Below are 72,089 nucleotides of genomic sequence, written 5' to 3'. Positions count from 1 at the left end.
GAGACACTGGAACAGGTTGCCCAGGGAGATGGTAGAAGCCCCATCCCTGAAGGTTTTTAAGGCTGGATGTGGCTCTGGGCAACCTGATCTAGTGTGAGGTATCCCTGCCCATGGCAGGGTGGGGGTTGGAACTAGATGATTCTTGAGGTCCCTTCCAACCCTAACAATTCTATGATTCTGTGATTCATTGTTGTTAGAGGGATTCCCTTCACCCAATGTAAGGTTTTACATAATCTAAATCTTGTCTTTCAAGTGTAATTTCAATTACTGCTATGTCAAAGTAGCCTTTATAGCACCTATTCTGTATGGATCCTGTTGTATCAAACTGATTTCATGTCATTATCCTTTACAATTCAGTATTCTTTCCATAAAACCAAATTTATTAATGTCCCCACCTAGATTTCGCATAGGATTTTAAAAGTGTTACAGTTACCTACATGCACATCACATCTCTATATTTCAGTTGACATGTGTGGCCCTGATACACCCTAAGATTGTATTTAATTTTTTCTATCTACACATTAAATTAGTAGCCTCAAATAACTTTGTGATCAGTTAATAACCCAAACGTCCCTTGTTGTTTCTTATTAATGAATCCATCATTAATGGCAAGAGTTCTTGGTTTCCCCAAACTGAGCATAGCAAGCTCTTTGAACGTGGGTTTGATCTACTTTTGTGTAGGGTTTTCATTCATACGTCATTTTGACGAAGAAGGCCATTTCCATGAATTAACTTTACCCCCGTGCTGGACATATTCCATAGCTCTCTTCCAACCCTCAGACTGCCATAGCCCTGAGTACATTAACCCCTTGCAGAAGTTTAGCTGGCATAGTCCAAGGTCAGCTCCTTCACTGGTAAGAGCAGTTGTGAAAAACACTTTACTATTTTTTTAAGTTATATTTGTGGGATGCCAACAAACCACTAGATGGCAAACAATTCCAGCAAGATAATTTACAGGTATTCACACAATCTTCTATTCTCAGCTTTGTCACTAAGGCCATGGGGTGTAGTCCCGTGGCAATTTTTAGAAATCTGGGATGAATCTGATAAGATCTTTCTCCTCCCTACCTCTCCCTTTGTTTTGCTGCTCATGAGCCATGTGTCGGGTGGATTCATAAAGGTTAACTATCTAAAACCAAAACATGGGTAGATAAAGAAGAGACATAAGAAGGAAAGGGGAAAAAAAAAAAGAGAAAGTGGTTTCCAGCCATTTCATATCCATCAACAAGTCTACAGACCTCTTGTGTAGAGCAAGAGGATGGGAGAACAGCAGTCTCAGCATGGATTGTTTTATGCTACTGAGCATGTTTTTCTATTTTGCATAAAATTCCAAGGTTCACAATGATAAAAACATCACATATGTATACCAATGATCAGCAGATCATTTCCTTAAGTTAGTACAGGTGATCTCTCTGAGTCTTAGTTTTCTGTCTACAAGAGACATAGTGCAAGTGCGTATGTGGTTTAAATAGACTTTTAAAATACCAAATCCACTATTTGTTTGATTACTTAATCAGACTGTGTGCACCATTAGCTTTGCTGGTCATTATCAAAGTTTTCTGTAAATGTGTGTTTTAACCTGGATTTTCTTGGAAGCAAAATTGCGTCAAATTATCACTTTCAGTTGAAATACTCAAGGAGATCTAGGGAAAGGAAAGGATCCATAATCTATGTGGAGCTTTTCCTTTTGTGCTTGTCCTCTATTAACCAGCATGGGAGCAGAACCACCTCCTCCAATGTTTTTTTGTCTAAGGTAGAATGATTTGTGATATCCTAAAATTACCCACTCTGTGTTTTGGCTTGAGTCTTTCAGTTCAGTCCTCTGGCTACAGCTGCTTTTTTAGTACAAGAGTATAACTAAGCCCTCACAAAAAAAAAGACAGGAGAGCAGCAGACATTATTTCGTGTTGGAACCGTCATGTGACTGGGTGCAGGAGTGATCATATGAGCTGCTAACACGTATTTCCTCCATGTTTGTTCCTCCAAATGATGCCATCTGTTCAACCTGATTTTTCTAATTCTGAGACCATGTGAATGACCATGGTCTTTCCCTCTACCTGCCCCTCACAGTTCAGTAGCACAGACCTTGATTTAATTTTAATCAATCAAACTTAAATAAAAATGTAGTTATTGATCATAGGATGATCCAACTAGTCAGAAACTGAGTATAGTCAGTACAGGCTGAATTAGCAAAGATTGAGTCTGTAGTTGAGTGAGTGGGAGATGCAGGCTTGGCACTTTGTTATTACCTTCATCTCAGGAACATGAAGGACTTCAGAGTGGTGAGGCCTGAAGGAACCCATACTTGCAAAAAGGCAGGAATGTGAAGGAGAGGTCATCAACTAATGAAGGATAGACAAAATGCTCATGGGGTGGCTGTTTTTATTTTGGGAATTAAAGTGGTTTGTAAGCCTTTCTGTAAAAGGCAGGTAATCAGAGTACCAGCAAAGTGTGTGTATAGTTGCCAAGTGATTCTGCAGCTAAAGGGAGATTTAGGAACTTCAGCACTTTGCTGGTGAGGATCCGGTAACTGCAGTGCAGCAGGGCATGAGGGTATTTTGTTTGCAATGTTTTTGTCTGTGCGTCTGAAAAACAGTGGGAAACAGAAACGTTAGAAGTTTTGTCATTCAAAGAGGTGGAGATCTGGAAATAAACCAGAGCCTGGTGTTATCCACTCAGAGAGGAAAGCTGAGGAGGTGGGTTTGTCTTATGACAGGAAGGTGAGTTACTGCAATGGAATTCTGCTAAACTGTAAATAATTCATCGCTTCAAAGCCATGGTTCTGTCATACATACGAGAGTGTGAAATTTGAGAATTTGCATCTCTGTGTAGGAGATTTTAAAGTTAGTTGTTTGAAAGTCTTGGTACTCTTTAATAGAAAGATGTGTGAGTGTTGCCACAGGAAAATGTTTCTTTACTTGTCTGAATTTTGAAATTGTTCTACTTCATGTTACATATTTCACAGCAACAGCTCCTTCCTATGACAAGTTGAAACAGAGTATGAACAGTTTAAACAAAGCAGAATTTGTTGTCACTTAGTTTGAGCCAGACTTCCATTGTCAATAGGGGATCTTAAAGTGTGTTCAAAATACAGCTGTACATGTCATGAAAGGGAAATCCACTGCAGGCTATTAAATACAAAATGACCCTGTCAGGCTCATTTCTAAAGCCCTTGATCTCCAAGTTGTTTGAAGATGGGAAGGTATTCTGAGGAAGTCAATGCTTCTTCGTGCATGTAATAAGATCTTGAAGCTGAAGTTGTGAAGTTCTTACTAGACGATAAGAATTGAGGACCAAAATCCACAGCATGCTCCCGAATGAATTTGGGCTAGGGCAATTTTTTTCACTAGTACCAGTGTCCCAAATCCTGGTCAAGATTTTCCAGTTAAAGAGAAAGCCATTTTCTGACTGCACAAGATTCATGCTGACAATGATTTAGAGCCTGGTGTCTACTCCTTTTGCCTACTGATGCCCACTTCTGTTCTCTGGATAATCATGTTACAAATTATCAGTAACAAATTTTTATTCTCTTCCCAGGAGTCTTTACAGTTGTTTTGTAAGATCACCTATGGCAAAGTGTAAGCAAAATCTCTCCATTAAGCAAGGATGCTGAGTGCTGTAAATGCTGCAATTACTGCTGTCCTGTCAGTAGCAAGAGGAGTGAGTGATGTATGAGGTCTTGCATGCTGGTCTTTACTTCCTTTGAAAAATACATCCTTGCGTAGCTCACTAGAAAGTAGTACCTTTACTTTTAATAACGAGAAGCAGTTCAGTTAAACATAAGAAAGGCTTTAGTACAAAATTCTTAGAGAAAGTGTTATGCACAAAGGTTGTGTACTAAGGCAGGAAGTTTGTGTGTCCACCAGGAGGCACGGCAAGCTAGGGCTCCATCCCTGAACATGCTGCATGTAGGGGCAGCGAAGGGAGGCAAAGGTTTTAATCAGATTTTTGCATCCAGAAGTAGGAAATTGAGAGATTTCTAGAATGGAAATGAAAACGTGGAGAACTGGCAAGAAGCCAAAGTAATAAAATGCATGCATATATATATATATACACACACACACTTATACATATATATAAAAATGTTCTCTGGGCAAAGGCTATAATTTTAAATAGATTTTGTTGCTGTTGTTCACAGCCAGTGGGAGGCATAATTGATATGACTGAAAATAAAAACGCTAATCAGGGTAGAAAGCAATACTGGGGGCTCATCTTCTTAAAGTATACATCAGCAGCTATGTAAAAGGCCAAATTAGATACCTCCACATATGTTTGGGGAAGGACAATGTTTTGATGCTGCACATAATTATATGTGTGCAAGATCATATCTGTTATATCTTAAAAATATAAAAGCTATTACAAAACCAGCCATAGGCTTACCAAGAAGTACTTGCACATTTGGGTCTCCATGGGATTCCAGGCTGTAATAAGTTTATCAGTTATGCTTCTCTGACAGCATAACTGGAGTTAGAAACAATAATCCTTCTCTGAGACCCTAGGAGCATGTAGATCACATCAGGAACATAGCCAATGGTGTTTTCAGAGCTGCTAAATTTTGTGATTTAGCTGCTTTTTTTTTTATTGTTATTGTTAAGTATTGTAATCAAAGCTGCCTTTTCAAAATCTGGTGATCAAATAGAAACCAAAAATCTAAACCCAGGGAAACAAAAAATTCTTTTCCCAGGCTTGAAGAGAAACCTGAATATAAGAGCACAGAAAGGAAATAAAGAAAACTCCAAATTATTATTAAGGCCTCATGAGCTTTTTTTTTTTTAATGCCAGTCTCATGACTTTATGGGAACTGATTTATTGAAAGCCTTGGTTTGGCAATTCTGTGCTTGGCTAGCTTGGGCTTGACCCAAGTCCCCTTTTTTCTTGGCAGCACTTAAAACAGTTGTGATGTAGCCTATGCTTCTTCGTAATTCAAGATTGCTGTGTGCAGTCAAGACCCTTTAAGCATGGGAAATGAACAAAGTGACCCAAAGCACTGAGGCACGTCTGGCAGTGCAGGCTGTGGAGCTGTGGTGAGGAGCCACTGTGCTTCCCTGGGACCAGCTTCTACATGTGTTTAGTGCAGCTGACACACTCTAACTGGTGTAGAAATGCTATTTTACTTTTAAATTGCTCTAGTTTATCTGGCAATAATCCAACTGCTGGAAACTCAGTTGTGCACAGAGAACTCATCTGATATTTCCAGTTCTTCAGCATTTGCACAAGCTGCTGCTGCACATCAAACAGGCACCGTGCGCAGCCATCTCCTGCAGCAAGTCACGTCCTGCTGGAACAGTGCAGCAGCAGGGCCAGGCATTTTCATGACCGTTCAGCGATCTCTGCAGTAAGGCAGCATTAAAACAATGCTTCCAATGTATTGCACTGGCATTGTCTGTCGGCTCTTATTTCAAGGCAGAGCACTCTGTTGTAGTATGTATATCATATAGTAGGTTTCTCTTGCACTCCTCACAGGGCTCTTAGCCAAACTACTGGCATAAGGTTGGAGTTAGCTACCCATAGCAGTATTGCCATTATTCCAAACTGCTGAGGTGGCACTCTATTCTATTACTTTTTTATACACAGAAACAAGGGTGACAGAACCATGCAGCTCTCAAGTCTTAAAATGGGACAATTTTTTTGTTTTAAATTTCCACAGCTGTGAAGTTATGAGAGCCCTGCTGCATTATATCATCATGATGCAGAGGCCTGTGCAAAAACAAGTAGATGAATGCCTAGTTCCACTGTTCATGTCTTATGTGATTAAGCATGATAGTTCTTTTAAAAACCTTTAAAGTAAACAAAGTTCCCTTGTAACATCCTGGTCTCACTGACTGCAGTTGTGATTTCAGGACTAGTCTTGTTGCACTTGACAGCTTTTATCTGTCTACTGGTGCATTACTAAGGAGGAAGAAACTTCAAATATATTCAGTTATATAATGGAGAAGCAAACACTTTTCCAGAAATTACTGTTTGTTTGTCAAGGGAGGTTGGGGCTGTGTGAGCTCTTTCCTGAGCCACCATTGTTGCAGTCATAGCAGACCTGCTTGCGTCTGTGCCATTTGCTAGCTAGGACATCCAATTAATTAGGCTGAACTTGTTTCCTTTGTATCTACTCATCCTAGGTTAATAGTTCAGAGGGTGTATGTGAAAGACTGAAGTTCTTGGCACTGCAAACATATGAATAGTTTTGCTCAAAAGGTTAGTATCACTGCTTAAAAGACCAAGATGTCATCACACAACAGCTAAAGCAAAATTACTTGGATTTTCATTCCTGTATTCACAGAATCACAGAATCAATAAGGTTGGAAAAGACCTCAAGGATTGTCAAGTCCAACTTGTTACTTAAGACCTCATGACTACTAAACCATGGCACCAAGTGCCACGTTATTATTACAAAACGCTCAAATTTTAATAAACCGTATATAAATACTTCCATGGAAACATAAGATCACGGAATTCCCTGCTTGTGTTTGAGTGCATTATATTTTAATAGAAGTACAGCAGAAGTTAGCAGTTATAATTGCATCCTCCTACATACTGGAGCACAACCTGTGTTGGGGTGTGCCTGCCCCTCATGCAGATAGCAGCCTCTCAGACAGCCCGTATGACTCCAGCAGAGATGTCCACAGGCAGCCCATGGGCATCCTGTCTCCATACTGATACAGCACAGTGCCCAAAACTGAGCCATGCTTGGTGTGAACTCTGAGGTGTGCTTACTTGCTCTCAGATCCCTGAGCTCTAGCAGGTGGTTTGACATTGCACAGCTGGGTTTATGTCTGATGGAGTGCATCTATTCTAGAGGAAGAGCATGGCACATCCTTCAAAGGGTAGCCTCAGCCCACTCAGATCAAATATGAAACCAGAGTTACGCACATCCTATTCTTCAGTATCAATGTCTCAAGTGCATTTTCTTCTGCTTGGCAAAAAAGAGAAATCTGGGGGAAATCTTGTGTTATCTTCTCAGATTTTTGCTAGAGGTCTGATGTCTTGTGTAAAGAAGTATAATGGCCACAGCTTAATTTAAGGTAAACAGTATCTCATACTTCATCTTTGATTGATTTGCTGAATTATCTTTCTAGCCCCACAGGTTTGTTAGTGGCTTTGTCTATTGTACAGGAAAACCAGCAGTCCAGTGGCTTAGATTTCACTGAATCTGGAAAAATTTAGATCACAAGTTCTGCAACCCAAAATGTGTATCAGCAGTTCTTTGACTAAAATGATCAGGACTACTAAGAAGAACCAAAAGTCTTGTGAGAATAACTTTACTCTGTATTTTAACATACTGCAATAGAATGTAGTGAGCCCTTGAGTAATAGATTACGTTAGGTACTACACAAATATTTTTGTAACTAATTTTGGAATATATTAAGACAAGGATTAGTAGGCTGAGTATTTTAAATGGATGAAGAAAAATGTTAGCAGTTAAAAATCTCTTCCAGGAATTTTGAAAATGTGGTAAGAAGCAAATGACATCTGGTTATACTAAGATCTTTGAGAAAGCCTGAACCTTCTATATGGTGTTTCTCTGAAGGCTAGTCTTGATGAAGAAATTTCAGCAGCAGTTCTTATGTGGCAAGGTGAAAAAGTGAACACAGAACTGGCCTAATTCTCAGTGCAGGTGACAATATAGCTGCTGGTTTTACTCACAATATGTGGATTAAAAGCCCATATGCAGATTTCAGGTATGTCTTCATCTTGCTCATGAAACCACCTTAACAATAGAGCCTCTCCTGCCGTGTGTTCCAGGATGTGGTGTTTCAGTGTTAGCATGAAACTACTAATGAAAAAGACATGTAAGCAAAAATGTTGTGTTCTGCTCTGCTACTGTTAGCACTAATAGTATGACTAGATTGCTACTGAAATATAAAGTGGGTTATAGTAAGAGCTGGATTCTCTTCTTCCATACACAGCTGTAATGTAGGACTATTGCCATCAGATTTTGTATATGTGGGAGAATGAATATCAAAATGAACCTTTGCAAATACACTGAACTCTAAAGACTCTTGGGTGGAACCAAGACAGACACTTCCACAGGGAATGGTAGGGCTTTTAAGGATCATAATAGTTTGTGATTGCATTTTAAGTTGGAAATTTTAATTGCTAAGCAGAGGTATAAAGAGAAATCTAACTTGCCACTTTCATGGTTTGTTGCATTTGTGAAAAAGATTTTCTAAGCCCTAATATTATTTAGCCTGGTGAAAAGGAGGCTCAGGGGTGACCTCATTGCTGTCTACAACTACCTGAGGGGAGGTTGTAGGCAGGTGGGGGTTGGTCTCTTCTCCCAGGCAACCAGCAGCAGAACAAGAGGACACAGTCTCAAGTTGTGCCAGGGGAGGTATAGGCTGGATATTAGGAAGAAGTTCTTCACAGAGAGGGTGATTGCCCATTGGAATGGGCTGCCCAGGGAGGTGGTGGAGTCACCATCGCTGAAGACATTCAAGAGGAGACTGGATGAGGCACTTAGTGCCATGGTCTAGTTGATGGATTAGGGCTGGGTGATCGGTTGGACTGGATGATCTTGGAGGTCTCTTCCAACCTGGTTGATTCTATGATTCTATGATTCTATTTGTACAGTAACACTGAAATGGGCCTTTGCATAAAATAATTTCCCAAAAGCCCAAGTTGCCTAGAAGAACTGACTTCCTACAGTAAAAGATTTTCTGAACAGTTGTGTAACATGTATTTCTTACAGTCTCCTAAAGGGAACTAAAAATTGACCTTTCCGAAACAGTTTGGAGCAATTACTTGCTCTTCAACAGTCTCTGTGAAACTTTGCTTCACAGCATTAAACCTTAGAGATTCCTTCCCATGTTTTTCCTCAAGGCATGTGAAGTTTGATCACTGACATGCTCTCTCTGTGGGCTAAACCTAGTTTTATTTCTAAGAAAATGCTAAACTCCCTGGAGCATATAACTTGCCATAATGTATTATGCTCATTTAGCCCAGTTGTGTATCTCTAACTGTTGTCAATTCCCAATGCTTCTGAGAAGATGAAAACCAAAACAAACCCAAAAATATTTTCAACAGAATTGGGGTGATGAAGACCTCATCCTAATTACTAATTATCTTGTTTGAACTTTGTATTTCAAAGTATTTTTTTTAGTACCTCTTACATAAATAGCAAGACTGTCCAGAAATATATAGTAATTCAGGACAAGAGAATGTTGCCCTACCTCTTAGACTTCTTGCTTTGACTTCAGTAACGTCCTAGAGCAGTGAGTTTCAGAGTCTATTTTGTTCTTCCATGAAAAGACAATTCTCAATTTCAAATATACAACTTGGCAGCTGTATAGTTTGCCTCCTCTTGTACTACAAGACTAAAAAAGCTCACAAACTACATTCTTTATTCTATTTTTATGTTTGCAAGCCTTTTGCTAGATCTTGACCCAGATTTTCTAGAGAATATTTACTAAAAAGTGACCTAAATAATACTGTACTTACCATTTACAAACAGCTTAAAACAGAACTTAGAAAGGAGAAAAGTAAAGGAAGGGAAGTGGAACAGCAACTACACTTTCCCTAAAGAAGAGTAGTAATAATTTAGAGTTGCTCTGTGATTTCTTAGGGCAAGTCATAGCTACTTACTTCCTTAGGTGGTACTTTATTCACTGGTACTTGTGTCAGTTCCAGCAGATTGTCCACCTGCTTTAGTTTAGGCTGTTGCATGCTGAATTGTCACTCTGTAATTTGGGTTCCTAAATTACCTCCCAGTCACCTGCTGCCCTTTTCTACTTACCATCCTGCTGGCTGTTTCTTTTTGTTTGTCACTCATTAATGATTTTGTGCTTTTTCACGTAGGTGATCATATATAAAGACACAAATAATCCTTGGCCAGGAAGATTATTTTTCACAGAGCTTTCCATTCCCCCTCTAGAAGCTGCTGCAACCCCAGGCTAGAAGGAAGGGTTTTAGATTAGGATGATTGCTTGCCCCAAGGCCATTTACACTGAGTTAGTTTGCCCAGGCTTTTCACACATTACTGCAATTAAATCACTGTTTCAAATTTATACCATGCTTCTTCTGAGTGGCTGACTTGCTAACTGAAATACAACAAAGCATAAGCTTCCAAGAGAAAGTTTCATGCCTGCCTGTTTCTGTTCAGCAACTTTTCTATGTACATGATGCCAATGGAGCACTCACTCCCTCTTGGTTTCCCGTTTCTCTACAGTCCTCAGGAAAAAGCTGGGGGTTTTTGTTGTCTTGGTTTTCTTTCTTTGGTTTAGTTTTTTTTTTTTCCTGTTTTTTTTCTTTTATTTTTTTTTTCTCCTAAGCCTCAGGCTTGCATATTTGAATCACTTCCTATTTATTTTATTTCTAAGGCAAAAAGTTCTAATTCCGTTTTTTTCTTTTTCATGTCCTTTCAGTATTTCCAAATCTCTCCCAATCCTGTAGTCTTTTAGGCTGCAACAATCAGAACTGTACACAGACTTCAGCTGAGGTTGTATGTACATATACGAACACAAAGAGTTGATCATAGCCACATAATGTACTGTCTACATTGATAGCTATTCTTCTGGAAACAATATTGTTAACATACAATGAACAAAAGCAATTTTTAAACCTTTTCTACTTTGTGTAAACTTAATTTGCCATTGTGCTTCTAGCATACTGATGAAATTCCCTCGGTTTCTTGTAAACGGACAATAGAAATAAAATTTGCTGGGCTCAGCTGAAGCAATGAGGAAAACAATTCTCAGCTGTATTTACATGATAGAAAATGATGTAAAAAAGCAAGAAAAGGAAAATCTTTAAGCTACCAAACTTCAGTTTTCATGGAAAGCCCCAGCAGTTTTGATTGGCTCCATGTAGAAGAAACTCCATATAGAAGATGATGAGCAATCAGCATAGAAACCACAGTGGCTCTCCTCTTGATATGTTCAGTGGGAACAAACAACATATTTTGTTTAAATATTTTTAAACTATTTTCAGCCCAGCTTTTGCCATCAAACTTGGTTCCTCTGCAAGTTTACTTGATAACTTTAAAGCCTATTAGCCAAACTCAACCAAACGGAAACAAAAAGTAGGGGCCCTGGAATACATCAATATCCTACAAATTTCATGTAAGTAGCCATCAGAAAAGAAGATAAAGACAATTGAGGTGTTCCCACCTGGGAAGGATTGACCAAGCAATCTCATAATCCACACCAGGCAGTGCCCTCCAGTTTGCCTCAGACGCAGAAAAGAATTACAGTTAAACCAAGTCAGCCAGTTTCCAAGCACACACAACCTCAGTCAATGTAGTTTCATTGAACAACTTAACTATTTTGTAATTTCAATTTCAGCAGCATCTGAAGAGTCAGATCTGTCTGTATGTGCCATCCATTCAATCTCTGTTCGTCAGTAAACCTCATGAATGATGTGTAATAGAAAACCATTAGAATATAGAGCCTTAAGGGGACTAAGTCAAAGTAATTTTCCATTTCAATTTAATCTGGTACTCTTGTTGTATTTTATCCCACCTGGTTCTTCAACTGCCTTTGAGGTATCCTTAAGGATAAACAAAGACTGTGGCTTTTAATAGTTTTTCTAAAAGCAGATAAACATTCTTACATCTTCCAGACTTTCTTTATACTGAGTGAAATGAAAAAGGAGCAGCCTTTAAAAGTGTATTTGAAGACACAGCACACTGAAGTTCTTAGCATCCTTGTCCTGCCTTATGTTTCTCTTCGCTGAACTTTCTGTAACATTTGATTGCAACATAATAACTGCTGCAGGAGCAGGTACCCTCTTAAGGATAAATTATCTTCCGGTTTCAAAATTGCATCTTTGTAGGTGTACTGATGATAAAGCCTTGAGATTAATCTAGCTCTGCAAATTAAGTGCCTTGATACACTCCTCACTTGCTATGCTTGTGAAGTTAAAAAAAAAATAGGATGTGGTGGTATCCACTTCAAGCAATGGAGCTGTAGCTGCTTTTAATGACACATGCTTTTACTAATACAAGCTAAATTATGATAAAGCCTTGAGATTAATCTAGCTCTGCAAATTAAGTGCCTTGATACACTCCTTACTTGCTATGCTTGTGAGATGGAAAAATATAGCACCTGTGGTGCTAGCCACTTCAAGTAATGGAGCTGTAGCTGCATTTAATGACACATGCTTTTGCTAACACAAGCTAAATTCCTTCAGAAGCCCAGAATGTCTGTGGTCTTACGACCTTGTACTCAGTACTAGCAGATTAACTCTGAAATAAGCCAGTGATTTCAGTGGAGGCACAACATTTAAAACAAGAGAGGAATTGTATTCAGTTTCTACTTCTTTGGGTAATTCTCATGCTGGGACTTTTTTTTTTTTTGGCTACTGTTTTCTTCATCAGAGTTTTGTGATTAAGGGCTACACAAGGTTTAGCTGAACACACCATTGGCAGAAGTTGCTGTTTTCTTCTAGCTAAAACATTTTTATAATAAAAGTGGGTTGCAGGGGAGACTGTTCTGGAATATCCCCTTTAAAGAAGTGATGGAGTGTTTGTATCTTTCAGTTCTGCAGGCATTTTTTCATCTTTTGTGATGCCACTGGCATGCTGTCAAAAATGTCCTGTATCCTGAAAAGACAAAGCTTAACACTCTTTTTCTCTGAATATATGAAAATATTCCAAGAAATGCCAATCTTGAAAAAGGAGTCTTAGCTACTGTATTTGGCTAGAGTTGAGGGGAAAAGTGGACCTGTTTTGAGGTTTTGACATGTCCGTTCTGGTAGAATATTTGACCCATTTTCCATATAACAACATCTCAGATGACACAAAGGCTTGAGAATATATTTTGCCTGAAAATTTGTAACTCTCTTTCCACAATCTTTCCTATTTCTGCTTGTATAAGGAAACCAAGTAAATGCTGTAAAATTAAAAGGGGTAAGGACCTAAAAACACTTCAGTGACTTATCCCTAGTAAAAAGTTCTACTTTCTAGTATGATTTTGTTTATTCACCAACTTGTATGTCTGTATCAGAACAGTGTGCAAAACAAAACAAACCCAAAAGCATTTGCTTCATCTGCAACAGTTGTATATATTTTTCAAGCTTTAAAACACTTGCATCCAATTCCTTGGTAACCACATTCCTTTTTCTTTTTCCCCCACAGAAGCAGTTTCATTAAAGAAGCTGTTGTCTGGATTGGTTTAACTCTGCCTAGTACTTTACATCCTATTTTATTTCATTATAAGTACTTGTCATTATTTCACTAAAGTGAATACCTCCATAATTATCAATGACTTTGATTTCCAGTGCCATGGTCATGACCCAGCTACAGCCACATTATAACTAAAATAAACGCTGTCACTAAAAAAACAATGCTGTCATTGAGTAACAACTTGCACTTGTCATAATAATTATAACCATGAATGAGATAAAAACATGAAGTGGCCAGAAGCAGGAACTGCAGCTACATGTCAGCTGTTAAATGACAACCTTATGTATCAGCGAAGGCGTATTTGGGTGACATAAGAGCAGTGACATTAGCAGATGATGTCCCTTCTCAGATACAGGAAATCAGACAGCTTGTCCCAACCTTAACTGCAAAACAGTTTAATTTTTTAACTTGTCCCTTGTGCAGCTACCAATGGTTACAAAACCAAATCATAAAATTACTATGGTAGTTGAAATAGATTGAATGCAAAGACTGCATAATACCTATTTTGTGTAAGAAAAAAATATTAGCAAATTATTACCACAGAGATAGAAATACTTATTCACTTAGAAAGAACTATTAAGAACTGTATTTGATACTGTTACATAAACTTCTTTACAAATGATTTTACTACTTCTTGTGGTAAGCAATAAAGGTACTAAATTTGGCCCTGAGATAGGCTGACATCCCTGTGGTATCTCTGCTGTAGTACCAGAGACTAAACATCCAAAAGCACAAAGATGTTTTATTGGAAAAGGTCCTGACACCTGAGAGATGCTCAGTGGTAAAGCCACAGGCCGTAGGCCAATGTAACATGTCTGCTTCTCCTGGGCAAAGCCATCAAAAGCAGTGGCCTCCTTAAGTCTTTCACTGGCAGGAAGTTGTTTGGCCCCAGGACAAAGCTTTTGCAAACAATCTTACAGGTTTTCAATGGTAAATATGTCTGCTGGCCAGGCAAGTTTCAGTGTCAATGTCAGAGACTACGCCTCCTCAGCTAGGTTATTAAAAAAGGCAGAACGGCCTGACACCAAGCCAGCTGCCTACACAGCAGTTCATTAGTAATTATCCTGACCGCTGTTTTTCAGGTGTTTTGATCAGGCTTTGTGGTGCCAATTCATCCTGTTTCCTCTGTGTCCCTGATGAGAAGGAAAAATCTCCTCTCCACGTAACTTCTTGTGCACTAGGTCCTTCATCTGAACACTCCTGCAGGGGAAATATATATATCCAGCTGAAGTCCTGGATCTGGATTCCCTGACATCTTCCCCAGAACCAAGGCTCATAGAGGTGCTACCAACTGGAGGATCATGGCACTAAAAGACACCTAAGTGAGCTTCACACAACTGTAGTATTTTTGAAAAGAAAAGGATAAATCCCTCCAGACTCATACCATATTTTGCCTTTGAAATTGATCTAAGCAGAGATTATATATATGCATGCAATAAAGGCAATTGGAATGCTCAGTGTAGCTACTGTAACCCTTGTATTTTTATTGAAATCTAGTATTTCAATAAAGTATGAAAGATAACTTTCTGGAATTAGACACATTTTAGTGTAAATGACAGGCAAATTTAGCAACAGATATAAAAACTACTGTACCAGACATTTATTGTAGTTTCATGAAATATTTAAAATATCTGTGAATTGAATTAATCTAATAACCACCACATTCTTTCAGTTCCATTTGTTTCTAGCAAAGACATTACAAGGCACTCCAATATAACTGTTGGAAAAATAAGCACAATTAATGTTCATTAAAGTAACATTGTTATTCAAATGCTAACAAAAGAATACACAATTTGTGTTTAGACCCATACAATTAGTAATAATAAAATTATCCTGTGATTTTTAGGCTATGTAAGGTCTGCTTCTGTATACATATTAATAGATGAGTATGTGTGTGTTGAGTCATATGCATAAATATTCCCAGCCACAGTGGCTAGCTTCCAGGCTTGTAGACTAAGTCCATGTATAACTTTTCATCTTAGGGGCACAACACAGGCAGAATTACACTTCTATCCTAGCTGATGGCATAAATCTTCATTGAATTAAAAGTGTGTTGCATACCATTTAAGATTCAAAAGTATTCAGAAATTCCTCAAGGTGATTTTTTTTTATCCTTAGTTCTCCTTTCCAAAATGTCCAGTCCAGTAAATGCTCCTTGGGTAGTACACTGAGCTTTAATAAGAGTAGATTCTAGCACACAACTGGATCTTTACTGAGTAATGCTTTATGCCTTTGCAGGTGAACTGAAAAAGAAGGGAAGCACTGGCCCAAAAATCTTTACTTTCAAAAGTGATTCTAGGATTGATTCCTCAGATAGTGCAACGAAATATTAAAATCTGTTGTGTTTTTTTTTTTCCTATGAAGAACTGTATTTTGGCATTACTGTTGGAAGACAATCTTTTGTGTCTTGCAGTTATGGCATCCTTATCATTAACTTTATAACCTACCTCTTACAGAACTGTGTAATTTAAGTTGATAGGAGTATCTGAGAGCTCTCTTTATTGCCTGTAGTTTCAGTTTCATGGTTAAAAAAGAATCCAATCCCTAACTACACTTCTGTTTTTACAGCCCTGTTTTATCAGACAAAGTGCAACTTTACACCTTGTTAAGGAAGCAAGGTGAGAAGAAAACCACATTATACTGTTGACAAGAAAGATAAGGCTATTATTTACCTTGACATTTTTGAGCAATAATATTCTTCATGTAACAGGATAAGAGATAAAGCATATCCTATGGAGATAATGCACAAAATGAAAGGAACTTTCTTCCACATCAACACTAGCAAAGAAACCATGTCCTAGTGCAATAATCCTATGTTTGAGCCAGCTCACAATGGACTATTTTGCAAGAAAAACGAGCCTCTAATTCAGTCAACTAAAGTAAACACATTTTATCTGTGTGCTGCACTGAATCCAAGACAATCTTTTTCGGTGACCGAATGAAACAGGGTTTGGTTTTCCCTGGCGTTTTTTTCATTTCCTTTGGAACCTTCTCTGACCTGCAGGGAAAGGTTGTCTGAACACGGAAGAGTATGTTGCATACTAATGGTGTATGGTCAGTGGAACCACATATCTGCAGAGGCTGCAAGACACTTCAGAAGTTTAATGTATTGGAAAATGCTCAGTTTCAAGCTAGGATGTTCTTCATGATGAAGAACAGAGAAGGAGGCATCACTGTCACCTCTTACTTGGAACAAAATGGCATAAACAAAGCTGGAACTGAAATTTTAGCCCACAGGAGGAAACTGCACATACCTTTAATAGATTTGAGATGTCTGGGTTCTGTGGTGATGCCTGTGTGAAGTACACAATAAAATGCATAAAATCATCTCAGATTAAACTCAACTGTGTACCTCCAGAAGAAGCAATTAAACTCAATCTTACATAATTAAATTTAATTTCATCATAGATTGTATTATGCAGTCTAATTTATTGGAATGTTCTTTAAAATTTGTCCAAACAAAAAAAAATTTTTAGTCACTGAGGCTCCCACAGATTCTCTGGAATATTATTTCTTCTTGTTTGCCAGACTGCTCTCCTCATCCTCTCCTTCTTCCAACCACTGAATCATCCTAAAATGTTATTATTCTTTTGAAGCAGCTTTAATTGAAAATTCCTCTTAGTTCTTCCCCCAAGCTTCCCTTCCTTATCAGCCAGCCAGAGGGTGAGGTGTATTAATAGCAGCTGCATGACTCAGGATTGGTAGCTCAAGTGGATCCCCTTGCACTGGGCTTTGCTGTTTTGGCCTGCCTGGCTATGCTACCAGAGAGCTCATGGAGCACCTTCACTTTCTTGCAAACAAAAATAAATTGCAGAAGCCAGAGGGGGTTGGGATTGCCTCAACCTCTGTCCTTCAGAAGGATTCTTGTTACTGCAGTTTTCTTCACTCCCTTTAGGGATTGTCCAAGAAAAAAAATTAAAATGTGTATACTAAAAAAAAAAAAAAGTGACCTTATCCCCCAGTGTGACTCTTTCCTCCACCTAAGTGATGAAAATGGAGCTAGAGTCCCGTCACTTCAATGAGAAGGCAGAGACAGCACTCTCCATTCAAACTGCATGATGTGCTCTTTCTCTGAAGTTCTCCCATTTTCTCATGAGCCATCACAGCTTGACCATTCTCAGGCCCTATCTCATCACAACCCGAATCCGGTTCCGGTCCGCTACGTCCCTCCCGACTGGCGACATCGTCAGGTCCGTGCCTCTCTACCTGCCGAAACGCCCGGAACTCCCCACCACGCCCCAGCCGGGCCTATCGCACCCACAAGGGGCCCTGAAATAGGCGCCTGCCTTTTCTTCTCCGTCCAAAAAGCAGAGCGAGTTACTTTCTCGCGGGGCTCTCAATGGAAAACAGCCACGCTGCCAACTGCTCCCTCCCTGCCTCAGGTTTTACTTTCCCGTCTGCCCTTGGAGCTGGCTGTGCTCACGGGAGAGCTCTTCTCATCTTCTCCTTACTTATATCAGAAGTTTTCGAGGACCGCTGAAACACGCGCAGGTCGAGGTGGGCTCGGGTGATTTCGGCGGGACACTCGTGTTTCTCAGCACGGGTGTTCAGCCCGAGGGCCGCAGCGCACTGCCGGCTCTGGGGCACTTCGAGCCGCCGTGTCCTGGACACCGTCTCGCAGGGTGGGTGCTCGACGCCCTCTCCTCACGGGAGCTGCGTTTCTCACCATCGCTGTACCTCTATGAAAACTCTTACCCGCCCCGACCCCCGGTGGGCACCCTGGCTGCTACCTCCTTACGGACTGCCATGGCTCCTTCCGCGCGCGCGAGCCGCTCACGCTCTGCCAGCCCCCTCGCCCCTCCGCCAGCGCCGGCACTACGGGCAGCAACTTCGCCCACCTGACGCGCATGCCCTGATGCTTTACGCATGCCCAGTACAGGCGCAGGAGCAACATCTGATAGGGGGGAAAATCTGAACGGCGGCCGTCGCCGCCATATTGCAGAGCTGTCAGCGGCGGCAGCGCTTGGCGCCTCGTCCCCAGCAGCGCCGCGAGCAGCACGGGGTGGCCCCGCGGCGCTTGCTGCCCCGCTGCGAGGGGGGAGCTGCGCGGCGGGGGGACGGGAACACGACATCGCCTTGCTCCACGAGGAGTGGAGAGCGCCGCGCCCAGCACCCTACCCAGGGGTCCCGTCCCCCCTTCCGCCCGACGACGCGGAGCGGCTGCCCCGCTCACGGGGGAGCGGAACCCCAGGTGAGGTGGGTGCGCGGGGATCAGCCGTGCCGAAGCCGGTGCTGCGCCGTCCCGGCGGGGTGCTTAGGCGAGGGGAGCGCGGGAGGCTGTCAGCGGGGGCGGGGTCTGGGTCTGGGTCTGCCCTGCCGCGACTCCCTGGAGGGCAGTGCGGGGGTGGTGGGCAGCGCGGGACTGGTGGGCCGCGCCGTCGGGGGCTTGAGGGAAGGAGTTCTCCCGCAGCCCTCGGGGGTCGGGTGAGACCAGCGCGCAGCGAGAAGACTTGTTGCGGCGGTAACGTGGCATTGCGACGCGCTGCTCGTGTACGGGGCTCGCCGCCCCCTGAGACGGGGGTCTGGCTGGCGCCCCCGCCGCCGCGAGGGGGTGGAGGGCGGGCGCTTTGTTGGGGAAGCCCCGAGAGCGCGCCCTCGGCGTGCCTGTGCCGCGCAGCCCCTTCTTGCATTATTCATGTTCCCGAGCGTCGTGGCTCTTGAGGTTACCGTAGACATGTGGCAGTCGGGTCGGCCAGCTGACTGAGGCAGTGTGGAAGAATAATAAGGAATTACTTCATAAACAAGTGCTGTGAAGCATCTGTTGCTGTCTATTGTTTTCAACAAATGCACATTTTTGGAGTCCTTAAACACTGACCGACGTAATGGGCACAGCGGCCCTGAATGAGCCTTTGTTTTTTTGAATGGATTAATGTTTTGCACAAGTCGTGGGCATTTGTAATTAACCTTGCCGCTTAAAGTCTATCTCAGATAAGGGGTTTTAGTTTCAATTTTGTGGAGTTCATTTCTCTTTTGTCAGTTTTCATAAATTGAACGTGAGGAAAAAAAAAACCTCTTTGGATTTTATGCCAACACAACTAATCACATCACTTGCAAGGTGCTATTAAGCTGTCTTTTCCAGTCTATGTAACACCCTAGACAAGTATTTCATGTTCTTCTTTCTGGTACAGGCTTTAAAAATATGCCTTTTTTTTTTGGTTGGTTTTTTTTTTTTTTTTTGAAACTGAGTTATTAGAGTTGCAGGTCTGAGTTTTAATTAATTCCACCTTCGTGACTGGTGTGCGTCAGGCCTCAGACATGTCCCTACTTCTTACTCTGTTTCGTTTTCATCAGTGGTGCTTGTTATCTTGTTTATGTCGCAGAAGTGTTTTGAAGGTGCATCAGCCTGCACAGTGCTTGACATATTCAGACGATTGTAGAAATACCATTGTCGCTGTCAACTCTTGTATAGTGCGTTGGCACAGTGTTGCTGGGCAATGTGTGTTGCGAGGGAAGATGTGCAGTTGGTACACAGTAACATGTCTACTGTGATGAGGTAGTGTTTTAGTCATTAAAGATGTCAGACAAGTGGTTACTTTTTATTGGATTACAAGACTTACCTCTATTGATCTATTGATTTAGCATAAGGGGGCTGTGAGAAAAATAAACTACGAGTCAGTCCAGTGTTCCCAGATAAGCAATTTCCCAGGAAATGGCAATTGCAGGGCAGTGGCCTGTTTCCAAGCTTTGTGCTGAAGTGACACAGCTCTTTTATTGGGTTGGGATACTAGAGAGCAAAAATACAACAAACATCTTTAGAAAAGACATGAAAAATGACATGCTATGACACATCAGGAGCTGTCCAGAGAGTTTTCCTTGAGTACTGACTAAAAGAAAGGATGTGAAAGTATTAGTAGAGATGACAGAGTTCTGCTCTGCCTCTCTGCCATTGCAGTAGAGAGCATTGCAGGGTTTAATGTTAATATAACTATTAGGAAAAAAGTTGATTCACAGAAAATCAGATAGAACTGAAAAGACAGAGTGAGAATATGGATCCATTTACAAGATACAAACTTAGAAGGTTAAGAACTGTGGAGGCTTTGATATTAGAAGGCAGTTCCTGGTAAAGAATGTTAATTTAGCTATTGCTAGGATAGGTATACAGCTGGCCTTTCTTAACAGCCTTGCTCTGCTTTTTCTGAGAGGTGGTACTTCTGCTGGCAGAAGTGGACAGGGAAGTTCTTTAAGGTATTGCTGCTTTATGTTGGATGCATTAAATACATCAAAGCTGTTCTGTCACTTTGTATTGCATTAGGAGTCTGTGGGAGTAGAGGAAAGAGAGGATTTTCAAGTCTGTAAATGTAAACAAAGCTTTATACAAATTTCTAAAGAAAGTCCTGATTGTTGAAAGATACTGATCCATTGAAGCAGCACCTAGGTAAACTCTTTCCTTTCAAGGCTGAAGGGCTGCATCTGTGGGCTAATTTTACCAGTAAGTTAATCCTTAGCAGTGCTTTGAATTTACTTTTTCCCTCCTTTCTGCTTTAAATATTTATTAGTCACTTCAAAATGAAACCTTCAAATCATGTAGTACAAGGAAAACCAAACATTACATTGGCCTTAAAAGTCAATTGTTAATCTTTACACTGGAACTTTTCTATTTAAGAACTCTAGCTGGTGTTCTGACACTAGTGTTAAGAACCCTGCCTAGGAGACTGATGTGAGTGGCCAGTTCATGTTCTTAAGTTTCCTTTATTTTATGGAACTTGTTCTAAGATACTTAACAGCATCATCCAGGAAATAGAATACCTAGTTTTGAAACAGGATTACCCATAATTTTGGTTATACCATAGTTCTTTGCTAACTAATTTCAAAGAAAGGTTTATTTCACTTTGAAACAACCAAGTACTTAAATCAGTCGCACTTCTTAAATTCCATTTTTCTTGTATATCAGAGGTACAGGGGAAGACTGGCCATCCTGTCACTGTAGAGCTTTTCAAAAACTAAATTTAATAAGTATTAACTGTATGTAAATTGTATGGCACACCTATAGCATACCAATTTATTAACTGGTAAAACTGCAAGTGTTGCACAAAATAGCCTCTGGCTGGTCTATGTCGCTTTTTAACTATTGTGTTAGCAACTGCCAAGTTTTCATTTGAACTTTGGAAGTTCTCAGGAACTCTAGTTTAGAAGCACTTAACTCTTTGAAATATATTTAACTATAAATACATTTAATGTATAACAATTACTGTCTATATTGCAATTATTTTTCAGAGACACAGCAAGCCTATCTCAAGTGTTTCAGGGGAAGGGCGTTTGGGGGAAAATGGTGGGGGAAATCCAGCTCTTTATTTTTTATCATTTTCCTTTTTTGTAAGACAGCTTGTTTTGGCCCTTCCTTAGTTTGCTTATGTCACAGACAATTGTGCAGCCCGCTTCTCCGTCTGTAAAAGATGCATGCAGAAGGAAAGTCTGCTGCGAATGAACTTCTTTAGTGGACTGCTGCAAGGGTGTCATTAGGGAGCTGTTAGTGTGAAAGATGGTTGCCCTGCAGGTTGTTCACAGGCTGCTTTGGAACAGAGAGAAGTTTTTGTAAAAAAACAGACCAGTTAGTCAGGTACAGCGGCCTGTAAATTGCCTATTGCTGCCTTTTAGGTGTCACAAAAAATGGAGTGGTGTAAGGCTCGGAAAAGAAAAAGTATATTAATTTAAAATAAGTCCCTTGAAATAAATGAGTTAGTTACATTTCTGTGGCTGAAGCTCTGTGGGCTCTGCCATCTCTGTGTAGAAAATAAATGATGAACCTCTTGATAGAGCTTAGGCTGCATACTGCTGAAAAGACTGCTTCTGATAGAAGGTCTTCAGCTCCATCTCATTGGGTTCCTGCTTCTGAGGGTTAGTTTTGTTCCAGACAGGCATTCTCCTCAAGCCTTCTGCCTCTTATCCCATCCTCACCTGACCTCAGACCCATGGCTGTTGTGTATGAATGTTTCCTTTGAAAACAGCTGCTGCATAAATTATTTGACAGATTTTTGGCATCAAGCATTTTATGCACCATCATTTTCCGAAGAAAGCTTTCTTTGTCATCTTTCAACAATTGCTTTATTTGTTGGCTTCTGTGACATAACTGGAAGCATGGATGATTCTTTGCAATGAAAGGAATTGAAATCACAGCACATAATGTCAAGAGAATTTTTAAAATTCTGGATGATGTTTTGTTTGTTTGTGATGTAGAGCTTGTTGGTATTTTGGTGATTTGGTCCAGGATCCAGATTACTGTGTATACTTTTGAAGGTCTTGAGGGCTGGAGTGTTGTAACAGTAGGATCTCTGCAAAGTCACAACCCTGCTAATCCTGACTTGGAAAAGGCACCTTTGGGAATTGAAATGCCAAAGTGATGAGCCTTTATGTCCAGTAGGTCACAAGATGGTTTCAGAATGCAGGAAGTGACAGGGATATCGTTCCTAATCCCATTTGGATGGCTGAGTTTTTTCCTCTGTTTGCAATGCTGTTTCACATGATTATTAAGATAAATCTAATGATTACAAAGATAAAAATTCAGTAAAACATATGTTTACATCTACTAAATATAATTTTATTGGAAATGTGTAAGTAGCAGAAGTGAACTCCCACTCCAGTAATAATAGTGGTGATGTGCAGTATTTTGCCTGGCATTGATTTTTAGTTTCTTTTGGCCAACTATTTTCCTTAAGTTTGTTTTGATGGTTTTAATGTTAGCTGGTGTCAATAATTGAGAAAGATGTTAAGGGTGTTATTTTTCTATTCAGTGCTTCTTTTATTTAAATTTTTGCACAACTTTTGAAGTTTTTTATTTTTATATACATATAGTACGTAGTTGCAAGGTGTTTGTATGAATCTATTGTTTTGAAATTGAGTAACATTTTGAATATGAAAGCATATAGACATGTGGTGGCTTTGGTGTTATGTATAAAATGGAAACAATGGACCATGAATTTAAGTTGTAGACCCTACCAGATGAGGGTTTTTTCCTTATAATTTGGCACTAGGTATGATCTGAAATAGAAACAACAATGCCTACCTCTAAATTTATTAAATTTGGTTCTTAAAGAAATGGTGGTAGGGTTCTAATTTTTTTTATTACTCAAAAGATACCAGAGCAAGTACCTCAGCATTGTTGTGAATACTTTATCAGGCCCACAAGATCTGAAGCTGACAATGACACTTCATTTTAGTTGTGTTTTACACAAGAGGATTCTTAATTTTAGCTGATAACTTTGTTTAATAGCTTTGTTTCATTGAATATGAACAATAACTGTTACTTCTTTAAACTCTTTAAATTACGCTTACAACTTGTGATTTGGTAACAGAATTATCTTGTAAAACTTTCTGATATTAAAAATTACCTTGAGGTTTTAAATTATGTTTTCAAATAAGTAATTTAGGGTTGGTTGGTAGTAGTTTTACAAAACATGTGGGTAAAACCCAAAGCAAATTTGGATATATTTATGGAAGAATTTGCAGTGATGAAATGGCTTTGACAGTGACTTAAACTGAAAGTCATGTTCTCTCTTCAGGAAGATCGCACAGTATTCAGCTGAAAACAAGGATTTTAGCCTTGTGCCATGTGCTGTCATTTCTCTCCCAGAGAACAAACATACTTACCAGTCATCTTAGCATACTCCTTCTTTTCAGTGCTAATATAACTATTGCCACATGAAAAGACTTGTATTATTTGTAGTAGTGCTGAGTTGGCACTGTTACTAAATGATGGGTGAGAATCAGATTTAGCTTTTGCATTGTTAATTAACTGAGTTTAAGGCTTCAATCTGCCTTCAGTTTTGCAAGCAATGAGCCTCTGTTGTCAAGAAGGTGGTGAACACAGGAGTTACCACAGCTCAGACTGCAGATAGTAAAGCCAAGCTTGTTTTGATTACTACTTGAATTTTTCAGAGGAGTACATTAAGGAAAAGAGGGCCGTCTTTTCTGTGAATTGGGAATGTGCTGCTGAATTTTATCAAAAGGCAGTTGTAGGCACCCAAAGAACCTTTTCTCCACCCTCAAAAACTTCTTTTGATTTAATAAAAAAGAGGCACAGGATAGAAGGAAATTGCAGAAAAGCATATCCATAATTTTCTAGAAATATATTAATAATACCTTAGAATAGCACTCTTACTGATATTCTACAATACTTCACAGGATCTTCCATAATTAAAAAAAAATTAAAAATCTACTGGAATGTAATTATCTTTATGCTAGGCAAATGTAGTATTATGCCTTTCTAGTTGTGCTATATTAATTATGTCATATCGTAATTAATGTAACTTAAAGCTACTGTTCTAATTTTTCAGGCTGATTTTTCTTTAAACAAAATTTGCTCTGTATCTGCATTATACCGTATCTCCCTTTCTGTGATCTTTAGTCTTAGCATTCATTTTTCTTTATCATCCACCAACACTGATGTTTCTTAAATTCGTTTTTCTTCCTTTATCTCTATTTCCAGTCCCTTTTCTCAAACATATATCTACAGATCAGAGAAAGAAATTAAGATTAAATGCTACCGCATCTTAGGTTGCTGTGCAAATGTTTCTAATGTTTACTGTATTTTTTTATTGCCCAGAATCAAGGAAAATAACTTAGTTTGTAAATACATATCACAATACATTAGAGGTTGGAAGGGATCTCGGTCAAGAGACCATCAAGTCTAATCCCCCTGCCAAAGCAGGATCACTTAGGGTAGTCCACACAGGAACATATCCAGTTGGTTTTTGAAAATCTCCAGAGAAGGAGACTCCTCAACCTCTCTAGGCAGCCTGTTCCAGTGCTCCGTCACCCTAACTGTAAAGCAGTTTCTCCTTATATCGAGGTGAAATCTTCTATGTTTAGGTTTGAACCCATTGTTTCTTGTCTTATTACTGTGCACCACTGAAAAGAGCTTGGACCCCTCCACTTGACACCCACCTGTCACATATACACATTGATGAGATTCCCTCTCAGTCTTCCCTTCTCAGGACTAAACAGCCCCAGGGATCTCACTCTCTTCATAAGGGGGATGCTCAAGTCCCCTAATCATCCTCAAGGCTCTCTGTTGGTTTCTCTCCAGCAGCTCTCTGTCTTTCTTGAACTGGGGAGCCCAAAACTGGATGCAGTATTCCAAGTGTGGTCTCACCAGGGCAGAGTAGAGGGGGAGAAGAACTTCCATAGACATGCTGGACACACTTTTCTTGATGCACCCCAGGATACTGTTGGCTCTCTTGGCCACAAGAGCACATTGTTGTCCCATGGAAAGCTTGCTGTTCACCAGCACTCCAAGGTCTGATAATACTTTATGACAATACTTTGTATTTTTTCTTTGGAAATGAGAAAGCATTAGTACAGAAGTTTGCTTTTGATAAATTAATTAGTCTAAACATTTTGTGTTTTTCTTAATGTAGTTATGGAGTTATAAGACTGGAATCTCAGATTATTCTGAGTAGTGTGTCACTTTCATTTTTCTTAGTATAAATGTAATTTCAGTTAATATTTTTGAAGACTATGCCATCTTTGGTAGTCTTGGCAGACCACTGAGAGGATGATTCATGGAAGTAATTACTTTAAAAGCGTTCAAGAAGGTGACTAGCTGATTACTCTGTTCTGAGTTAGAATGAATTGACAAGGAGGAAGGGTGCTATCTGCTAGTAACATTGCAAACATACTTTTTTTAAGGCATAAAAACTTTTTTGGAACAGAACACAATATTGAATACTTTCATTACTGCATAGACATAACTTCCGGCCTTTCAGCTTAAAAAAAAAAAAAAAGAAACTATTTTAAGCAGAGCAGATTTTCTTCCTTTTTTTTTTTCCTTTCTTTTTTTACTGTATTATACTTCCATCTTTCTTCATTTGGGAAAAATGACCATATCATTCCTTCAGTGAGAGAAACAGATGCTTTTATAGACATGAAATATAGCTTTGATACTTTAAAATTGTAGAATCATAGGATAGTTTCAACTAAAAAAGACCTTTAAGATCATCGAGTCCAACTGTCAACCTAACACCATTGTGGCCATTAAACCATGTCCTGAAGTATCATGTTAGGTTTTTCCTTTGTTTTCATGCTGTTTTGATGACTAGAGTTGACAGATTAGATTGCAGCTTTGGAGTAACTTGTACAAATTTTACTTCCTCATAAATAATATTAAAGGGTTTTAATGCTAGAAGATGTCTGATATCAAAAGTTTTAAAAAGCTTCTAGCACTTTATTCTAATGGTGTATTAATATTCTTCTAAAACTAAACAGAAGATTACTACTTGGAGACCTGAAGATTCTGGTACTGGCTAACAGTTGCTTTTTATGTATGTCATCTACTGAAAAATGTATTTTGTACATTTAGAGCATTTGTTTACTTGCTTTGGAATTTCTGCAATTTGCTGTGATCTACTTGAACTCTGTTTTCATAAATTTAAAAACAACTCTTTTCATTTTTTTTTTTTTTAAACAGGAGGGGACAAAGTTTGTAGGAGGTATAAGTGGATAGGACACTGAAGAAAACAAGAAAAATGCCGAAACCAGTAAGTAGCTTTTTCATACTCATCTAAAATCTAACAGGGTTTTCCTGTATTAGAGTGGTGATGTTTTAATAGTTTGAGTTGTTTTGAGTCTGTCCTTTCTGGATTTCATAAGATCTGATAACATACAATTGGAGTTGAGATAGTTTAATACCAACATGGGAAAAAAGGTCAAGAAAGCTTGGTACTGCAAGTTGCATGGAGTACACTTGGAGATGAGGGCAGTACTTAAACTACAATGAACTTAGAGTACATTTGGCTGGCAGGAATAATGATTTTCAAGAATTGTTGAATTTAAGATGAGATGACATAGTGGTTAATGGAGGCATAATTTGAGCCTGATTGAACATGTGTGTGAGAATCGGTGGAAGGATTTGGCAAGGCAAGACAGAACATGTGTAAAGCATCAGGTATGACAGCAACAGCACAAAGTTGGGTGGTCGTTTTACCGTGATAGAGGGTATAACCTAGAGAAGGTAAGTATGGAACGGAGGAAATAAGCAGTATTTGTGAACTCTGATTTATCTCGCTTCATCTAAGCATTCATCTACTTTGTATCAAGTGGGAAAAAGAAATCTCCAATTTTCCTTTTGATAAATACTTCTAGAATTCTGTTTAAGCAGCTTGTTTCTTTTGCTGCTGATGTAGCATTGGTAGTTTAGGATTTCATCTGCCCCCTGTATCCAGTAAGCAAAGCATTCAGAAGTGGAAACAGATTGTCAGGATTCAGCTCAGTTGGTTTGTGTAACAGTCTTAAGGCTTTTTTGGTTTTGTTTCACTGAGGTAGTGGATTATGAGCAGGTCAAATCTATTTCTAAGAATACAGATATACAAAATATTTTTGCTATTAATCAGAAATTAACCAGTGTCAATAGTGTGTATTGCATGCTAGTATTTGGAACTGGTACAGCCCAATGAATAATATAAGTATGGGACTGTTCAATAGTTAGGAACCTCTGTTCTGGAATAATCCAGAAAGTCACTGTGAGTATGTGTGGTTCTTGAAGCCCCCAGCTCTATGTGGCTACAAAGCAATGAAGTCATAGAAGTGATGACTAGGAAAACAAACAAAAAACAAACAAACAAACAAAAACCAACAAAAAACAAGGAAAGGCTTGTGTGAGGTTACTGCCTTTTAAATTCTGGAATTGAAACCATGAAATTTAGGCAGGCAGGGTTCCCTCTATTTTAAGGACCTGAGAAAATTGTAGGAAATAGAGTTTATGGTTGTTCACAAGAAAAGCATTATCTTTAGAACTGAGATTGCAGAAGTGTTAGAAGAGCTCACAATCCACCCTAGGAATGGAAATTAGCTACTGGGTCTTAGGAAAAGCTGGACTCATGCTACAGATGAGATAATTGTTTTGGTTTGGTTTGGGGTTTTTTATGAGGAGTTTTATATAAGGAGCTCTCATAAGTTGGGCTGCTTTCGTATGTCTTCTGACAAAGTAGATGCATATGAGATCCTAGAGGGAAGCCAAGTGAGAGGAGCCATTTAGACATGTGATAAAATTTATTATATTTCTCAAAACAAAAGGCCATATGGATTTCTTCTTTTAAGTTACAGGCTGCTATAATTATCATTGTTAATCAGTGAATGAAGAACTAGCAACCATGCCAAAGATTTTAACTATTAGTTTTACTGATCAAACCTCAGATTTTGATTTAAGAAACAGCCAGAGAGCTGTTACTATATATATATTTTTTCCCCCTGCTTTGGAGTCTGACCACTGGTTGTGTTTAATGAATCCAGTGTTGTTCTTTGAAGAGTTGTGCTGTTATCCTAGGGTTTAATAACACTGGACACTGCAGAAGGTCTCTTGCTCTAGAGATTCACTGTAGCTCTTACCAGTTGTCTTTAAAGACAATCCACAATAACCAAACGTACTTCTAGGCTGGAAACTGTGCTTCAACTCTTTGTTCTCTTTTGTGACAGCTGTTGAAATACGTGTTGTCAGTGTTCTGTAGTTTTATTATTGGAGGTCTTTAAACCTGAAAGCTAATGAAAAAATCATGGATAAGAACTAAGAAAACCCAGTTAACATAACTGGTGAGAATTTTGACAGTGTCGTGTTATACCTCTGTATTAGTGTGACCTATTTAGGTATTTATTACTTTTGTTCTAGATTGTGCTGTAAAGATCCAATTGATAGTTTTCAGAAAATCTGGTCATCTTGTAAATATATGAACTGTGCAGTACAACAAAGTTTTTCCTTTTTTTTTTTGTTATGCATAAGAAATAGTTAAGCTATAGATACATTTAACAAAGTCAGTAAAAACTAAATCACGGGAAAAATGGAGTGTGTTTCAGTTTCACTGTTTTGCTTTCAAATTGAAAAGTTATGTAATATTTTAGACAGAATTAACTAAACGAAGACCAGTAAAGGGTCTGACATAGTTGAATTTTAAAGCAGAAAACCTTTTGTTTTTTCAAGAAGACTCAGCCTGAAATAAGGTTCATGCCACTGTGAATGATCTTCTTATACATGGTAGTAAAAGGTCACTGTTCTTACGTGTTTGGGATTGTCTCTCTTAGAGGCTAGTAGGTTAAATAGCTTGAGTGAACAGGCTGTTTTGAAAGGGTAAAAGCAACTCTAATGTATTGCCCTGAGGTTATTAAGGTAATAGGAATACAAAGAATGTGCATTATTGAAACACTTTCTTGTTTCATTGTTTCAATAGAACTAATGTGTTCTTTCTGGCTGTGTTTGTAACAAAATGGCTTTCCTTTCTTACAATCAATTCACTTAGCATCTCCTACTTGTAAAACAAGATAATTCTGAGACTTAATATTCTGGATTCTGCTTAGCAGTGCAAAATTAAGTTTCATTTAGTTCCTGTTGTGATACATCGTAAAAAAAAAAAAAAGGTGACCACTTTGTTTAATTAGGTTTTTGCTGCTGTAATCAAAATCAGAGCTCTTCATAGGGCTGTTGTCAGTGTGCTTAGTTCTTTGCTTACTGAAGAGTAGAGTATTTGCTGAATCTTCTTCCTAAAGGAAGGGATGCAAAATGTTTTTCAACTGTATGGTATTCAACTAGATCTATACCAAAAATAGAAACATAGAAACTATAATTAGACATCATTAGTTACATAACTGTTAATCATTTCATAGGCTAAGAGGATTAGGTTTAATTGACTGAAATATTAGTTGCATGTATAGGGTGTATTATCATCTGTTTTTGCTGGCAGTTTGCAGCAACTTTGTACAAGACTGCAAGGCATGAAAGAAAAAGCATTAGGCTGGATAGTGATGGGTAGATGCCAAGGTTACTAAGACTAAAAAAAAAAAGAAATTTTTTTTTTTTAGACTTCTTCAACATTTTACAGTGTTGTATATTCAGAAGGAGTAGATATTAGATTTTGGAATAATAATGTTTAAAAATTGAATTAATATTTACAAGATCAAGTTAATTTCTGTAAAGTGGTTGAATTGAAATAGTTTATAAGTTAATTTTTGACTAGAGTATTTTTACAGGAAGGTCTTTGAGACATATAGAGCAATATTTGAATTTTGGTTTGAATATATGATTGATTTCTGCAGCATAAATGGATAACTGATATCAGTTTGGAGGACTGCTTTCTTTTGATTTGTCTATTAGTAAAGTCTGTTTGCTGTTGTCCTGTAGCTTTCTGTTCCTAATGCTGTTTAGTCCTTATGTTTTTACCTTACTATCTTCATTAATTTTTCTCTTGCATCTCTTCTGTCTGCCCTGAGGTTGAGTGTGCTGTGTATATATTTGTACAGTGTGTAAAGCAGTCAGACTCCATACTGCTACTCCTTAATACAAATAATAGTGTCCAGACTTGATACAGTAATTAGCTGAGCTAGTGTGAAGAAAATTCTGGAAGAAACTTTTTTAATTATAAGCAATTTTCTTATATAAGTACAGTGATAGGAAGTATTAGCTAGCAGTCAGGTTTTGTGCATATTCAATGGACTAGATCTGTTTGAGGCAAGGTCCAAAGACTAATGCAGTGACTGTGTAATACTGCATTAAGTTGTGGAAGGCTGAAGTTAGATTCAACAAGGAAAAGTAGAAGTATTTGTTTCAAGTCCTTAAGTCAGTGAAAGAATACAACAAAAATACAATTCCCATATGAAATGTGTGCATCTAATATGTGCCCATGGATGTTTATTGTTCCAGGTACATTCATTGACTGTACTCTATATCGGTTTGGATAAATTATTTAATAGATAAATTGCTTTAGATTGTTTTATAGAAATACTATTGTGTGAGCCGTGGCAAAAGTTCTCATAACCCATTAGCAACATTTATTATAAAAACATCAGCTGCTTTCTCCACAAAGAATAATCAACTTTTGTGTATATATGTGTTCATCTCTCAAACCATGACATTATGTGTAATCATTGTAGAGCAAGTCTGGTGAAACACAGATAAACTCAGACTGCCAGTTCTAAGTGGGCCTGTGTGTGAACCGCATAAGGTTCAACAAGGTCAGGTGCAAGGCCCTGCACCTGTCAGGGCAGACCCTGCTGTCAGTACAGGCTGGGTGACGAAAAGGATTGAGAGCAGCCCTGTGGGAAGGACTTGGAAGGACTGGTGGATGAAAAGCTGAACATGAACTGGCAGTGTGCATATGAAGACCAGAAGGCCAACCATCTTCTTGGACTGCATCAAAAGCAGTGTGGCCTGTAGGTCAGGGGAGGTGATTCTGCCCCTCTGCCCTGCCCTGGTGAGACCTCACATGGAGTATAGCATCCAGCTCTGTAGCCCCCAGTGCAGGAAAGACATTGACCTGTGGGAGCAGGTCCTGAGGAGAGCCACAAAACTGGTCAGAGGTCTGGAAAATCTCTCCTGTGAGGACTGGCTGAGGGAGTTCAGGATGTTCAGCCTGGAGAAGGCTCTTGCAAGACCTTATTTCAGCCTTCCAGTTCTTAAACAGAGCCTGTAGGAAAGATAGAAACAGCCTTTCTAACAGGGCCTATTTCAAGAAGCCAAAAGATGATGATTTTAAACTAAAAGAGGATATATTTAGAGAAGAATTTTTTTACAATAAGGGTGATAAAACACTGAAATGTTTTAACCCAGAGAGGGGACAGATTCCCTGTCCCTTGAAACATTCATGGTCAGGTTGGAAGGGGCTCTGAGCAACCTGATCTAGTTGAAGATGTGTTGCTCATTGCAAGGGGGGTTGGAATAGCTGACCTTTAAAGATTGCTTCCAACCCCAACTGTTTTATGATTATCTAGAAGGTGAAGAAGATAACTTTTGCGAAGGTTTCAAGCATTGTTATTTGGGAAAATTTTATTGCAGATAGGTTAAAAAATATGTATATGTACTTGGGACAAGAAGGTTTTGTCAGAAATAAGGAAAACCTATACTTTCCTGTATCATTTTTTTCCGAATCTTTGGTGATTCTTTTATAGTGAAAGCTTTCTGCCCCTGGCCACTTGTTTATATTGTTCGATATAGGCAAATGAGCCAAGCTAAATAGTCACTTTACAAGCTATGAGGTAGGTATTGGTATTCTAAACAGGGATTTGGTGCTCTGAAACAGAGCCCTGCAGTAATGTTCTCTTGATTGTCCAGCAGGCTTTTCGTTTCTGGACTATGTTTCACTGTGTCCTTTTACCCTCTTACAGCAGCTTTTTAAAATTTTATTTATTATTTTTACAGAATGCACTCTTAAAGGTAGCTAGCTGGAGAAAACCTCACACTAAGCTTTTTTCCTTCTCTTAGAACTTTTTTAAAAATGTCAAAGCGACTCACTAATCTGCCCTTTTATCTTTTCCATTTTGGCCTTTAAAATGTAGCCTGTACTTGTGTAGATGCTTGGCTTATGTAATTTATCCTGTAGTTGCATAAAGGCAATATATTCAGGATGAAATTCTTCCAGAGAGAGGCAAACCCTAAAGGTGTTCATATTCTGCCCATGGGTTGTGGGGTTATTTTTCAATGCCACCTTTGGGGGAGGGTGGCATGTTTGGTTGGATTTTTTTACTGTGTATGTCTCAGTGACCGGAGTCAGTCATTTCTGGTGCTAGATGTAAAAAAAACTGGTCTAGGAGTGCTGTGTTGCCAAACGTCAATTCTATCTGTCACTGGAGAGCTGTCATTCAGGTATGATGTTGCCTGATCAGTAGGGGATGAAGGAGTATCTGTTACCATGTGGACCCTGACAGAGGATTCACGAAGTCTAAGTTACCCAGTTAGTAAGCCTACAATAGCATTTTTATATTATTTTATATTATTGTGGCATCGATAAAAATGTTTGCATATAGACACTTTTTAGCCTTTTTTAAAAACAAATAAAACCAAATTCAGACATGCTCCTATGAGTTGCAGAACCACAGTGAGTTTCTTGATTAGTTTACCAAAGTGGGATCCTTAGAAGGCATCTACTCACAGTTCAGTCAAAATTATATATGAGTATACTGTATGAAACTAGTTGCAGCTCTTACCCTAAGCCTGTGCACAGCAGAATGGGGTTTCTCTCATGACTGAGCAGCTGTAGTTGTTGACTAAGTCTTGCCTAGTGCTTTGTCATAGTTTCTGAAGTTCGAAGGAAGATGTATAATGCTGGTGAAAGCAAGATTGAAAAGGAGGCGTTAGATGAGTCTTGTGGTAGTGAGTAGTGTTAGCATTCCAGCACTTTTCTCTTGTCACCATTACAAGAGCTCCTTCCTGTTTCTGTATTCATGTGGTAAAGTTGGTTCAGAGTAATTATGTTTGGATTAATGTCTTCATACTTTGTGGTTCAGATAGTTTCCCCCTGTCACCAATGCTGCATTAGGAGTGTTACTTAAAGTAGCTGGATACCCAACAACAAGGTGACAGTCAGTTGCTGAATTTACTTTGCCTGCATTTCCTCAATTCCCAGACTTAACTTATAATGTGGAAACTTCCCCCATGATTCTTCTTAGTGTAGCTGGATGCCTTTATTACACAGACAGTGTGCATCTCACACCAGAGGTTTGATTTTGTCGAGACTGTGCTGTGTGATGGAGATTTGAATTAAACTACCTAGGCTCACTCTTGGGTTTTGCCAAAAGCAACTGTCTTGTTTTTCATGCTCAGAAATATCTGAAGCTGTGAAATAATATCAGATTATAAAAGCTTGGTATTTGTATACCAAAAATCTGTCAATCCAAATGCCTTTAGAAAGAAAATGATAAAGAGTAAAGTTAACTTTGTAGGTCTCCTCTTAAATAACTCATATCATAAAAGGTAATTTTTAAATATTGCTGTAATTTAGTTTGTGAATTTCTTAGTAGACCTGAAAGTGTAAATATTAATTAGCAGTTGGGTGATCTGTTAACGAGAAGTTTGAAGGAAAAGTAAATCATACTGAAGACTTAAGCAGTTACTGTAATGACCAGGTATGCCTAATGTGGATTTGTAGCTATCACATATATAGCAACTCTTTACTGTTAGAGTACTCAAGTTTTGAGGCAGTAACATCCAGAAGTGAACAGAATCAACACTGTTGATGAATGTGTTTCTGTATTACATGTATTAGAATTTTACTGTTTGAGTATTTTAGATACAGATTTTCAGGGAATAATTCTTACATTTGTAGAAGATTACATTTGTTATAAGGATATTTAAGAAGTTTCTGCTTGGGCTCTCAAGAAGTCTGCTGCAATTAGCTGAACTTGCTCTACTTTTTAGCTCTGTAAGCTTCTTGTTTTGGCAGTGGTGCTGTTAGGTAACCGTGCTTTGGCATTTAATAAAGTTACATTTTAGCTTTATCCTTTGTAACTTGCTTACCCTTAGCTGCCCTAAAGCAAGCTTAAAAAAAAAAAAATCCACCTCTTGTAATTGAGGGGCAACCTGCCACACTTAAAGTAGTGCAGCTCTCAGTGAGTTGGACCTGCCATTTAAAATGGGTTGCTCTGTTTGAAACTGTACAACTCTATACAATTCTTTTCTCCTCTTGAAGTGGGTAGAGTGAGAGAATCTACGGAAAACATCTCTTTTCCCTCTTCCTAACACAAACACACACTCTTAATTTTTTTGCAATAAAAATTTGCTATCTTTTACTGCAAGGCCTTCAACTCTTGTTTATTATCAGTGGTTGCACACACAAAAAAGTTTACTACCCCCTTGCTATCTTCCTTGTTTGCAGTTCTATAACCTGGAGGTCCTTACACTCCCGCTGCTTTTGTTTATTCAGCTCGCACCCAAAGTTGTTTACCTTGACACTAAAGAAAGGAGTGAACAAGTTTAATCTGTTGCATGAAGACAAAATTCTGTGCAGTTTTCTTTTTTTGCATTTCTCCTGTCTGTGTTCTGTCTTGTGGAGACTTTCCTGGACTCTCAGTTCTCAAAGTATTCCACCTGGTGGCAAAATTAGGGAAATAGTTAATGGCATGGTTTACACAGGCATAGATCAAGTAGTGTAGGAACCTGTAACACAAGTCTTAATTTATTCCTGTTCCGTACTTTGTAGTAGTGAGAGAGAAATAAGGATGTATCTATGTGCCTTAAGTTTCATGTTTCTAGTTTTTACATTTATAGCACAGTAGATTTGATCTTTAACACTTTACATTCCCATTCATTGAAGAGAAAATTTGATATCCTGGCAGTAGGAATGGAGGACCATTCTAACAGTGAGAATGCAGTACTGTGTATTTAGTACTTTTTGTTTCATGGAAATTCTCATTTAGGTGTGTACCAGTTGGAGAGAAATTGGAATAGGCTGTTGTACTTTCAAGTAAGGTGTAGGCTTCAAGATACCTCCTGGAATATTTTGACTGCTTGTTTTAGAACAAATAAAACCAGTGACTGTTGGAAGTCATCTGGGAGGTGATCCTTTATTTCAGGAGAAGGAAGAGGTTCTTTGAATAGTGGTGTGTGGTTTTAGTCTTGCAGTAAGAATTGAATGGGATCAGTATTAAGGGGGGAGCTTAACTTCCATAGTTCTTCCCATTGATGCAAAATCTGCTATTAGTCTGTCCTGAGGTGTACAAGCTATATACTTTAAGATCCCTGAACTTAAGAATTTTAGAAATGTCAGGGCAGGAGGATGCTTGTCTTTTTATACTATCAAGTATAAATACTTTAAAATGATAGGTGTATAACTAGGAGCATTGTTATATTGCACACATTTTGGAAGCCCACTGAAACAGTGTCCAGTAGTTGAATATCCATGGGTGTTTGGTAGTCACATCTACTGTCCCATTAAATTGTTTTTGAACTTTGTTCCGTGGTTTGACCTTCAAACCTAGTGTTAAATATTATCCGGAATATGCTTTTATACTAAATGAAAGATGAGATTTTTTTTTTTTTTCCAGATTCAAACTTTCTGTTTTTATAACTGTTGTGTTCTGAGTATACAAGACAATGGAAATTGTTGAATTTACTTACCACATATTGATTCTTACAGGCTAATCATAGTCTATAATGGCATTACCCTGTTACAGTATGATTTAAATTTTTTTTTTTTTTTTCTGTAGATCAATGTCAGAGTAACCACAATGGATGCAGAGTTGGAATTTGCCATCCAGCCCAATACAACAGGCAAGCAGCTATTTGATCAGGTAACTTACATGTGTTTCTGTGTATGTATGTGTATAAGCACATGAGGTGGTTGTGGATATTAAGGCATAGTTTGAGAAAGTGGAATTGCCCTCATAAATAGATTGTGTTTTTCCTTACGTTATGTAAGCTGTGCTCTCAGATACTTCTCATGGAATATATTAAATTCAAAGACAGCTCTGTAAATAGGTTAACAGGCTTCAGCTGAATCATGTGTATAGAACTGCTTTGAAATTAATGGTATTTTTTATGTCTAATCACATTATAGTTGCAACTGCAATATAAGTGTTAGAATTGTGTATGAGAAATTTATATAGCCTTCACTATTTAATAATGAATATCACAATAAAATTTCATTAAGGAAAGCTAATGTCTTTACTTTTTTTCCCAACAACAGAAACTATAGATAATTTTTTAATTTCCTGAATGTTAGGCAAGTAATGTTATCTTATGATCCAGTTTGAAATTTAAATTTAAAAAAGCAAGGAAATAAAGCTAAATGAAAAACTGAAAACAATGGCTTTAATGTGCTTATGGATTGCAGACCCATCAGAACTACACATTCTCACTTGATAGTGTCACTGTTGTACACAATCAAACAGGCTAAATGTTTAATTTCTTAGGGTTATTCTCACATTCGTTTCATATGATGTTAGCCATTAGAATCTTGAAACAGTTTTTGATCTACATTGTGGAGCACTCTAGAGAATGTTAAGAATAGAATCAGTAGAACCTTGTCAGTGAAGTTTTGTTTTTTCTTGAGAAACCAATAAATACATGATCTAGATCCAAGATGTATGCATTTGGTTAAAAATGCAGAAATATTCAAAATTACTCTCCAAACTCAGTTTAACTATATCAACAGTTTGTTTCTGACCAGTCCAGTATAGATGCTTAAAGTATGTAAAGATGGGTATTAAGAGAAAGTAACACACTGAGCTCTTAAGCTTCTAGTTGACCTTTAAGAGACAATTAAATGTCCTAGTATATATGTTGAAGGGTGGAAAGTGTTTATTGATTTGTAACACAGCTTTTTATTTTAGGTTAACAAAATTTCATTTACTGTTTTTGGTTCTAAATGACTGTCTGACCCTTTCTCTAACATCAGTAGCAGTATAACTTCAGCCTCTCTATAGGAATAGGCTTAATGACTCCAGTGAAGACTTCTTGAGGAAAAGGGGCTGTCTTCCTTTTTATGTAACTACACCACCATCAAATAAAAACTTATGGTATTCTGTGGCACAGAAGCCTCAAACTGTTCCTTGCCTTCTGCCAGCCTTTGCTATCTTCTGCCATCCAGTATTGGGTGGAGTAACATTCTGCTGTGTAACGTCTTATGCCCAGGTAATCAGGTTCATACAAACTAGGACATTCACAAACAGGGAACAAAGATACAGCTCTGAATTCTTCTTCATGCTCTCTTCAGCTTTGTTCCTCAATTCACTGTGTGGTGTTTGACATCTCACCAGCTTTTACAATCAGCTTCTGGAAGTTTAAATTGAAAAGCTGTTATGGCAAGCGAAATCAACCAATGTAGCTGTGTGTGAGGAAAGAAGCATTTTCAGCCTGACCTTAAATTCATATGTGAGTTCCACAGAGTAACATCAAGAACTGAACTGTACTGCAAAGCCAGCCTTAAATTTTCAGGCAGAAGTCTTACTATTTCTCTAAAAGAGAATTGAATAGCAATGTTATTGAGAGGATTTCCCTTCAAAGTCTATGCAGAAGTGGTGGATATGACAGTAGGCTGGTTGTTGCTTGCAGAGAGCAACCACTCCATGAATTTAGCTGTTGTTTAGTGCTCCTTTTCGTTTTTGGTGAACAACTTGTCCTTTCTCTCTCCCTCTCTCTCTCTTTTTTTCTATTAAGCTTTTAATTGGGGTTTTCTGGAGTTGTTGATTTGTTTCCCATTGTGTGTGTGTGTGTGTGTGTGTGTTCATTATCTTCATCTGCTAGCAGACAAGAATTCAGCATCCAGTGTCTGTGGCTTTCTTTTTTCCACTGTGAAACTCAGTAAAGTTGCACATACTATTTTTTAATAAATTACTTGTACTTTGGAAAGTGTCTTAACGTTTATCGTTAGTCCTGTCTATCCTGTCAGGGCAAGAGAGGATCTTTCCTTCTTTTAGTGAACCATTTAACACTTTCCTAGAAGAGGAAGAGCCCTGTGGTGGATATGGTTCCACACTTGTGGTAATGATGGAAGTTGTTTGCGTTTTGATGTTTTCATCAAAACATGTTTGGTGTTAGTATTGCATATCAGTACCTCTTGATTTACTGTAGTTGCCATTCTTTCTGAATGGCAGGGTTCTCTCCTTGATATAAAGTTATATGCCACTGTCTTTTCCAGACATCTCAGGAGCCTCTCTTAGGATCTTTTGGAAACTGACTCAATGAAATTCTTGCTAGGCTCTCTATGCTTTGATTTGCAAAACCATGTATGTTGTTCTGGTTGCTTTTCTTCTCCAGAAAGTTAGTATTGATTATCAATAATCATGTTCTGTGTGATGGTGGATAAATCTGTTTTACGGATTTGATGAAAACTTGCTGGAAGCCATTTAATGAATCATTTGAGCAGAACCAAACTCATCAATTTCTTCATTTGTAGTTATTTTTCAATTCCAACTACTGTAGTGCTTAAGCACTCATATTACCTTGGTACAAAGTTTCAGAAAAATTTTTTCCTTTGAGCTGAGGCAGTGACAGATGATGTTCTTTCCTTATTTGTGGAGTCTGAAGTAAAGCAAGCTAATGCAGAAGCTGGTTTTAGTGTTTATTTGCAAGCATGTATAACTATATTATACTAGACAAGTTGTCTGTAGTAAATGTGCATCTCAGTTGAAGGGCTGCAGTTAGCAGGTGAGAGAAAAATGTTTTGACATGAGCATAAGCATTTGTCTGTATGCCTTATGGGCAGAGCTGTTGAGCATCTGCAGTTCCTGCTGACTGCTTTTGCAGCTCAGAGAGCTGATCAGGTACAGAGGCTCAACTTGGACAGCTGCAAAGTAAAGAGCATTTTCAGTCATCTCATAAGGTTATAAGTAGTTTGGTCAGCATCATATAGCAGGCCAAAGGAAGCAGCAGGTCTGAAATTTCTGGTTTGGGATACCAAATTGAATGTTACTCAGAACCATACTAGTAACATAAACTTGTTCTTAACATTTCTTCTGTTGTAAAGTAAATGATGTAGGAGTTCTAAGGAAAGTAACTGTGCTTGCTAAAGCAGTCAGGTTGGATCCACGAACATTGTCCATTCTGTGTTTTGGAGCTTGAAAGTGAAAGGGTGGAGGAGAAAAAGTGCACACTCTAATGATTTTTTAAATGATAATACAAATGTGCAAGGCATCAGAAGTAAGTTTGCACAGCTATCTTGTGTCATTTTCTAATTTTCAAAATCTTAATTTTGCAACCCGATAGTACTACTTTAAAATGGAGGAGGATCTATGTGTAAAATTCTATTTACTTCACATGCATCTGAATGCTTCCATAAAACAGCCTTCAGTAAACCAGCTTGCCAGCACGGTCCAACCTGAGAACATATGTAAGTACTGCCATACTGCATCTTTTGGAGCCAGAGTTTACAGTTTTTAATAATCTTAGCTGGACCTTTCTGATTAACTGCTTACTGAATCCATGTGTACTTTTACTGTGCAAAAGATTTGTAAGATAGTTCCACAGTTTCATTATAATCTGTGTAGTAAAAGTGCTTCTTTTGTGTTTTTTTTTTTTCTTTTTTTGAACCTGCTATCAAATGATTTTGGCTGATTCTCTTAATTCTTACATTGTGAGAAATAATGAATAATCATTCTCTATTTTCCTTCTACATGTCATGCAAGTTTTATAGTCCTATGCTGTGTTTTTCCTTGTTTCTCTGTCAGTAGCCTTTGTTGTTGCCTTAACTATGCAGAAAACATTCTATGTCACTGATCATTCTTTGCAACGTTTCTGAAACGTTTCCAGTCCTGCAGCATCCTCTTTAAAGTTGATGTGACCAGTTCATATATAGTATTAGAAATCTGGGAATACCATAGATGAGATCAGTAATATAACAGCTTTGTTGTTTTTTCCTTTACAATGAGAATTTTGTTCACAGAATTAAAACTGTTGTCTCTTACATATAGTATTTAATTTTTATCTTTCATCGAGTTTCATCTTCTTTTTTACTGCTCATGCACAGATCTTTATGGAAAGTTTTCTACAGCAGATTTTGTCATATCAGTGCCATTCCTTTACAGATCACATAAAATCCTAGGGGACTTGCCTAGTGGTTACACTACAAGTCTGTTTTGAAAACAGGTTGTTGTGGGTTTTTTTTTTTCCTTTCTTTCTTTTTTAACTGGTACATCCACATAAAGATTTATCCCTCTATTCAAGGACAAGTTTGTTTCTTTAGTAGCCTTTGGTGATGGACCTGATCAGAAATCTTACAGGAAGTCCATGCATGGTTTATTAGCTTACATCATCCCTATCCTTTTTAACTCTTGGAGCACCTCAAAAATATTTCAAGGAGGTGGTTCATCCTCATTACCTCATACTTGTCCCCAAGTGTTACTCTTTACTGTGGTTTCACCAGCTGTCTTCTGTTGATGTGGACTTCATTGTAGGTATGCAGATCACTTCCCAGACATGCTTTCAAATATCAGGGTCCTGTTTGTGTTCCTGCTTGATGTACGGAGTTAGTGGCAGGCTGTAGTTGGTAGTTTTGCAACATGATGTTTGAGCTTATTTATAGCTCTGAGGTGAATGCTTCCCTGATACATGATGTTTTGCTACTGTTGTAATTTTTTTTTTGTTCTTGTAAAGCTTGATTGCGTTTCCTTTTGAGATGGTTTCTGTAGCTTAATTACCATATTAAAAAAAATCCTGTTGTAGCAGTTACTAATGATTGTGGATCATTTATCTTTAGGTGGTGAAAACTGTTGGTCTTCGTGAAGTCTGGTTTTTTGGGCTACAGTATGTGGACAGCAAAGGCTACTCAACCTGGCTGAAGCTAAATAAAAAGGTAACGATTCCCTAATATTTCAACAAGTTTACAATTGGAAGTATACTTTTATAAGGCTTGCTGCTTTAATATTGTAGGTGAGATATAGCTGGCTTCAAATTTGAATGAAAGATTGTTGTTATTTGCTTTAAATTACAAAATACAGTGTTAAGTTTGGTTAGTTATAAAACAGTATGCAAAGCTGCAATCGACATTGAATTTGAGGAAGAGATACCATTTCCTGTATTTCCAGTACTATGGTGATGCATGCATTAGGAAAAATTAAATTCATATAATTATCCTATTTTCATGTAGCAAAATATAATAGAATTGAAGGGTTTATAAAAGTCAGTGTGTGTGTGAGGTATTAGACTTTTAGGAATTTGCATGTATACAACCATACCTCTTTAAACTAAGCACCAGCATTAGGCTTCTGAACTTGTGTTTAGATATCTAACAGGTGGATTGCAACAGGTGGATTGTTTTGGTATTCCCCAGTAGCACCAAGCACCTTGTATCTCCCAGCTATTGGGAGCCAGGTCATTTTACTTCAAATAGTATTTATGAATTTGAGTGGTCACTTTTAATATTGACTATCAGGTTATTAATGGCACTGATTAGAATGAAAGGATCTTTCCGAGTTCAACTTAATTAATACTACCTTTTTAATCTCCAGTATTAGGAGATAAATTTTAGTAGCAGGTCCCACTGTCTGCATTTGTATAATCTGTCCTTCTCTGTGGTAAATCCAGCAAGTTAAACCTGCTAACCACCAAAGATGTCTCCTGAAATGTCTTGTTTTATATGCAATAAATGCTGTAGTGCTGCAGATATATTTTTAGCTGTAATGACTTGCCTCCACTGGTTGGAGACTACAGGATTTGGTACATCATTTGCAAAAAATGCATAAGACATTGCTCTATGAGAGTATTTACCAAGTTAAATTGATGCTGCAATTCAGGAACATCAAGGATGTGCTAATTTCTTTAATTTTGACTAAGGTAGTCATGCATTTGGGGTTTTTTGTTTGGTTGGTTTTGTTTTTTTCTTGTAACATTTGATTTTTAAATGCATCATCATAAACTGGCTTTAACTTGTCAGTTGCTATTTAAATATTTGCAGTAAATACAGGTAAGATCTGATAAATTACAGAATAGATATGCAAACATGGCTTCATAAGTGGCAAGAACACAACTAGTCGTTTACTGGTGAGATTAAAGTGAAATATTGTGTATGTAAATCAGAATCAGATGGACAATAATGCAAAACTTTTTAAAACTGACATCTGAAATGTTGAATAAAGTACTTGTGCTGCCTTACATGATTAAATGGTTGTATTATATTTACAGGGTTTTTTTTTATGCTTCCTACAAGTCAAGCAAACATCTTATCTTACATGTAACAAAGAAGCTCTAGAGGGACTACTATTACACATAAAATTAAATGTATAATAAAGTGGGGAATTTGGATGTGAGATTTATGTTATTATGGATGTACTTTCTAACAATCACTGTATTATTTGATGTTAAAAATAGTGTAATTTTGCATGTTTTTGCTTTAGTCATAATTAGTGCTGAAAGCTGAGCCTGAATGATATGGAAAATTCTACATATAAAGGAGTTTTGTTTGAAATTTGAAGTAGACAGAACTTAAGATGACTACACCTGATCTTTTCACAGACCTTATGATTATAATGCTTATCTATTGCAGAAAAATAATGTGATTAGTTGCATTATGTACTTTTGCACAGGATCAAAGCACATGTGTTTAATTCAATAGTTCAAAGACTTCAAAAAGAATCCAACTTTACACTTACATTGAAGAAATGTACTGTAATCCTTGCAAAAAAATCTTTGTTAGGCCCTAATTTGTTACTTCCTGCAGATCACCTTTTTTCCTAGGTTTTCGTGATAAAGACAACACAAGCCTACAAAAAAAAAAAGTCTTTGAGTAGTATTTATCCAAATAGGTGTACTTGACTCAGTGCAATGTGAGTTCTGTCTACAGCTGGCTTGTCAGGAAGCACTGGATTTCAGTGTAGAGGAGCTAAAGAGTTTGTTACTACTGAATTAATTATATTTAATATACCATTTAGTGCTTTCTTCTTTTTATTTATTCCCCTTCCTTAGGTAACACAGCAAGATGTAAGGAAAGAAAATCCTTTGCAGTTTAAGTTCAGGGCCAAGTTTTTTCCAGAGGATGTATCTGAAGAATTAATTCAGGAAATAACTCAGAGACTTTTCTTCCTGCAAGTCAAAGAAGCAATCTTAAATGATGAAATATATTGCCCACCAGAAACTGCAGTTCTCCTGGCTTCTTACGCTGTCCAGTCCAAGTATGGAGATTACAGTAAGGAGATACATAAACTAGGCTACCTAGCCAATGACAGACTTCTGCCTCAGCGGTGAGTGACACTGGTGTTGAATCATCTGCAGCATACAAACTCAATTACAGCACATTTTCTATAATTAAAATATTAAGTAATAATACACATTTAATGATAGCTCTCTTAAAAGTGCATGTTTTGCTAGTAAAATTTGGAGATGCTAATTTAGACTCTAAATAAAGAAGCATGACAACCATGAGACCTTTTCCTGTCTCATCTGCACCTTGTCTGCACAGATTTAGTGGAACAAATTTCCAGAGTACTCCAAAATTATGTTCCTGGAGGCTTGCTTTTGCTGAATTGAAATCAAAATACTTTTATTTGATACTCACTCCTTTTCTATTTATTCTTCTATTTTTTTAAAAAACATTTGAATGATAATTTCTTTTAAATAATTGTAAAACGTACCACAAAATTTATTGCAGAAAAATGGTAGCCTGGACAGAAAATTTAGATACTAAATTGATTCCATTACTGTTGAGTATAAATTCTTTTGTCCGTCACTTATCTAATTGGTTAGAAAAGGTAAGCACCAAGATTATACTCTGTTTCTTTACAGAACTGAAACCATGCTTCTGGCATGTTTTGGCAGCAAGAGCAGCACTACAACACAAATGTACAAATTTAGATGATATTGTTAGTGTAGGTGAATCCAAAGCGATGAATCATGGACAAATGTGTGACAAAGATGTGTAACATTAATGCATCTTCACAGAAATGAGAGCCATGAAGTAGTTGGAGGTTTCTTTAAAAGTCATATGCTTTGTCTCCTTGGTTTGAAAACTTAAAGTGGAAGCTCACCTATTAGTGTAACTAAGCCTGAGAATTTTCTAACAAGCAAAAAAGCCTTTCCAAAGATTGTGGTGAAGTGTTGAAAGAAATATTTCTGAAAATGTTTCAGCTTCTTGAAAATCCTGTCTAGGAGTTTGGGTTTAACTGTTTGTTTCCTTCCTGTGACAGTGAAGTCTGTACCTCTTCCTTTGTTAGGAAGACAGTGAGAGAGAGAGAAACAGTAAAACTGTCATTGTTTGAATATGCTAGTTCACAAATCTTGGGTTTTGCTCAGTTATAATGACAGCCTGTGAGCACTGGAGTGCTTGTGTATGACACAAATTCAAATACTTAAGATGATCCTTTTCAGTAGATAAATATTCAGGTGGTTTCCTAGCAGATGCTTTCAAGCAGTTGTGTGCCAGTCTGCACTGAGTGAGCACACAGCTTTTGTATTCATTGGGACACAATTATTCCTGTTTTCCCTTCTGTCACCAGGAAATTTGCCAGAAAGCTATGAAGTACTTCAGAACTGTATATAATATAATGTCAGAAATGCTTGTTTTCCAAAGTAGACTAGCTTTGCAAAGTTCTACTCAAAAAAAGTGAAAAAAGATAAGCAGTGGGCGTCCATCATAGAGTCTTAATGTTCACCTGTCAAAACTACCATGTGTTTCTAACTGTTCTCATGTTGTAACTGTTTTCTTCTGGAGTCCAATTAGAATTTTTCCATGTGGCTCCTTGTGAAAAGGGAGTCTCCATCTTCTTGGTCCCCACCCTTTATGTAGTGGTATGTTGTAATAACACCTCCACTAAGCCTTCTGTTCTCAAGGCTGAACAAACCCAGTTCTCTCAGCCTTTCCTCATATGGTAGGTCTTCCAGTCTTCTGATCATTCTTGAGGCTCTTCTCTAGGCACTTTCCAGCCTGTCCACATCCTTTTTGTACAGCAGGGACCAAAACTGAATGCAGTACTCCAGGTGGGGCCTGAAAAGCACTGAGTAGTGTGGGACAATGAACCTCTGATGGTGATGCCCTTACTGATGCAGCCCAGCGTCCTGTTGGCTTTCTTTCCCACTGAGGCACACTGTGCCCTAGGTACCTTTACACAGGGCTGCTCTTCAGCCAGGTGTATTCCTGTCTGAGCTGCACTCCTGGGTTACATATTCACAGATGCAAGACCCTACATTTTTCCCTGTTGAACTTCATAAGGTTCTTGCTAGCCCACTCATTCTGACTGTCCAGGTATTCTTGGAGGGTGGCTCTCCCTTCTGGAGTGTCAACCTCCCCACTCACTTTGGTGTCATCTGCAAACTTCATCAGGGTGCTCTTGACCCCAACATCCAGATCACTTAAGAAGATATTAAACAGTGTTGGGCCCAATATTGTTCCCTGAGGGACCCCACTTGTGACTGGCTGCCAGTTTAAGAAAGAGCTGTGTATGACCACCCTGAGGGTATAGCCTGTCAGCCAGTTCCCCACCCACTGCACAAACCTGTGCTGTTAATTTGCACCACTGTCATATGAGAAGACCTCACCTGGAGTGCCATGTTCAGCTCTGGGGCTCCCAAACTAAGAGCGACAAGGACCTGCTGAGTGTGTTAGGAGGAGGGCCACAAAGATGATAGGAGGGCTGGAACAACTCTGTATGAAGACAGGCTGAAAGAGTTGGGGCTGTTCAGCCTGGAGAGAAGGATAAAGCTACATTTCAGTATCTGAAGTGGGCTTACAGGAAGACTGGGGAAGGACTATTTAGAAGGGCTTGTAGCAATAGGATGAAGGGCAATCGTTTTAAACTAGAGCAGGGTGGATTTACGTTGGATATAAGGAAGAAGATCTGAAGTTCTTTACAACAAGAGTGGTAAAATACTGGAACAGGTTGCCCAGGGATGTGATTGAGGCCTCATCCCTGGAGACATTCAAAATCAGACTTGATGTGGCCTTGGGCAGCCTGATCTAGTTGCAGATGTCCCTGCTGCCTGCAGGGGTGTTAGACAAGATGATCGTTGAGGGCCCATTCCAACCCAATGCACTCTGTGAATCTGCAAGAATTTTATAGGGTTGCATTTTCACATGTTCCACATGTTCCATTTTATGACTTTTCTGAATGTAGAGATACACCATGGTATGACTTTTATATTACAAAAAGTGTAAAATACCATGAAAAAAAGAAGAGATTTCCCAGTATTTTAAAAGTGTATTTGTTGAAATACAAAGTTTCTGTGTCTGTTAGTGTTAGAAAGATGAGCAGTGTACAGGAAAAATCACATTAAAGTTTCTTCAATTAAAGCATGTGTTATGCTGCATGAGCCAATGATTTTAACTTCACAAGGTTAAATTGGTTGCCAGCGTTGTTTAATAGCAACAATTTCTATTTACAGTGTGTTAGAACAGCACAAACTGACAAAAGAACAGTGGGAAGAAAGAATACAGAACTGGCATGAAGAGCACAGAGGAATGTTAAGGTAATTATTAAAAAAAACTTTTTAAAGCCATTAAAGGTTTTTATTGTTGTTGTTGTTATTCTTAGGATGTGTTTTGGAAGGCAGCATGTTTGTTTAGAAACCACTTGCTTTTATTCTAACCAGGGCAGGCCATTGTCATAAATTTCCAGGAAAGCTTCAGTAAGGGTCAAGTTTTCAGTTAGGTTGTTCTTACTTAAATGATTTCTGGTAAAGTTGTCTGCTGCTTTGTCCACAGTTGCCTGTCTCTAAAATATATTTACTATTTCCTTAGTTCATGAGGTAAAAAAAGTGTGATGATTAAGCTGTACTTGGGTATTAAGTCACAGAGCTTTACAAGTATCTAGGTCAACATAAACATGAATTTCAAAGAGAGTTAATAAAAAACTAAATTTTGCTCTGGTTAGTTATTTTGCAGTTCACTTACTCCTACAATGTAGTTTTGGTGTGTCTACGTTATGCCATGTTTTTTTTTCTTCTTTCATCAGGGAAGATTCCATGATGGAATACCTTAAGATAGCACAAGACTTGGAAATGTATGGAGTCAACTATTTTGAAATAAAGAATAAAAAAGGAACTGAATTGTGGCTAGGAGTTGATGCTTTGGGTCTGAATATATATGAGCATGATGATAAGTAAGTGGCTAAAACTCATTTTGCTCTTCTGTCCAAGGAGATCCTATCTGAGATTATACAAAAACTACCTTGTTGTGTGTTCAGGAACAACTAGGAAGCCAGATTCTCAAAGACCTTCTAAGTTTTATATAAAAGGTAGAAACAGAAAAATAGATGATAACTGCCAGAATATTTGAATTTTAAAGTTTAGCTAGGGATGCAAAAGTAGAGAAAGGAAGGACATTTCTGTGGAAACTTCAATTTATGTTGTTTAATATGGATGTATGATAGCTAGACCAACTTTATATGATTTCTTTCTGTACTTTTCACTCCCTCAAGACTTCTTCAGTCAGGATGAAAAGGATGTTGAGAAGCTGAGCAATATACTTAATGAGAACATTTTGTAAGAGCCGTGTCTAGGATTATAGAGCATGAAAAACTTTGGTATCTAAAAGCGAAAGCTTTTAGACATCAAAGAAAATAGATGAATCTTGTGTCCTTGTGAAGAGATCAAAAAATTCTCTCCTAATTGAAGAGGGATAAAGCTGAAATGTACAGAATTTGAAGAATCTGAAAACAGAGCAGACATACTGTTTTGTTTCTTTCTAAACACTTATCAGTGTCTGATGTCACCAGTGCTTTCACAGTGATGTGAAGTTAAATGTCAAACACCATATAACAGCTGTCAATGTAACTGAAACGTGATGCTTCAATATATGTACTCTGTAACAAAATTCTGCAAGCCTTAATTGCCATTAGATGGCAACACAACTCCTGAACCAAGTTAACACTCAGAAAATTGTTCAGGTCAGAGTCAGCAATCAACCAATTATTGTTATGCTTTAATTCTCAGTAGTCAGCAGTCAAATACTTAAATATTTTCTAATGCTTTTACTTATGATAATATAAATTTACAAAATTTTCCATGCTCATGGCGTAAAATACTAACACTTCTGCAATTGATGCATAACAGTATGACAATTTCTTAATTTATTTTACCTGGGATGCAAGGGAAATAAATTTAACTTGAACTTGGAAATGTAAGAACACTTACCTTGCACCTTCGCTGAAAGGCTAATTTAATTTCCCTCTCTGAAATGTCAGACTTCTTAGATTGAACTAGTTACTATTTTCATTGAAAATAAATTCATCAATAGGTGATAAAGAATCAGTACATGATTGTGATGTTTAGCATCTATTTAACAGTAGTGGAATAAGTCACAAATTGAAATTCCTCCTGTTAGAGTGCAATGTAATTTATTTATTTGATGTAATAACGTGTAAAATAAAAAATTGTCTACCAAGATGTATTTCATATGTTGTTATATTTTGTAAATGTAGCTAGGTGTGATAGTGAAAATAGTGTAGAGTTAAGACTTAGTGGACATAAATAAAATGCACAGCTTTGCTGCTTCTAATAAGAATTTTTTCTCTTTGAAGGCTAACACCCAAGATTGGTTTTCCTTGGAGTGAAATAAGAAACATCTCTTTTAATGACAAAAAATTTGTCATAAAGCCAATTGACAAAAAGGCCCCTGTAAGTAGTGTGTAGAATAGTATGCCTTTGTGTACGAAGGGATTTAAGCCTGCAGGAACTTACCCTGGCATTATGGCATGAGTAACTATTTAGTGATGCTTTTTATTGTTATTGGCAGAAGAGTCAATGATGGGAAGGAATTTTTTTTTTTTAAGTATGGTATATTTATTTTCTCTCTGTTTTTATTCTGGTTGATAGTCTTAAAAATTCTTTTAAATTTTTTTATTATTAAATCAACTAATGTTTTGTGATGCATTGAAAAGCTGCAGTGTAAAAAGGCCCCCCATCTCTGTCTTAATCTGGGGTTATTTTGTGGGGGATTTGGTTTGGGTTGGGTTTTTGGTTTTGTTTTTGTTTTGTGGGGGTTTTGTTTGTTTGTTTTTCTTTGTTACTTTCTTTTCCTGTTGCTGCAGCACATTTCATGAGCCTTTCTAGTTTAAAAAACGTTCAGAAATAATCTCACTTGTTTTAGATGTTTAAATAATTTTCTGTAAACTAGCTAATCTATATGTGGAGGAATCCTGATGTAATTTTGAATATATATTGCAAATTCCTGACTAGGAATTATAGATTATGGTGTTGGATTGCTCCGAGAATGAATGGTAAAATAGTTTTGAGTTCAAATTTAACAAGTGTAAGCATGCAGTAATGCTTTGAGTCTTACCACAAGTGTATTTTTAGACTAATGGATATGCTGCAATTATTATTGCTAGGATTTTGTTTTTTATGCACCCCGACTGAGAATTAACAAGCGAATTTTGGCACTGTGTATGGGAAATCATGAATTGTACATGAGAAGGAGGAAACCTGATACAATTGAAGTGCAGCAGATGAAGGCCCAAGCTAGAGAGGAGAAACATCAGAAACAATTGGAAAGGTAATTAACGAACTTTCATGAAACAGAAAAAAATTCTTTCTAGCCTTTTGAGAAAGCTAAGTCATAGAATAACAAACATCTTAGCATTCTGGCAGAGAGAGCTGCTTTTCCTTCTGTAACGCTGAGCAGGTTTGTGAATTGGCATGGCTCACCTCTCAGTAGAAAGCTGTGTATTTTTTGAGCTTTCAGCATAGTAATAGTAGCTGCACTGTTGTTTCTCATTATGCTATTGTGAAACAGTCTTAACTCTCTCTTGCTTGATCCTTAGGGACTTTTATGCTCTACAGGTGAACCTTTTTAAAGCAAGTTCATTGAAGAATGTCATGGCTTACCTCTTGTATATTTAAAAAATATTGTTGCTGTTTCTAGCCCAGAGAGAAATCAGCAGTGTCTGAAATGCAGATACAATTGTGGATTTACCTGGTTGAACTGTAACCAGGGTTGCTAATCAGCTCTGTTCATAAGTAGTTTTTCTCTATTTTGAAACAGAAACTTGGTAGTTCTTGCATTGTAGACTGAATTTTAAATATTTAGGGTGTGTGCTTCTCTGCTAGATGAGTAAGCTGAAAGATAGCCTACCAGCATCCTGAGAGTAGACTTTAATTTGAGATTAAAAAAACTTTTTTTACTTTTTCTTTTTCAGGGCACAATTAGAAAATGAGAAGAAGAAAAGGGAGATAGCAGAAAAGGAAAAGGAAAGAATAGAAAGAGAAAAGGAGGAATTAATGGAACGCTTAAGACAAATTGAGGAACAAACAATGAAAGCTCAGAAAGGTGAGTTCTTCCTGGATTTTTTTATCTCTGACAGTCTTTAGGTCAGTTGGGTAGATCAGTTCCACAATTCTATTGGTATGTATTTCTTTGTTTTATTTTGTGTTTTTAAGTTTGTTTTACTATTAGTAACAATAATATAATGGTGTGTTTAAGGAAGATACTTTTTCAATATTAAGAGTTAAAAGATGCTGTGTATATATTTGTAATATAAACCCAATTCCTAATATAGCAAAGGTTCAGTTCTTTTTAATAAAAAAGAAATTAATCTCACACAGGTCAAACCAGAATTATGACATGAAATGCCGAAAACTTGGAATCGAAGGGAGCAGGGAAATTAGGAAGATTCTTCTAGCATTTTGTCAAATTTAGCTTTTCATTTGAAAATTCCCTGTTTCTTCATTTTCCTATGCCCTTGTAAGGTTTGAGAATTTTAAAATAGATCTTGTCTGATTTTAGTGAATAAACAATCTGACCAATCACACTTCTTTGTGCTGAGCCACCCTGTTGAGTCTCTGCCTCCTTCATAGTTCCTCCTCTCCATATTCTTCTTTTTGCTTCAGATTTGGTTCATATTTCTAAGTTTTGTTCCTTCTGTTCATAACTGTTGGCTTCAAGCATGATAGAAAGAATCACTGACTAAACCTATGCAGATAAATTGCATAGGCCTGGCACTGTTCACCATCTCTACCCCTGTATTTTTCACTTTATTTTTCAGTGCAGAACAGGTTGTATATGTACATGTAACACTTGAACTGTGCCCTGGGATTGTTTAAGGGAGAGCTAATTTTACCCAGGACAAAACAATGTCAGGATAATTTTAAAGGTTTAACAATTTACATTTTCTCATAACTTTTGTGAGCAATTGTATACAATACATAATATTCATGTGCTGCTGGTCTTTTTAACCTTCTATTGGCATATGGAAAACTGTTTATCTAAAAAAGTCTGCATTTTGTAGTTGGCTTGGTAGTTAAGAGTTCTCCCATCTTCATGGGAAGATTTTTGAGTATTTTTTCCTTAAATATTTATATGTTTTATTTAATTTTTTAAAATGCTGCATTTGTACAACTCCACATACTTGTAATGCTGTTCATTTAATTTTATAACTGATGTAGTAGGCCTGGGAAACCAAATGAAGAATATTTATTACATGACACCTACTTAAAACTGCAAGTGCAAAGATTAAGCTTGTATCAGCATTCCTGGGGAGATGTGTTTTTAGTATTAAAGCATATGGTGAAGGACAAACGGGTTGGTCCACAACTGAGAAACTGCTTAGGTTTTTGAGTGAAGAAATCTGACAGCTATGCCTAGACAAAAGCATAATGAAAACTTTATCATTAGAATCAACAAAGAGTTTTGGAAAGACTTTTTTTTTTTTTTCATAGTCACTTCATTTTGCATGTCAGAGTGTTTTGCCTGTGTAAATCTTACCTTGTAGTACTGGTAGATTATTACTACTTCCTATTTCACTCACGATTCAGCTCTTCAGATTGCAGTATTTTGCTGATCAGGCAGATAGACAGCTATTTTATCCCTCCCTTGATTTAAAATTATGATCTTTTTGGCTCTGTTCTACATAAAATTTTTCTGACCCTTGCTATGAGTCTTAGCTCATTTTGCTAAAGGCACACCCCTAAATTGTCTGTAATGATTAAGGAATTTTGTCAGGCATTTCAATAAAGTAAAAAATCTTTTGCTTTTTTTTTTAATGTAAGTTATGTATGGTATATAAAAACCTCAGTAGCCAGAGTGAGGGTTTTTCAGTATGTGCAGTATATTCAAGTGTGTAGTTTTATCAGTGAGGTGACAATTTTCTGAAGCACTGGGCTGTCAGAACTCTCAGGTGAGATGAGGAATATCCAAAGTATGTCTTGGAGGGTCAGGGGAAGGTAAGGCATGGAGCTTAGCTTCAGGTAACATGTTGAACAGCCCTCCTTTGCTTGAGGCAGCCTTCAAAAGTTTATCTGCTTTCTCAGTTGCCTTATTTTGAGCATGTAACAGCTGTTGCCTGTGTGGTGAGTGAGGAAGAGCTGGATAAGATACCTCATCTGCAAACTTTGCTTTTGGTAGAACTAGAGGAACAGACTAGAAGAGCTCTTGAACTGGATCAAGAACGAAAGCGTGCAAAAGAGGAAGCAGAGCGCCTGGAAAGAGAGCGTCGAGCAGCTGAAGAAGCTAAAGCTGCTCTAGCCAAGCAGGCAGCTGATCAAATGAAGAACCAAGAGCAGCTAGTAAGAAGCTTTAAACCTCTTTTGAAACAAATTTTAAAAGATAGTTGGAAATTTAACCTGTGTTCTCTGTTCTGTCTATTTTGTCAAATGAACAAGTACATTGAAACATGTATGCTGTTACTGATTGTTGTGGGAACATTTTTAAAAAACTACATTGATTTGCCATTTCTTGTAAGAAAGAAATAAAACTCTGGAATTCTGTAGGAAATGAAATGATGAAGTAGACATTTCAGACTGACAACACTCTCTACATTCTTTTTGTAATAATATCGAGCTTATCAAGCTGAGAACAAGTGTAGCTTCCTTCTGCAGTCCACTGGGAAGCCTTTTCTCTGAGGCCAGGCTGCTGGTGATGGGGGATTGGTGACACTGGTTTGCTGGGGCTTGTTTTTTTTCTTTTTTTTTTTTTTTCCCTTTATTTTCTTTTTTGTGTGTGTTTTGTTTTTCCACTCTGTTTCCAGCATTTACAGTATCTTCTCACGTTCTGTGCTAGACTATTTCTTAATTCAGGATTTTCACGTGACTGAGAAAGTTTGAATGAAAACAGTAAGGTAATTTCTGAACTGTAAACCAGGTTTTGATGTTCTGTAAGCTTAGCAGACAATTCTGACGGCAAGGCTTAGCTTAATCATACTGAGGTCATGACCAGAATCATAATCTTACTGGTGTATTAAACTGATTCAGCCCTGAATGCTAATTCATAACTGCGGCTTGCTCTTTCTCAGCAAGCTTTAGAAGTGTGGAAGAGAATAAATATATATATGTATATTTTTTTTTAATTATTTTCCCCCTGTATTTATTTCCATCAGGTAAGAGTACTGATTCGTTCCATAGATGCTTAAAGGGATAGATGTTAACTAACTCTTTTCAAGCTGGATCACAGCAAAGGTTCTGCTTTCTTCCACTGCAGAGCCAAGATGATACCAGTTTAAAACTCTACTTCATTTTGTTTCAGGCAGCAGAACTTGCTGAATTCACTGCCAAGATTGCACTTCTAGAGGAGGCCAAGAAAAAGAAAGAAGAGGAAGCCTCAGAATGGCAGCACAAAGTAATGAGCTCATGCTGTGTGAAACCACAACTTCAAAGAGACTAAGGGACATGAGTGCGGAAATCCCTCTGGAAGTCCATGGGGTTGAATCTCTCTTTTCCTTAGGCTTCAGAGAAGCCTTTCTTAAAGGTTTTTGTTCTCCTGTCTACTGAAGCCAGCCTATACTTCTATTTAACTAATTTCTTAGTCTTAAATAGTCATAAAGTGGGGGGGAGGAATTCTCATCACAAAGGTATGGTCAAAGATTTAAAATGGCTGCCTTTACATATGGTGAAGAAATAGATGGGAGCTCTGGACTGGAAAAGAGAACATGTCAGGAGAGAAGTGTATAAAATCATGAGTGGTGGTTAAAAGATGAGCCAGAACAATAGGAAAGGCACATGAAATGCAACTGGACAGTAATTTAAAGCAAATATTTCTTCACAAAAGCTGTTATTACTTACGGGATGTGTATACTAATTGTGTGCATGGGTTCAAAAAGTGAGTGGACAAATTCTTGTAAGTTTTAGCTGGATATGAAATTTGAAGACATCGTCTTTGATTTAGGAAGTTCCTGAACCTTGAATTTCAGGAGGCTAGTGAAGCTGGAAAGCAATCAGTATGACTGCATTGTTTTTCCACTCTTCTCTTGTCTGTTGCTGGAAACAGCCAGACTCTGGTACAGCTGATTTTGAGTCATATATCTTCTACTCTGTATTCCTGTCTGTATTTGACATTTTCATTGTGTAAGTTGGTCATGTGGAATTTCTAAGGGACAAGTTTCCGTGTGTCTGAAAACATCTCGAATATTTATTTTTCTGAGTATTTATAAATAATTTTAAAAGGTGCTAAGTACTGTTTACTATATTTAGGCATTTGCAGCCCAAGAGGACTTGGAAAAGACCAAAGAAGAGCTGAAATCTGTGATGTCTGCTCCTCCTCCGCCTCCTCCCCCACCAGTTATTCCTCCAACAGAGAATGAACATGATGAACATGATGAGAACAATGCTGAAGCCAGTGCAGAACTGTCTTCTGATGGTGTCATGAATCACAGGAGTGAGGAGGAACGGGTAACAGAAACACAGAAAAATGAACGTGTTAAGAAACAACTCCAGGTAATGAAGATTCATAGTCATACCAACATAATTCAGGCTTTGGATTTTCATTCTTTATTTGTCAAAAATGTCTTTGGAATTATGACATACCAAGGAAGCAGCCTTTTTATCATTTACTAATTTACCAACCAATAACATTCATAATATTCTAAATTGGAATAAATACAAAGATTGGATGTAAGATTGTGCTTTATAGCTTAAAAATAATAGTATTTTGTTGCATTGGCCAGTAAATATTTCTAATAATTATAGAATGTCCTGGATGCTGAATGTTAAAAGTGTAGTGTTTTCCTTTCTCAATACTGGAATTCATTAAGGGGTATGAACAGATGCTGTCTTCATAGTGTTTATTTGCAGTCATTCACAGACATTGTAAACGCAAAATCTGAATTATGGATTCATCTTATTTTCCTAAAATGGAGTATTTCCTCCTAGACTGGTTTCACCCTTCAAATTATAGTAATCTATCTAAGTGGCAACCTTTTGCCTTGTTACAAAATGTCCCTCTGGAAAGGACATAAAAAGCTGCTGCTTTTTCTGGCAGCAGTGTCTTAGTAGTGTGCATGTGTAATATCCTTTCTACTTAACCAATCAGTGAACAGGACCAGGGAGATAAACAAGAGCTGGTTTTAGTCAAGCAGAAATTGATAAATAAGGTCATTCTTCTCTTCTGTCCTGCTGGTCTCCTCCTTGCTGGTCCCATTCTTGTTGGATGTTATGGTATGAGGCCTTTTTTTTTTTTTTTTTTCCCCCTTTTTTTCCCCCTCCCAGTTTGATGCCCACAATTACATAAGGAAAGAATCCTATGCTCTCCTTCTCTTTCCCTCTGCAGTCTTTCTGATAGACCTCACAACTTGAGTAACTGAACAGCAAAGCAAGCATTTCATATTCTGGCTTCAACAAATCATTACCCAAATTGCAGAATAGTTATCAGAAATTCCAGCATTGTTAAAAGATTAGTCAAAGCACTTAAATGCACATATTTTATTTGACAGGCTTTAAGTTCTGAGTTGGCTCAAGCCAGAGATGAAACCAAGAAAACACAAAATGATGTCCTTCATGCTGAGAATGTTAAAGCAGGCCGTGATAAGTACAAGACTCTTCGACAAATCCGACAAGGCAATACGAAGCAGCGTATTGATGAGTTTGAAGCAATGTGAGAGCTGTTATTTTGCATTTATGTTCCTCGTAAAGCTGAACCACCAACAGAGAAAAAAAGCAGGCCTTTGCAGATTTGATGGATTGCACCCCACTTTGCCAAAGCACTTCATACCAGTTTGATTACAGTGGCTATAAGACAAATTTAGGGGAAGCCATTCAACAGTGAGGGCAGTCTGTCATCTCTAACTTTTTTTTGGGGGGGAGGGGGAAGAGAGTTGGGGGAGGGTGTGAAAAATGATAGCAGTTTTTTCCCCCCATCATGTTTTCAGGTTTTTTTCCCCATCGTGTTTTCAGTTTCATTTTTTTCATTTTTTTTCTCTTTGGAAACTGATGTGAAGTATATAATGACTGACAACTGTATATATTGCTTAAACATAAAAAAACAGAAAAAAAAGCATGGAACTGAGCCTAAACTGGATAGGTACTATTTCAGTAAGAAGTTTGCAACTGCATTTTTCAATATAGCTACACCATTAAGACTTTGATATGGCTGACTTTCAGGTTTTTTGTTGATTTTTTTTTTTCCCCCCCTTCCTTTTTTTTTTTTTCCTCCCAAGTGAAATTCTTTGGTGTTTCATGTCCTGTCATCATTGATGGTTTTCTTTGCCTGCCTGTTCACAAAGGTCTGGATGGCAGGTGGTAGTTCCAGAAAAGCATTTTTTTAAATGGAACACTACCTGTGGGCAGCACATGGCTGCTGATAGGCTTGAATAAGTATTGCTTTTCCTAGGTGATCTTTATTTTATTTTATATTTTTTTAGAAGAGCAAAATGTTCTAAATGAAGCAAAAAAAACCCTACAATCAACCAAAAAAACGCAAACAAAAAACCACTAACAAACAAACAAAAAAACCCCAAACACACAAAACCCCCAACTATACCAACAAAGCTTCAAATGCTATTTGCTTGTAATTATTTTATTTGCAGTAGGGAGACCTGGACCTTTCTGGCAAGGGAGCATATGAAAACATCAGTCCCAGGGAGGGGACAGTATCCTACCTCACTACTATGTACATGATGACTGGTCCTTCAAACACCATGAAAAAAACTGTTTAAATTGACTATCACTACACAGTGATGTCACAGAACACTAGGAGGCCTTACTCCTAGGATTTTCTTTTACTTTAAGATGGATTTATAGTGCTAAATACTGTTTAACTGCCTTTTGTTGAATTTAGTTTGTAAAAGCATCTCGTGTGTTTTAAAGCTGTAACCTGTCACTGGTATGCTATATCCTGGGAGGGGTGTAGAATGTGCATGTCAGTTAGCTTGGTTTTGGGTTTCCAAATACAAAATGAAAGTTCCCAGAATTGGAGTAAAAGTGTTATGTAGCTTCAGTTTTCAGTGAAGCTAGTATTGTAATTGTCATACCTGATGTCACATCATTGTTATTAAGTCCTTTTCCTCTTGAAAAGGAGACCTGCTTTTTTTTGCTTAGAAATGGAACTTTACAGTTAATGTGGACTGCAGTTATTCCTTCTGTTATAGTACCCTAGTAAATATCTACAGTGGAAGAACCCTGCTTTCTCTGAGGATGGTTCAGCTCTTTTATGTTTGAATATTATGCACTCATAAATTTACACTTATCTATTAAAATTTGCCATTTTATTAAACTTTTTTTTTTCATGCACATTAGGTTTAAATTTCTTATGAACAGTCCAACTAAGGTGTGATTTTTTTTTTTTTTTTTTTTTTAAATTTTATTTTGTGGAGTAAAAGGTTGGCTATGTGGGGTGACATCATGAAAATAAAATAAAGATACATTAATATATTTTTGGTTTGTGGGGCTAAACATATCTGACCTTGAAGACTGATGTGCAGATGGTGTGCACATGCCTCAAAGTGCTGCTTGGTGGAAGTTGGTATTTCTACTTGCAGTGCATTGTAAGAACAGGTTTCGTTTCGCAGGCTTCACACACCGAAGCATAAGGAAATTTCTGAAGTATTGGAACAGTTTGCCACAGCAGGTGAAATGCTGTGCTTCCAGTGAGGTGTTCATGTTTCCCTGGAAAGCGTGCACTAACACTGATACATCAGTTTCAATCTTGGAAAAAAATACCAGTAAAGTTTGCTGTTCATAAATCTACCATACATAGAGTAGGGCTGAATGGATTAGATCCATTTATAAAGCTGTGTGATTTTATTTTTTTTTTCCTAAACAACCAGGAACAACCATTTGTAAATCAGCTTTTCACAATGAACAAAGTGGTAATAGCTGCTGTCACCAGCAGTTGGAAACACTTACTGGTGCAGAAATACTAAGAATACTTTTAATGATTACTTGGTGAAGTAATTTTCCACATGCTTTTTCCTTTAGCATCATGTTTTGTGTTGTACAATTAAGCTACAATTACATCTACTATTTTGGATAACATTCATTGGTTAACAATAAAGAGATACAGTTAATTTCTCTGAGGTCCATTGTTGTTATTTAATACCTTTTATTTCTGACAGCTTTACTAAATATACTGTAATAGCCTTTTTTCCAGAGCAGTGTACAAATATTGATGATCTTTTGTTTCACACTCTGGTCAAAATGAAAAAAAAAATCAAATTGTATCCCTAGGGAATGGTATTCTGCTTAAGAAATAACCACATCCAGTTGGGAGGAAACACTGGTGATTGTCACTTCAAAACAGATGTGAATCATCAGAGCAAATTTGCTCTCTTGAGAACAGAGGGTAATTTGGCCACGCAAGAGCTCTATGGGTAATGTAAGAACTTTCAATCACTGCCTACATACTGCTTAGCCCCAGGTTATGAGAAATTTAGTTTAATAGGTTGATGTCTTAAGCATTGAGAAATCTTGGTGTGCTTTTTTGCTGCTGCACATTGTAGTGGATGGTGCTGTCAAATATGTGCATGGCCATATGTTTTAGATAATGGCAAGTTTATGGGCTTTTTCACATGGTTAATACATTGGAGAGGGCAGGAACAGTCTCATATAAACAGGTATATAAATTAATCTGCTAAGCAGGTCTCACATAAATTAGTCCTCCTCTCAGGTGACATTCCATTCTACCTTGTATTTGTTTAGCTTTGCACTCAGCACAGGCACATGACCCTTCTTTTCTTACTCCATATGGCAGAATTGCTATGATGAATTCAAATGTGTACTTAATAATTTTTAACTGTGCGTATCTCTAGTGTTATACTTCTATCTTCTTGGAGCCCCTCCTGCTGAAACATTAGATTTGAGGTTTCTCATTTGTTAAAGAACTTCTGCATAGGTATGCAACCTCAGAATATTGTGCTTGAAAGGGGAGGTAAGTGCTTTGAAAGGCTTTCTTTTATTTTAATGTGCTTGAGGTGGAGCGAAAAGGATATGAAGTGGTGCCACTGTTTCCAGGGCAGACTAAGACAATCATCCAGAATGCCTTGGATGTGAAAGAAGATACTCTGTCTTCTTGAAGTAGATCCCCCTGCACATCAAAACTTAGATTTTTCTGTTGGTTGTACTCTCAGAGTCCGTGTTTCTTACATGCTCTGTTTATTTTGTTCAAACCAGAATAAAATTCACATCCACCTTTTTAAACCCAGTTTGGAAAGCACTATTGTGCTGTTGTCCCCTTCTTTAAACACATGCTCTGTGGCTGTTCAAGTTACATGCTTGAGCACCTCTGAGGAAAAAAAGAAAGTTTGTTTTAAATGTGAAAGACTTTAAAATGTCTGGGGAGAAAGTACCTCAAATGTGTTTTCTTAATTAAAAAAAAATTAGCTAAAACCTTTTGATTTTGAGAAGGAACTTATGCAAACATTTTCTATATCTGTTCACGGATAATTTTAAAATATTGTGTTGACCAAGACATCAGACTAGTTTCAAGAACTGGGGGTTTTTAACGAAATTGGTGTACCCCAGTGGGATGAGGTGGTTTATTTTAGTTTCCATGAATGCTCTTTCTGACTAAAAATATCAGCATAAGAAAGTTGAAAGCTTTCTTACAAAAGGGCGAAGTTCACTTATTACTAGAAGTTGTCTCATAACTGCAACTTAATGCAGCTTGGCTGAATGATAAGATCTTCCTGGAAGATCCCCAAACTATCAAATTTCTTTGCAAGAGAAGACCTCAGTATTTGCAGCAGTTGCCTGCAATATTCTCGGTATTAGGGAAGAGATTTTGCCCACATACCTCATAGTTTATGGAAGGACAAATCTAGGAAAGGGAAATAGAGCATTTTGAATTGCAGGGATTCCATCAGGTGCTTATGTCATAAATAATGTGCCAGAGTGTTTCTGTCTACAGCAGTAGGCTTTAGGCAGCAGAAGAAACAAGGTGAAATGGAAATGTACATCAAAGGAGGTGGCCCGCTAGGTGCAAATATTCCGAACGCACTTGTGCGTAGGAGTTAATATTCCCTGTACTCTGGATAAGTGGATCGGGTGAAAAGAGATCGAGCTCAGAGGTAGGACAAAATGTGTTGCTTTTTTTTGCTTGTTTGAGGTTTTGGGGGATTTTTGTTTGCTTTTATACTACCTTATTGACATAAGAGGAGTTGCCATCATTAGAGTAATGAGATGAAGGCTTTTAGAAAGCCTGCTCCCCAGCACCCAAAGGTCTTGGAGTTCTTATGGCCACATGTACCTAGAGTGGCCTCTCTATTACAGCTTGCTAAATTTCTGCAGAAGACATTTTGTGCAGTCTTAATTTCACCGTGGAGCATTTTTGCACTGACAAGATCAGTTGAGAGCAGTTCTTAGCTGCCCCACTACTTGTTCGAGCAACATGAAACCCATTGTGTAGCCGTGTGAAATGGTCATCGTATGACAGACTCCCTAACCACACAGGCTGAACTCTGCAGGATCTTGTGTCAAGTCTACAGCTCCCTGTGGCCTCAGCTTTCAGGCTTCTTACTCATCCTTGATTTCTTCATTAAACTTGATACAGTATTTAACTTCTAAATCTATAACCTCAGTAATACTCTACTAAACTGAGCTTCCAGTAAATGGTTGACTACTGTCAAGTGTTTTCTTAGAACACATTATGCCAAGGAGTTGAAATAGTTGTGCTTTTACTTAAGTAGCACTTCTGATTAATTAATAATCTCTATGAATATGGTAATTGGAGTTCTATTGCCAAAAAGAGATTAATTTGCATTTGGAGCTGAGGCTGAAAAGTTTTCTGCCAAGTGCTCTTCGATTTTCTCAACAGTAAGTTGAGAACATGTAGGCAACATCTAGAATACACAGACCAGTTGATCTTGCTGCTGCCTTCGTTGCTGGGAACATGTTACTTGACTGAACAGATTCAGTCTTTAGGGACTTGTGACAAGACAGCAAGCTTGTTCACAGACCAGAAAAATTCCTAAAAATGATAAGAAATCTTTATATTATTATCAGCACTACTGTTTCCTGTCCTTGATAGTTTTTCTTCAGGCTAATGCTTTTTTGAATGTCTGGGTTTCTTCTCTTGCTGTCAGTGTTTCGAGCACCCATCTGCCTGCTCAGTGCCAGTTGTACTTCTCTCTGTACCCTTTGAAAACACAGCTCTTCATCTTTCTTCTTTTTCATTGGGGGGTCTTTCAGTGTTGTTTTGAGCAAACCCACCTATCTATTTCAATTTAGAACTGTTACTGCTACTTCTTGAAAAAATCTTTGTATCGACTTTGCTTACATGTTCTCTTATCAGGCATGCATATATATGCCACCTTATAGAAGAAATAACTATTGACTAGATAATAATTGCAAGCAGCCCTCTGAAGGACAGAAAATGTCAATAAGGAAGTATGTTAGTGCATGCAGAATACCAGGGAAGAGCTGAACTGCAGTGTGGATATGCTCATGAGGTTCAACTTTGAGCCTAGCCCTAGTCACACGCATGAGAGCACATCGGAGAGAAATTCTGTGTTTATCCATCTTGGCTGGACTATGCAAGAGAAAGTGCTGGAACAGGGTTGCTATGCCTACTCAAACAGCAGAGTAGTTAGGCATAATTTCATTTCAGGGTGCTGTGGCTTTGCTTTCCTGCAAAACAGTTGTCCTGGATGTAAAAATACTAAAAAGAAAAAAGAAAAACAACAACAAAACAAAATCAATGAACAAACATACAACAGCTGACTTTTCCCTGTGTACTCTTATTTAAAAGGGTTATGGTTATATTCCCACCTAGCTTTGAACCTTGTTTGCAGGTCACCCTGGTAAAAGCTGAACTGCTCTGTAGCATAAGCTCAGGTGCCTGAGGAGTTAGGGATATCCTGTGGCTCTTCGGCCCATGCTAGCTTTTAAGAAGCAGTGGCAGGTGTGGGGAGAAAATATCTCATACCAGTCTTTGTTCATTTTGATATTGGGCCATGAGAAGAAGTTCTAAAGAGCTTTCCTTTTACAAGGATGATTAAGGGACTAGAACATCTCTCCTGTGAAGAAAGGCTGAAAGACCTGGGGCTTAGTCTTGAGAAGAGGAAGCTGAGAGGGGATCTGATCGATATCTACAAATATCTGAGGGCTGGGTGTCAAGATGAAGGTGACAGTCTCTTTCCAGTGGTGCCCAGTAATAGGACAAGGAACAATGGGTATAAGCTGGAACACAGGAAGTTCCACCTCAACACAAGGAGACGCTTCTTCATAGTGAGGGTGATGGAGCACTGGAACAGGCTGCCCAGAGAGGTTGTGGAGTCTCCTTGTCTGGAGACTTTCAAAAAACTCCTGGATGCGTTCCTGTGCAGCCTGCTTTCCAGGGGCATGGGAGGTGGGAGTGGGTGTTGAACTTCATGATCTTTAGAGGTCCCTTCCAACCCCTAACATTCTATGAGTCTTCCTAGCAGTGGCTTCTCTATGCTTTGGTGGCCCTTTTCATATGTTTCTCCCAGTGTTTGAACTGTTTCTTGCTTCTCACCTTGCTTTACTGCCATTGTTTGGTCAGGTTTTTTTGTCCTTACTAGTGTGTCATGCCTTTTATTTAATCTGAATAATGATTTCAGTTTAGATTAGATAAAAGCTTTAATGCTATTAAATGACTTTGCATCAGTAGAATGAGAGTGCAAATGCAGACAGGGAAGGAAGATGTTGCATAATCAATAGTTTATAAAAATATTGGGGTGGGGGGAAAGAGCTTAAGACTTACTGAAAGAAATACATTGCATTAGCTGACTGCTTGGATTCCAGGGTGAGAGCAAGAGGCAGGCAACTATATAAGGCAAGGCAGATGTTTTCTCAAACTAAATTTATGGTAGTAAAGTTCTGTGGTAAAATTTACTAGGCTTTTTATTTATTTATTGACATTTCTTTGGTGCTCGCTGAAGAACCCAGCAAGAGAATACCATATATTTCTTCAGTTTTATTTCCTTTCATTACTTCTGCTGTGGCTTATTCTATCAATTTAAGAGTAAAAATGCCTCTTTTTCTCTCTGGTGATTCTGTACAATTCTGTCTTCCCTATGCCACTGCAACTAGCTTTGCAACCCAGACCTTAATGAACGAAATTATTTTCTGAGGGAAAAGTAGAATAATTTGCTTTGTGTTTAACTGAGCTTGATAACTTATATGTGTATATATACACATACACTAGATTTTATGTATCTATATATCTAACTCATGGTTAAGCAGGAGATTTCTAAAACAGTATGTGGCATTAGGCCTTGTGTTAAATAGCTGTATTAAAGTGAGATACACAACTTGCTACTTATTTTTATATAAACTTAGGTCTTGAATAGTTTTAGAAGTTAAGCTTTTTAAAGCTGTGTTTAAAAAAAATATTGCAGCATTCAGAGTGAGTATGGTTCAGTTTTGTCCTCAATATCAAAATCTAATCTATTTACCTGTCTGTTTGGTTTTTTTTTTATCCTCCTGCAAAAGCTGGTTGTTTCTGGGGATCCCTTGGTGCCAGCAAACATGTTGCTGGTTTCAGTGGTACCACCTCAGTCTGCAGTTTCACTCTGTGCCAGAACCCTGTTTCTCTTACCCTTCCCCGGGAGTTGCTCTCAGACTTCTAGAACACCAGAGTGGTTTTAGTACTTCTAAATTTTAAACACACATGTATTTGCTTATGTTGAAGCCCTGAAAGTTGCCACAGACTTCTGTGCCAGAAAATGGCACAGAATTTGTGTGGGAAACAGGCTGCAGTATAAAATTTGATGTGACGTTGCTGCACCTTACTTGCTGTTGCTGCACTCATACATGTAAAAAAAAAAGTGCTCTTGAGGGCTTCTTGCTTTTGAATAGCAACTTGAATGACAATCTGGTAATTAAGTCTTTTTCCTAATTCCTTTTGAATAAAATTCTGATTTATTAATACTTAGAGCTGAAGTGCTTCTCCAGAACAGTCAGAATGAGAGGTTCGCATTATAGGAAGGCTGAATTTAAAATGCTGATTATTCTTTGCCTGCTCGTTATATAATGTACCTAAGGAAGGCATTCTCTGAAAGGAAAACATTTGTCAAGCCACTTCAACAATTTTCAGAAAAATCAACATAGAAAATACACACCTTTTTTTTTTTTTGTCCCCAAAATGTATCTTCCCTCAAGTAAATTTTGACTCATTGTAAAAAAATTCCACCAGAGAACTTTAAATGCTAAGACAGAGATAAATTTAAGAGAGAGAATCTTTAAGTTATCCTCACCTTTCTTCCAAAGGTCTCTTGGAAGGCAACAAACTGGATGAACTACACCCCAGAGCTTATACAGCAAATGGCAGATGCACTGTGCTAAAAGGATGTCTGAAATCATACTGGCTGTGATTGAACGTTCTACAAATACGTCCTATATTTGGTGTGTTTATGCACAGGGCATCTTATTTCAGCCACCCTTGGGAACAGTTTTAATACAGTATTACCTGAATTACACTCAGCTGTGGTTTGTGTCATCTGCATTAGCAAATGAGTCCTTTAAAACTATTCTCTGGGTGGATTTTAGGTGAAGTTCCTTATAATGCTACTATTTGCCATCTAAACTATAGTGGTCTGAGATATGGTGCAAGAATTTGACTCCGGCATAGAAGAGTAGTTTAAAGAAACTGGGACCTGCTCTTCATGCTGAAAGTCAAAGAGTACTCATTCTGTATCTCTTGGAGACTTTGGCCACAAGAACCATGCGTTTCTTAAATCATTCTTTTTCTGATGTTCCCTTGTTCTGATGATGTCTTGGAAACAAGATTCAGTTGGAAATTAAATTCAGAGTAGTGACACGGAGTGAAGTGTGCCTAATATGATGTCGCTGCATATTTCTATTTACTGTTTCTGTTTAGTATCCTTTTGCTAAATCTGCTTGATCTCTCTGTGTCTTTTTGTGCAGGTTACAAAAGTACGATCTCTTGCAGCCCTTAGGATAGGAACAAGGTAAAGATCATCAGAAGATCTGTGGTCTGCCAAGGCCTGCTATTGTGCTTCTGTAAATCTGGACAGTTTACAGCGTTTTAAATTAGGTGCTGCTTGGTCCATGAAGAGTTTTTTTTTGGAAGGACCAGGAAGTGCTGTTATAACAGTTCATTAATGTTTGGTTCTTTCATGGTCTCTTTAAATCTTTCCTTTGTTGTCTTTTCCCAGGATAAAATTAGCTTTTTGAAGTATTTAAGCTGTTGTTCTTTCCAGAAAAACAAGAAATAATACTAGTATGTTAACCTTTGTCATGTAATGGGACATGCTAGAGTGAACAGTGATGTGACCCTTCAAAGTGGGAAGAAATTTCTTCGGTATGAGGGTGGTGGGACTCTGGAATAGGCTGCCCAGGGAGGTTGTGGATGCCTCCTCCATGAGGGTGTTCAAGGCCAGGTTGGATGAGACCTTGAGCAGCCCAGTCTAGTTGAGAGGTGTCCCTGCCCTTGGTTGGGAGGTTGGAGTAGATATCTCTGTGGTCCCTTCTAACCTAAGCCATTCTATGATTCTGTGAAATTGCTTGAGGAATCTTGTAGATCTTTGCCCTCAAATGATGTAGTGTGGGAAGCTTGATGCTATATCCAGTCCGGATAAAGTGAAATAAGAGTTAGATATTTTCCAAGTTTTATTGGTTTTCTACACGGTTTCTAAGAGCTTTGATGATACATGAGTAGTGCCAGGGAATTTTCTAATGTAACCTCCCCAGTTGGAGCTGTCTGTACATAACGTTTCCAGTGTAAGCACCCGTTGCTATTTGCCTTTTTGTACGCTCTTGGGATGTGCATACTGTGTATACCTAACTGTGTTCAGTGGTGCACCCTGCACAAAAGCCTAAATAAATGGGTTTTAACGTTAATCCAGAGAATCACTGTTCCTTTGATGGTCAGGTTGGTTACTGCTAGTGAAAATCTTCTTGCTTCTCTCAGAAGTTTGATTCGTTTTGTGACGCCCATCCGGAGTCGAGTTTCCAGGTGAACATCTTATGCTGTGATCAGATAAACCATGAGAGTCTGGACTTGCAAAGAATGGATCAGTCTTCAGGGGAAAGATGGGAGCTGGTTATTAAGGAAGCTAGTAACTGGGTAGATGGACACCTGAATTATTCCCAAACTCAGCTAGTATCCCCTGGGAATATACCAAACCTTGGATGCACTTGTGTTCCTCATGGTACCTTCCTGCACGATGGTGTGCTGGGTTACACCGATCCTGGATGGGGCTGAAAGAACCCAGCCCCCCAGGTGGGACTTGGTTCCTTCCCCCCCCCAGGAGAAGGGGTCTCCTGGCTCAAAGGTGGTCTATTTCACCTCCCCTTCCTGTCCAGCAAGCCTATAAAAAGGGCGAACATCTCACTGCTTGCTCTCTTGCCTGCCTCGTCCGCTCGAAAGAACATCGCTGCTGCTGCTGTCACTGCCTCTTGCACTGACCACGGGGCCAGGGCCTACTTCTTCCAACTGAATCCATTCACATCTAGGGTAATACAAAGCCATCCAGGCTTGGTTTTGTGTGTTTTCCCATTTACCCTCATTCCTTACCTTTGTGAACCCTCCCTGTTACTGCTATATATACATTTTGCTTTGTTTTGTTGTTGTTAAAAAATGTACCTCTTCTACTTCCAAACCGATTCCAGACTATTTCTTTTATGAATTTTCCTCTCCTCTCCCCTACCCCTTTTTTTCCTTTCCTGCCTCTCTACCTTGCCAGGAAAAAGGGAGGGGGGAGGAATCTCAATTTGTTATCATTTGAGCTCCTAAACTCCAGTCGGAGCTCAAACCAGCACAAATGATTTCCTGCATTGAGAATCGTGCAAGTAGAGCCATTGGAGGACTTGGATCCGAAACAGCTACCTGACATCTACCAAAGCCTGACAGCATGTGCCGAAAATCCTTAGCTGGTAACTGCCCAGTGAGGCTCTGCAAGCCTCCCTCTGAACGGGGATGCTGCCTTCTCGGTGCTCACTGCTGTTCTTCCCATAGGCAGCCACTAGAAGGAGCAGGCCTCTTACCCAGCTGATGGTGGAGGGGCTATGTTCTCTCCATCCTGGCAGGGTTTGGAGCCACTTGCCTCACACCTTAGGACTGTAGGTGGGTAGGGCAGGCTGTGGGTCCTGTCCAGCCTGTAGCTAAAAGCCCTGCAAAGCCAAGGGGCTGTGCAGAAGGAAGCCTCCTCTGCTTCTAACTGATGGATTACATCAGGGCACCACCAGTTCACCAGCTGAAATAAGTCCCTGGCTCAGCCCTTAGTGGGCAAGGTTTGGGTTCAGGACACCAAAAGCAATACAAAATTCAGAGCTATGGACTCAGGGGCTGCTTTGCACATCTAGGCTAGCACTGGACTGACTTGCTCAGCACTTGAGTAATCTTAAAAGTCTTTCTACAATCTCCCTCTCCCTGTGTGACCCATGTTGGTGGGTTACAGAAATTCCTGATGATCAGGGGAAGCAAGGCACAGTGGCCTTCATGCATTCTATCTCTAGCCAGATTTTAAAGTGTTTCTGTAGTAACTGCCACTTGAAGCAGACTTCTCTAAGACCATTTGCTCCAGGTACTATCAGTGAAAGATAGTAAAGACCTTTAGTTCAAATACATCTTCAATATAACTGCAAAATGTTCCAGAGGATCTTACTTAGTAGTCTGTTTGCTGGTGTCTGCCTGTGATGCTTTTTGGCTTCTGTTGTCAGTGCTTGAAGTTCTTTGGTGGTTGCCTTGCAGAGGGGAAATTGGGCAAGATGAAGTGTAATAGAAACTTAGTAACAAGACTTAAAAACAGAAAAGTGAAAGAAAGTGATTTTAGTGTAACAGAAGCTTTGGGCTCTTTCTCACTGCTAATCATAGCTTCAAAACGTAACTGTTCTGGTGTAGCTATAACAGATTGGATCAGCTGCACATTAGCTGGAAGGTGCAGGTTCATACCCATTGCTAGTGGCCAGCAGGAGCTGGTCTGGGAAGGGGTGGCATCTCCCCACTGGCAGCAGCTGGAGGACCAAGTTCTGGGGACATGGTCTCCTCTGCTTCATCGGCTGCTTTATATAAGCCTTGATGGCTAACGATTGTCATGTTCTTCCGTACAGGATGGCAGTCATGCCTGTGGGATTGCCATAGGAAGTGGCCTTCCAATCTGAAGGGGGCCTACAAGAAAGCTGGTGAGGGACTTTTTAGGGTGTCAGGCAGTCACAGGTCTAGGGGGAATGGATCCAAGCTAGAGGAGGGTAGATTTAGATTAGATGTTAGAAAGACGTTCTTCACCATAAGGGTGGTGAGACACTTGAGCAAGTTGCCCAGGGAGGTGGTGGAAGCCCCATCCCTGGAAATTTTTAAGGCCAGGCTGGATGTGGCTCTAGACAACCTGATCTAGTGGAGGGTGTCCCTGCCCATGGCAGGGGGGCTTGGAACGAGATGATCTCTTCCAACCCTGACAGTTCTGTGATTCTCAGTCAGCTCAAGGCAAGGGTCAGGATTTTGCTCTGATGAGGGGGGTGTTGGTGTTGAAGGAACAAGTTGGTAGGTAAAGGTCTGCCTGAACTATTGTAGCAGAGTTGCATGATGAAAAATGCTGTCCTGCAAGGAAGGAAAGCATGAATTCAATCATGCCTATGAATACCACAGCATGAAAGAGCAGTGCATTTTCTGTAAAGCAGAAGGCAAAACACTTGGTCTTTTCCTTCCCTGTCCCCCTTGCCCCTATGCCCCTTCCACACTTAGTGCCTGGCCTGCAGCTTTGCTGGTCCTTGTGGAAGTTCATGGGACTTTCCTCTAGTTTCACAAGTGGTTTTTGCATTTGGGGATACAGCAGGATCTGGATTTGAAAGCAGCTGGGTATGGTCAGGTGGGCAGGCATGCAGTGGCTGAGGTGCAGGCACCTTGGGTCTTAGGGCTCAGCTGCCCCAACTACAGAGGGCCACATTGAAAACCTTACATGCATTTTGGGTTGTTTTCCCAGTTTCTACGATGCCATGACTGAAGTTCTGCTGCCACTTTGCTTTCCATAGTTGATATGCACTGGCAAGTTAGTGAATGAAAGCCTGTATGACTCCCAGCCCCAGCAGCCCCCTATGCCAGCTCTTGCTGGCCCTTGGCAGTGCAGAGGGAGGATATCCCCCTAATTTGTAGTGTCAAAAGAAAAAGGTGGGGTGAACAAGTTAGATTTCATTAGAAGAATGTTCCAGGTTGAGAATAGGGTAGCAGCCTCATTTCTGGGCAGCATGTGGCTCACTAGCACTTTCCATTCTTACAATGCTGATGTTTTCCTTTTCTGAAATAATTCTCTAGATGCAGAGTTTCAGTGTTAATTAAATCATTTTTTCATGGAAAGAGGCAAGGGAAACGCTTCTTGTATAAAGTAAATCAATAAACACAACATTTCTCTCGGCAGTTCTTGGCCATGATGACTGTGATGAGATCAGGGCAGAGCCTCAGCCTGCCACAGTGATCTGTGACCCTTTGTGCTGGTTTGAGCTCTGACTGCAGTTTAGAAGCTCAAATGATAACAGACTGAGATTCCTCCCTGCCTTCCCCCCCCTTTTCTCCTGGCAAGGTAGAGAGGGAGGAAAGAAAAAAAAAAATGGTGGGGGAGAGGAGAAATAAATTCGTGAAAGAAATAGTCTAGAATCGGTTTGGAAGTAGAAGAGGTAATTTTTTTTTACCTTCCCCCCAAAAAAATAATTAAAAAAAAATATATATGTATCAGTAACAGGGAGGGTTCACAAAGGTGAGGGATGAGGGTAAAATGGGAAAATATACAAAACCAAGCCTGGATGGCCTTGTATTCCCCTGGATGTGAGTGGATTCAGTTGGAAGAAGTAGGCCCCAGCCACCTGGTCAGTGCAGGAGGCAGCAGCAGCAGCAGCAGCGATGTTCTTTTGAGCGGATGAGGCAGGAAAGAGAGCCAGCAATGAGATGCTCACCCTTTTCATAGGCTTGCTGAACAGGAAGGAGGAGTGGAATAGACCACCTTTGAGCCAGGAGACCCCTTCTCCCGGCAGGGGAGGAGCCACGTCCCACCTGGATTAAGTTTCTTTTGTCCACCTGGGGGCTGAGTTCTTTCAGCCCCATCCAGGATGGGTATAACCCAGCACACCCTTCCTCCCATGAAAGGAAAGCAAAACAGCAAACCCCAACCATATGACTGGAGCTGAGCCCCAGCAGGTCGGTAGTTACGGTCTGGAAACACGAAGTTCGTGCTAGAGGCGCTGACGAGTGCTGGAACAGCAAGAGGTGCTGCTGTGGTCTGCAAGGTGACTGCAGCAGGGGAGAAGGTAGGAAATGCCTGAGGGAGTTCTGCTACTGAATTCAGTTTGTCCCCCCTACAAGGGAAAAACAAAACAAACAACTTCTCTATTTCTGGAATTGGCAAAATATAAATTAGAGGTAGGTGTGAGTGGATGAAAACCAAATTCATTCTCCCTGCCTCCTAAGCATCTCTGGCAAGACCCCAGTGCAATTTTCCTCTTTACAGGCTGCTTCCTGCAGGGTAGAGTGTTGGGCCACCCAAACCACAGCCACAGCTCTGGTTCCAGGGTGTGATTGGGGATCTCTGTAAGGTGAGCCTGGCTGCCATAAGGAACCCTGCCCGGTGAACACCCATTGCCAGCTTCTCATCCTGCATGCTCCTCCTGCTTACACTACACTCAGCTCATGGAAATTAATAGTGGCATTTAATTTCCACTGTACCTACCTGCTGCTCTTGACAACGTTTAACTGTGAGGGGCAGGGGGGGATAAAAAGGAGCGAAAAAGCCCAGGCCTTTCTATAGAAGCCGTTGAAGTGACACCAAAACGTCTTCGGTACATCTCCCATGCATGTCTTGCACATATGTCTCCGCATCTGGCTGTTGACCATGGTGAGTAAGGCACCTCTGCTCCTCAATCCACCCCCTTGTCCTGTGGGACTCTAGTGAGCTCTAGCCTCCTGGGTCTCCTACAAGCTGGTTTTAGGCAGGTCCTCCTCAGCCTGGAGCTTCCCCCAAGCTCTCCTTGAAAAGGCTTGTGTGTTGGATAAATCCCCAGGAATGGACAGTGAAACGCAGGGCAGCAGCCACTTCCTGGTGGGGGCTATGGCACTCAGGGAGCCTGCTGAGTGGTCAGGGAGGCACAGTGGAACAGGGTGTATGACAAACCCAATCAGTGAAGGCAATATTTCAATCATTTTCCACACTTCTGCTTCAGCCACAGCAAATGTCTCAGGAGTGGGGTTAGTGGGTCCTGGGGTTAGTGAACATAGGTCCTCTGTCATTACACTGAAGAGCTGGATGATGGTGGCACCTAGTGCATGTGCTCCTAATGTACCCATTTCCTTACCAGTTTTTCTCTACAGTCACAGGAAACCTTTGGAGCAAAAGGGGGCAGTTCATGCACTGGGACAGAAAAATCTCTCATTCGGTTTTTCAGCATAGGATGAGCTCAAAGATCCTGCAAGTCTGAGAATGCTTCCCAGAGCAGCCAAAGCAGTGCTTTGTCCTGCTTTGGAAGTGGTTTTGCCAGGAGTATCCTTGTGTGGTTTGCAACAGCATCTCCTGTAGCTCCTTTAAAGAAGGTCATGCAGGTTGTCTAGTTCAGATTTCATCTCCAGCCCCTGCATCTCCAACTCTTCAAACTGCATCAGGAGCTGCTGTGCTGCCTGTCAGACTCACATGGACTCTTGTTAAAGATATCACAAGAGACGTTTGCAACCTGGTAACAGCCTCTCCAAGCCTGGCTTGTATAATGCAGACAAGCAGGACCACTGTGTGCTGCAGTGGGCTGAATACAGCATCACAGCTATGAATA

The 72,089-nt window shown here is 38.8% G+C and overlaps 1 protein-coding gene across 1 annotated transcript; it reads left to right on the top strand.

Moving 5' to 3' along the window:
* Positions 1-18,254: 18,254 nt before the first annotated feature.
* Positions 18,255-56,202, top strand: RDX (radixin). The gene is made up of 14 exons (XM_054389370.1): positions 18,255-18,305; positions 26,517-26,586; positions 36,008-36,091; positions 40,996-41,091; positions 43,200-43,474; positions 46,608-46,691; positions 47,177-47,323; positions 48,743-48,839; positions 49,553-49,716; positions 50,360-50,490; positions 52,564-52,724; positions 53,680-53,772; positions 54,624-54,866; positions 55,862-56,202. The coding sequence occupies exons 2-14, from the start codon at positions 26,575-26,577 to the stop codon at positions 56,024-56,026; spliced, it is 1,752 nt and encodes a 583-aa protein (XP_054245345.1). The 5' UTR covers positions 18,255-18,305; positions 26,517-26,574; the 3' UTR covers positions 56,027-56,202.
* Positions 56,203-72,089: the final 15,887 nt, after the last annotated feature.

The sequence above is a fragment of the Indicator indicator genome, chromosome 1 (genome assembly GCF_027791375.1).
Source record: "Indicator indicator isolate 239-I01 chromosome 1, UM_Iind_1.1, whole genome shotgun sequence".
NCBI classification, from domain to species: domain Eukaryota; kingdom Metazoa; phylum Chordata; class Aves; order Piciformes; family Indicatoridae; genus Indicator; species Indicator indicator.
This window is presented reverse-complemented; position numbering and strand designations above follow the sequence as displayed.

Coding starts and splice junctions, on each gene's coding strand:
- RDX (XM_054389370.1), top strand. Junction 47,324..48,742: donor ATATATGAGCATGATGATAA/GTAAGTGGCTAA, acceptor TTCTCTTTGAAG/GCTAACACCCAAGATTGGTT. Junction 50,491..52,563: donor AACAATGAAAGCTCAGAAAG/GTGAGTTCTTCC, acceptor TGCTTTTGGTAG/AACTAGAGGAACAGACTAGA.